Source organism: Rhinolophus sinicus, linkage group LG06, assembly GCF_036562045.2.
Source record: "Rhinolophus sinicus isolate RSC01 linkage group LG06, ASM3656204v1, whole genome shotgun sequence".
NCBI lineage: Eukaryota > Metazoa > Chordata > Mammalia > Chiroptera > Rhinolophidae > Rhinolophus > Rhinolophus sinicus.
This window is the reverse complement of record NC_133756.1, coordinates 88,286,890-88,357,847: the sequence shown is the minus strand read 5'-3', so window position 1 is coordinate 88,357,847 and position 70,958 is coordinate 88,286,890. Positions and strand designations below refer to the sequence as shown.

Genomic DNA, 70,958 nt, shown 5'->3' with positions numbered 1-70,958 from the left:
CATGTATTACATTCAAAAACTGAGGTACCACTGTATTGGGGAGTACTAAATATTCCATCACAACTCCAGGATTTCCATCAGGAAAATACTGAGAGTTCATCACACACACACACACACACACACACACACACACACACACACACACACACACACACACACACACCGTAGGAGAAGAAATGGAAGGGAAAGTGATATCCAGGAGAGCTGAGTGGAGAAAAGGGTGATAGTAGTACTTGTTTGCTGCGATCAAAGGATGTTTATGATGGCAGGGCCAGGACCCAGGCCTTAGCCTCAGAGTATCTCACATTCTATCCCTAACATGGCAGAGCCTCTGAGTTCTGAGTGCAGGTGGTCACCCCCACGGAGACCAAACCCCTAGAAGAGTCATTTGGAAATAGAAAGGGGCAAATACAATAACTTAAAGAAAGTGTTCGTCCTTCCGGTAAGGCCACCGCTTGGTTGACCCTGCTTAGCGCTGGATGAGCAGAGAAGGTGGACAGAGGTGGGGGGACCAGGGCATGGGGGGCAGCAATAGGAAGAGCCTGGAAAAGTCCAGGTAGGATAGCGGGCCTTTTCACAGAGAGTAAGAGCTGGAGCCCCAGGCTCTGCCACCTCCAGCCAAGCCCAGACAGAATCCCAGAATGGCTATCTAGGGGGCGCTATACAACACTCCGTATTCATCTAAATTCCTGTGGCTATTTTTGGAGAAAATAACTCTGTAATCTTGCCCTCAAAACGTGGGAAGGACTAATACTTTCCTTGGCTCTTAGCCAGAGTCTGCAAACACAGGTCCTGAGTGTCGCCTTTATAGAGCCGAATGCCAGGTATCCTGATTAAATATTGACAAGAGCCCTACCTGTCTTATCTTGATTTGGTGGAAACCCCTTCCCTGAGGAGCTGCACGCTGCAGAATTCACCTTCCACATCACACACCTTAGAGTCCCCCACAAGCCATCGCTGCAAAGAAACTACTGTAAGATACATAGAATCCAATCCATACTCCTCAGCCAAATAAGTTTTCCAAATTATTAAACCCTAAAATAAAAGTCTCCTCAGCCAGCTGGATGTTGGAGGCAAAGAGCAGGAATATCACCTGTGGGACTTACTAATTCACTCATTAACTTCTACTGGCAGGTTACCTTGCAGGTGCGGGGGAGTGGGGCTTGGGAAGGGTTGAAGGGCTGGGAGCTGATCCCTGTACCTGGGGCTGCTCCCTAACTCCAGGCCCTTCCATCCCAGGGGTCAGCGGGGGCCTGCTGGTCAAAAGGAATCTAAGAGTGCCAGGCCTAAAGGAAAGGACTGGCCTGAAGCAAAGGTTCAAAGGGGCAAAGGTTGTCCTCAGTCCCGTCTTGCCCAGTTCTCATCACATGGGGCCTCCATACTGTGCCATCCAGGATCCCCGCCCCTTCGCTGTGTCTTCCCTGGGAACATCCCAGGTCCCTGCTCAAGACCCCTGTCCTACCTCTCACCGCCTGATAAAGGGGCAGTACTAGAACATGATGATCTCCCTGGAGGTGAGGCAGGGGTGATCCCACATCCTAGGTAGGTCTCCTTGTGGACAAGGACATCAGAGTCGTCCTTACACGGAGGGCTTCTAATGTCATGCATCACTACAGATGGGGGGAGGGGGAAGCTTAGGCTCTTGTAACTCCCTCAGGGGTGGGCTGAGGTAGAGGGGCTGTTCTGCGGTGAGCCAGACATTCCTTGTTCACCCTAGCAGAGTAGTGAATCTGATTCGAACACAAATGCACAGGACTGAGTTTTCCTGTTTGCAGTATCCTAGACTCTTCTGGTAAAATCTTTGATTCAGTGTCATCCTTTGTTTTCTTCTGCCTCTCAACAGCCAGCAGATTGTCTAAGGGCATGGGGAGCCCCATGCAGGTGAGACACCTAGCCAACTCCAGAGTAGAGCGGGCCACATGTCTCTAGAACACTGCAGGTGATCTTCTGTTCTGGGAAGAATGTTTTAGCATCAGATCCCATAGGCTTCAGAGAGGAGTCTCTGAGAGAACAGGTTTTCTTCCTCTTTGTCATCCCAGCCATGGTGACTAAGATGGCAGGCCCTAGGCTAAATGCTTTATATATATTATCTCATCTAATCTTTATGGCAAGCCTTTGAAGGCTTATTTTACAGATGAAGAAACTAGAGCAGAGGGGCACCAAGCAACTTGCCCACAGTCACTCCACTACTGAGTGATAGAATCGGGACTTGAAACTAGATCTGTCTGACCTCACAGGTCAGGCTCTCGGCCAGTCACAAACTCCAAAGCAGAACTGCTGAGGTTACTATAAGATGAAATGAATTAATACCTGTAAAGTACTTAGAGCAGTGTCTAGCATATAGTAAGAGCTATACAAGTGCTTATTAAATAATAAAAAATGTTGTGGGACCACAGGAGATGACCTTGAACATCTGCGCCACCATGATGAAGCCTGCAAATGAGGGAGTGGAGTGGGCTAGGCTGAAGAGCCTCTCAGCCCTCTCTGCCCCTTTGAAACTCCTGACCTTACTCCTAACCCCATATAGTGAGAAGACAGAGTCATCTCCAGCATAATTCTCACCGCAGACATATGTTCTGTATGTACTTTTGCTGTCCTTGGGGCCAGAGAAGGGAAGGCTGGTGTCCTACAAGGGCTCCCAGGAATGGGCCAATCAGCCCCCTAAGCCTAGGAGGTAATACAGCTGGAGTTCGTTGGCATTGGGTTTGCAGGGCACCGAATCCTTCAGGGGATACATCTGCATTATGCAAATCACTTGTGCCAGGATTCTCCAGAAATTACCAAGCCACAGGGGAATTGCCTAACTGCTTAATCCTTTCTACCCAGCTATAGAGCAAAAACAGACACTGCTGATGGATGCAAAGAGGTTTCCTGGATATGACAACCTGAATAGAGGAGGGTGAGACTGCTCGGAGTGGTTTTGTGCTTATAATGGATTTGAAGCCCAAGCGCTGCCTCCCCATACCTCTTGAAGGGTAACGAGTTCCCTCTGGGGGATCCTTGTGGAAGCTCAGTCATTTACTTTGACTGACCTGATCTTGGGGGTTCTCAGAGAAAGTATTTGAATTGGGCATTGGAGGTGAGTCAATAAGGAAGGAAAGGGCAGGTCAAGGACACAGAGGCAGGAAGTTACACAGCGTATTTCTGGAACAGCAAGTGAAGTGGACTAGTTGGCAAATAAAGGCAAAATGTATTTTTTGTTAGAAAAATCACTGTAACATAAGTTCATGTCTACAAGTTATAAAATTCACCACCTGAACAAGAAACAAACAACAACAACAAAAGAACAAACGATTGTTCAGATTTCCTAGATAGATTCCCCTCTGTTGGGCATTGGAGGTTTATAAGCAAAAGGTGAGGTCTGCACAAATACAAACTTGTAACTGGTATTTGCATAGCTGAGCTCCTGGGTCTAGCTGGAGCAGCCATGCCTCAGGAGGACCCACAGCTTGGCCACCTGGGGCTTAGACTGCCAGGTGAGAAGCAAGGAATGACTCCTTTACGGAAGGTCAGTTCTCCAGGTGAGTGGCAGCTTGAGACATCAGCTTCTCTTATGGCTTCCTTAAGAAGGAGTCATGGAATCTTAGGGCAGGCAGCCAACCAGAGATCATCTTATCAATCCCTCTGCCTCCAGGCCAAACTGTACTACATACAACTAATGAAGATAAATAGCTGATGCTCATCAAATGTGTGTTGTGACAGTAATGTTCACAGGCCAGCCCCTCCTTTGATATTGAGAGCTCTTGATGATTTCATTCACCCTCTGGTGATAATGTCTCATCACCTCTATAACCAAAAGCTTTTTCTTTAGAGTTAACCTTGAGCCCTGGAGTGAAACTGTGAGCAGCCATGTCTTTAGATGACAGACAATGAACCACTTTTTCTACATATGCTTCCTACATTGGCTCTCACTTATCATTTAACATGCCACACTGAATTTCTCAAATTCTCCTTCCACTTAATCTATGAAGAAAAACATATCAGAATGGCCAAGAGCCAGGCATTGGAGTAAGACAGAAACAAGGCTCTGGTAATCACTAACCACTGTGTTCTTGGGAAAGTCCCTTAATTCTTGTGGACTCAGTTTCATCTCTGTAAAATGGCAATAGCAGCACCATTTTTCTGTAAGATTGCTATGAAGATCAAAGGAGAGCATAGAAGCTAATTCCGTTCATAAGTGATACACTATAAATATAAAATATTATGGTATTACTTCTACTTACAAAGGAACACCAATACCACTGAGCAAACAGTAAGCATAAGGAGGCTAAAGTGTCTATATTAACATCAAATAAAGTAGACTTCAAAACAAACAGCATGGCCAGAGATAAAGAAGTATATTTCATAATGATAAAATAATCTATTTATAAGGAAGGCATAACAACCATAATCTGTATGTACCTAATAACAAAGATTCAAAATACATGAATCAAAAGTGAACACAATTCAATGAAGAAATAAACTCACAATCATAGTTAGATATTTTAACACCCCTTTATAGTAATTGATAGAGTAACTAGACAAAGATAATCAGTAAATACATAGAAGAGCTAAACAACACTATCAGTCCCCTTAACTGAATTAACGTTTATAGAACACCTCATCCAACAATTAGAGAATTTGCTTTTTTCAAAGAGACCATAATATGTTCACCAAGAAAGACCAAATGTTGATCCATAAAACAAGTCTCAATACAGTTAAAAAGATTGCAATCTTATAGAGTATACTCTCTCACAATGGAATTAAATGGCAAACCGGAAAATTATAAAATGCCAAACTATTTGGAAATTAAATAAAACACATTTAAATAATCTATGGGCCAAAGAAGAGATCACAAGAGAAATTAGAAAATATTCCTAACTAGATGGTAATGAAAATATATCAAAATTTATGAAATTCAGCTATGGTAATGTTAAAGGGAAATTAATAGATTTAAATGTATATATTGGGGGTGCCAAAAAGTTGTATACACATGAATTGTACTCATCTTTTGCTATCAGTATATATTGAGTATTACAATCTTAATATAGCTTTTCCTTTCTTAAAATGTGTATACTTTTTTTGCCATATATATATATATATATATATATATATATATATATATATATATATATGAAAAATCAATGATCTTAGGATATATCTTTAAAATATAGATCAAATATAATTCTCAACCAGGAATGATTTTGTTCCTCAGGGGACATTTGTCATTTTTGATGTCACAACTGAATGAGGGAGAACTACTATCATCTGGTGGGTAGAGGCCAAGGTTGATCCTAAACATCCTACAATGCATTGGACAGCCTCTCACAACAAAGAATTATCCAGTCAAAAATGTCAATAGTGGATGTTGAGAACCCTAATTAAATATGTCATCAAAAACATTCATTCCCACAAGAAAGCTATAGGCCCAGGTAATTTCACTGGTAAATTATATCAAACATTTCAGGGAAAAATTAACACGAATCTTATACAAACTATTACAGAAAATGGAGAGAGAACACTTCCCAATTCATTTTGTGAGGCAAGCATAACCTGATAACAAAACCTGATAAAGATACTACATGAGAAGAAAATTACAGACCAATAGCCCTCTTCAATATAAATGAAAAAATTTTACCAAAAAAAGTTACATTGTAGCCAAGTGAGATTTATCACAGGAGTACAAAGTTAACTTAACTTAAAACAAAAACAAAACAAAAAAACAGTCAATGTAATTAACCATGTGGGCGGAATGAATGAAAAAAAAAACACTTCATGATTATCTCAATGGATCAAGAAAGAAATCATATTACAAATTAAGCACATTGTGACTTTTTAAAAACTCAGCAAATTAGAAATAAAAGTATATTTCCTCAATCTGATAAACGGCATGCATAAAAAACAAAACAAGCAAACAAACAAAAAACCCAAACGAACAACAACAACAAAAACACCTGCAACTAATATTATACATGTGGTGAAATAGTGAATGGTTTCTCCCTAAGACTGGGAATAAGGCAAGTAGGTTGCCTCTCACTACTTCTAGTCAACATTTTACTGGAGGTTCTAACCCATGCAACAAAACAAGAAAAAAGATTACTCCAAAAAGATTGGACAGAAAGAAGTAAAACCTCTTTACAGACATGAATGTTTACATAGAAAATCCTAACGAATCTACATAAAAAATAGCTACCAGAACCAATAAATGAGTTTAGCAGGATTGTAGCATATAATGACATTTTGTATCAAGATAGAAATTAATATGCACAAATATTCGTTGTATTTGATATACTAGCAGCAATTAGAAAATAAAACTTAGAAGTATAATTTCTTTTAGAATAACACGAAAATTATTAAGAATAATTTTTTTTAGATATGTGTAGCACTTGTACATTGAAAACTACAAAACTTTACTGAAAAAATTTGAAAGACCTAAATATGTGGAGAGATATGCCATGTTCACATATTAAGACACAATGGTTTTTTTGGGCTGTTTTTTTGTTTGTTTGTTTGTTTGTTTGTTTTTTGGTGTTTTTAATTTATAGGGGTGACAACCGTTAGTGAAATTACATAGATTTCAAGTGTACAATTCTGTATACATCATCTATAAATCCCATTGTGTGTTCACCACCCAGAGTCAGTTCTCCTTCCATCACCCTTACCCTCATTCGATCCCCCTTACCCTCATCTCCCACCCCCCACCTCCCTTACCCTCTGATAACCACTAAACTATTGTCTGTGTCTATGAGTTTTTGTTTCTCATTTGTTTGTCTTGTTCTTTTGTTGTTTTTGGTTTATATACCACATATCAGTGAAATTATATGGTTCTGTGCTTTTTCTGTCTGACTTATTTCGCTTAGCATCATACTCTCAAGATCCATCCATGTTGTCACAAATCTTCCTATATCATCTTTTCTTACCTCCGAATAGTATTCCATTGTGTATATATACCACAACTTCTTTATCCATTCATCTATCGAAGGACATCTTGGTTGTTTCCATGTCTTGGCCACCGTAAACAAAGCTGCAATGAACATTGGAGCACACGTGTCTTTATCTCTAAATGTTTTCAGATTTTTTGGGTAGATACCCAGGAGAGGGATTGCTGGGTCATATGGTAATTCTATTCGTAATTTTTTGAGGAACCTCCACACTTCCTTCCATAAGGCCTGCACCAGTCTGCATTCCCACCAACATTGTATGAGGGTTCCTTTTTCTCCACAGCCTCTCCAACACTTGTTACTATTTGTCTTGTTGATGATAGCCATTCTGACTGGGGTGAGGTGATATCTCATTGTGGTTTTTATTTGCATTTCTCTGATGATTAGTGATGTTGAGCATTTTTTCATATGTCTATTTGCCATTTGTATGTCCTCTTTGGAGAAATGTCTCTTCAGGTCCTCTGCCCATTTTTCAATTGGGTTGTTTGTTTTTTTGTTGTTGAGTTTCATGAATTCCTTGTATATTTTGGATATTAGCCCCTTATCGGAGGCACTGTTTGCAAAAATCTTCTCCCATTCAGTTGGTTGCCTCTTTATTTTGTCGATGGTTTCTTTTGCTGTGCAGAAGCTTTTAAGTTTCATATAGTCCCATTCGTTTATTTTAGCTTTTACTTCCATTGCCTTTGGAGTGAAATTCATAAAATGCTCTTTGAACCCAAGGTCCATAAGTTTAGTACCTATGTTTTCTTCTATGCAGTTTATTGTGTCAGGTCTTATGCTTAAGTCTTTGATCCATTTTGAATTAATTTTGGTACATGGTGACAGATAGCAGTCCAGTTTCATTCTTTTGCACGTGGCTATCCAATTCTCCCAGCACCATTTATTGAAGAGGCTGTCTTTCCTCCATTGTATGTTTTTAGCTTCTTTGTCAAAAATTATCTGTCGATATTTATGGGATTTTATTTCTGCGTTCTCAATTCTATTCCATTGGTCTATGTGTCTGTTTTTCTGCCAATACCATGCTGTTTTGATTATTGTAGCCCTGTACTACAAGCTAAAGTCAGGGAGTGTGATACCTCAAGTAATGTTCTTTTTTCTTAAGATTGTCTTGGCTATTTGGGGTCTTTTGTGGTTCCAAACAAATCTGATGATTTTTGTTCTATTTATTTAAAAAATGCCATTGGGATTTTGATGGGGATTGCATTAAATCTGTATATTGGTTGGGGTAATATGGCCATTTTAACTATGTTGATTCTTCCAATCCATGAGCACGGAATGTCTTTCCATTTATTTGTGTCTTCTTCAATTTCTTTCAAAAATGTCTTATAGTTTTCAACATATAGGTCCTTTACGTTCTTGGTTAAGTTTATTCCTAGGTATTTTATTCTTTTTGCTGCAATTGCAAAAGGAATTGTTTTTCATATTCCTTTTTCTGAGATTCATTGTTAGTATATAGGAATGCAGTGGACTTTTGTACATTGATTGTAGCCAGCAGCTTTACTGTATTCGTTGATTGTTTCTAATAGTTTTTTGGTGGAGTCTTTAGGGTTTTCTATATATAGCATCATGTCATCTGCAAAGAGTGATAATTTAATTTCTTCATTCCCAATTTGGATGCCTTTTATTTCTTTCTCTTGCCTGATTGCTCTGACAAGGACTTCCAACACTATGTTGAAAAGCAGAGGTGATAGGGGACAGCCCTGTCGTGTTCCTGAACGTAGAGCAAAGGGCTTCAGTTTTTCACCATTAATTCTGAGATTAGCTGAGGGTTTGTCATATATGGCCTTTATTATGTTATGGTATTTTCCCTCTATACCTATTTTATTCAATGTTTTAATCATAAATGGATGTTGTATCTTGTCAAATGTTTTATCTGCATCAATCGATATAATCCTATTATTTTTGTCCTTTATTTTGTTTATGTGATGTATCACATTGATGGATTTGCGGATGTTGAACCATCCTTGTGCCCCGGGGATAAACCCCACTTGGTGGTGATGAATAATCTTTTTAATGCATTGTTGTATTCGATTTGCTAGAATTTTGTTTAGGATTTTTACATCTGTATTCATCAGAGATATTGGTCTGTAGTTTTCTTTTTTTGTGTTGTCCTTACCAGGTTTTGGTATCAGGGTAATTTTGGCCTTATAAAATGAGTTGGAGAGTACTGTCTCTTCTTCAATTTTTTGGAAGAGTTTGAGCAGGATTGGTATTAGATCCTCTTTGAAGGTTTGGTAGAATTCGCTAGAGAAGCCATCTGGTCCCGGACTTTTGCGTTTGGGAAGGTTTTGGATGACTGATTCAATTTCGTTACTGGTGATCGGTCTGTTTAGATTTTCCAGTTCTTCATGGTTCAGCCTTGGAAGGCTATATGTTTCTAAGAACTTGTCCATTTCTTCTAGGTTATTGAATTTGGTGGCATATAGTCCTTCATAGTATTCTTGGATGAGCCTTTGTATTTCTGTGGTGTCCGTGATAACTTCCCCTTTTTCATTTCTGATTTTGTTAATTAGTGTCTTCTCTCTTTTTATCTTAGTGAGTCTAGCCAAGGGTTTGTCAATTTTGTTAATCTTTTCAAAGAACCAGCTCTTTGTCACATTAACTTTTTCTGTTCTCTTTTTGTTCTCTATTTCATTTAGTTCTGCTCTGATTTTGGTTATTTCCTTTCTTCGGCTGACCTTGGGTTTCACTTGTTCTTCTTTTTCTAGTTCTTTAAGGTTTAACATGAGGTTATTTATTTGGGATTTTTCTTATTTCTTGAGATAGACCTGTAATGATATAAATTTCCCTCTTAAAACTGCTTTCGCTGCATCCCAAAAATTTTGGTAGGATGTATTTTCATTGTCATTTGTTTCTATGTATTTTTTTATCTCTCCTCTAATTTCTTCTTTGACCTCGTCGTTCTTTAAAAGTATGTTGTTTAATCTCCATGTATTTGTGCTTTTTCCTGCTTTTTTTGTCAATTGATATCCAATTTCAAAGGCTTGTGATCAGGGAATATGCTTGGTATGATTTCAATCTTCTTAAATTTGCTGAGGCTGATTTTATGTCCCAATATATGGTCTATCCTTGAGAATGTTCCATGTACACTAGAAAAAAATATATAGTCTGATATTTTGGGTTTATTTATGAAGTGCTCCATAAATGTCAATTATGTCCATTTCATCTAACGTGTCATTCAGGGCTGCTATTTCATTATTTATTTTCTGTTTGGATGATCTACCCATAGCTGTCAATGATGTATTTAAGTCCCCTAGTATAATTGTGTTTTGGTCAATTTCTCCCTTTAGTTCTGTTAGTAGTTGCTTGGTACATTTCGGTGCTCCCTGATTGGGGGCATAAATATTGATGACTGTTATGTCTTCTTGTTGTATAGTCCCTTTACCATTATGAAATGTCCATCTTTGTCTCTTGTTATCTTTTTCACCTGAAGTCTGTTTCATCTGATATCATTATGGCTACACCTGATTTTCTCTGGGTACCATTTGCTTGGAGTGTCAATTTCCACCCTTTCACTTTGAGTCTATGCTTGTCCTTGTAGCTGAGATGTGTCTCTTGGAGACAGCGTATGGTTGGGTTTAGTTTTTGATCCAATCTGCTACTCTGTGCCTTTTTATTGGTGAGTTCAGTCCATTTACATTTAGGGTGATTATTGATATGTGAGGATTTCCTGTCATTCTATCTTTAGTTTTCTGGTAAGGCTGTGTCTCCATTGTTTCTTTGCCTTTTGGTTGTTGTCTATTATTTCTGTGTGGTGGTATTCTATGATGTTTCCCTCTGTTTCTTCTTTTATTACAGTATATATTTCAGTTCTGGATTTTTTTTGAGTGGTTACCCTTAAGTTATGTAAAAGAAAGTTTTATATTTAGAGTATTCCATTTTCTTCAGCATGCTTACTTTCTCCATTCCCATATTCCGGTTCAGGCCTTTACTCTCCCCCTTTTTATGTTTCAATTGCCACAAATTGTCCCTGTTGATGGTGGTTGAATAGCCTCCTTTAGTATTTCTTGTAGTGCAGGTCGTGTATTAGAAAATTCCCTCAGCTTCTGTATGTCTGGAAAGGTCTTTATTCCTCCTTCATACCTAAAGGATATCTTTGCTGGATATATTATTCTTGGCTCATAATTTCTCTTTCAATAGTTTGAATATTTGGTTCAAATCCCTCCTGGCTTGTAGAATTTCTGCTAAAAAATCTGATGATAATTTAATGGGCTTTCCTTTGTAGGATACCGTCTTCTTTTCCCTGGCTGCCTTGAGGATTCTTTCTTTGTCGTTGATTTTAGACAGCTTCAATATAATGTGCCTTGGAGAAGGCCTGTTGGAATTGAGGTAATTAGGTGTTCTATTTGCTTCTTGGATTCGAGGGTCCAGTTCTGTCCACAAGTTTGGGAAGTTCTCATCGACAATTTGTTTGAATATATTCTCTGTTTCTTCTCCTTCTGGTATGCCCATTATTCTTATATTGCTCTTTCTGATGGAGTCAGAAAGTTCTTGTAGAGTTCTTTCATTTCTTTTAAGTCTCAAGTCTCTTTCTTCTTCCATCTGTGTAATTTCCAGGTTTCTATCTTCGATGTCACTGATTCTTTCCTCCATCTTGTCAACTCTACTACCTAAGCTGGTTATTTCATTCTTAATGTCTTCTACTGAGTTCTTAATCTCCAGAAATTCTATTTGGTTCTTTTTTAAAATTTCAATCTCTTTCATAAAATGCTCATGTTATTCTTTGATTGTGTTTCTGAGTTCATTAAACTACCTTTCTGTGTTTTCTTGCAACTCGTTGAGTTTTTTTCAGAACTGCAGTCTTGAATTCTCTGTCATTTAAGTCACATATTTCCATATCTTTAAGTTCCTTTTCTGGAGACTTTTTACTTTCTTTCTGAGCTGTCTTGTTGCCTTGGTTATTCATGGCAATTACTGATTTATTATTTCTCTTCCTAGACATCTACAGGAGTGACTTCTGCAACAGGTTGATAGAAAGAGGTATTTCTTTTGTTTTCCAGTACTTGTTGGTAGAATGTTTTATTTTATCTCCGACTGCAGCCTTTTTTTCTCTCTCACACGGTAGTGCTATGTTTTCTCTGCACTATTGCAGCTTCTCACACAATGGGGGGATTCCTTGGGTGACGGGCTTCTCCTCTATTAATAGTTCGCCTGGGTCACAGAGCGCAGTATCCATGTGGGTATGTGGAGAGCTTTTGAAGTTCCAAAGCTCTTCCTGGACCTGATTCAGAGCCCGTATGTTTTAGCAGTTCTGTTTACTCCTGCAGTGATCCGCTCAGATAGGTGGGGCCAGGGACCGGGTGAGTTGTGAGAGGTGGCCCAGAGCAATGGCGGTGACCACCACCACAGCCGGTGTTGCTTCCACAGCTCCCTCCCCTTTGCCAGAATTAGTTGGGCTGTGAATCTGTGTCTGCGGTCCACAGTTCTCAGAACAGCAAATATTCTGTTCTTTTGATCTGACACTGCTACTGTTCTGTTTCTAGCACCGGGCAGGTGGTGGCGGGGCTAGCTCTGGGAGGGTAGAGAGGGGGCGGCTAGTCTCAGCGCCTAAGGCTTCCATTCTCTGCTCGGCAGGGAGGGCTTAACCCACCGTTTTCAGCCTTCTTTCCTCAGTCTTTTCTCCGAGGTCTCTGCCGTGAGCGTTGGGTTCTGCTGAGTTATATGCTGTCCCCTCAGCCCTGTGGGCCATAAGCAGAGCCCTAGCAGTCCGTGTTCTTCCCTCTCCCGCAGCTGCGGTAGTTCCGGGAAGCAGCGAGCTCGGAGCACTGAGCTAGGTCTGCGTCCTGTGCCTGCGCGGCTCCGTCTCAGGACTTCTCCCTTCCCTCCTCCCCCATTCGTGTGATTCGCCCACCTTTAGGTGAATTCAGTAGTGTCTTGCCTGTCTGCTGTGCAGGGAGTCCTTTGTGGAGTTATTGTTGTTCGATTAGTTGTAAATTCCAGGGGAGCTTTACAGAGGCGCTCCTCATGCCGCCATTTTGATGACGTTGATACAATGTTTTAAGATGCCAATTATCTACAAATTGATCTATAAATTCAGTGCAATCCCAATAATAATCTCACCAGGTTTTTTTGTAGGGATTGACAAGCTGATTCTAAAATTTACATGGAAATGAAAAGGACCTAAAATATTCAAAGGAATCTTGAAAAAAAAGGAGAACAAAGACTTCATATTTAATTTCAAGGTTTATTATAAAGTTACATTAATTAAGACAATGTAATACTGGCATATGGATATTTAAAGGTATCAATAAATAAGAAAAGAAAGTCCAAAAACAGAATCATACTTATATAATCATTTTATTTCAAAAAAAATATTAGAGAAAAACAATGAGAAAACGAAATGCTTTTCAACAAATTGTATTTTAAAAACTGACTGTTCACGTAGGAAAAAAAAAAGAATCTTGACTCCTATCTCATACAACACACACACAAAAACTGGATTTTAGTTTTCAATATAACATAAAACTACTAAGCTTCTAGAAGAAAATAGTAAACATCTTCACAACTTGGGGGCAAGAAAGAATTCTTAGATAAGACACAGAAATAAACACCCATGAAAGGAAAAAACAATAAATTGTGCTGCATCAAATTTAAAAGCTTATCCTCACCAAAAGACATTATTGGAAAAATTAATGAATAAGCTGAATCCTGGAGAAAAATATGCACAAAACATGTACCTGACAAAGGAATTATATTCAGAATATATAAAGAACCTCTATAACTCAATAAAAAGAAGACAAATTATCCTATTTAAAATGAGCAAAAGATTTGAACTGACATTTCACAAAGGATGATAAATGAACAGTACTTAGGTGCAGGATAAAGTGTACAACATCAGTAATCATCAAAAAATGCAAATTAAAACCAAAATGAGATAAACTAAATGTTGCACGGGATGTGGAGTAACAGGAACTCTCACACGTTTTTGGTTGGAGTGTAAAATGGCACAACCACTTTGGAAAAATATCTGGCAGTTTTCTTATGAAACTAAACATTTACTTATTATATGATAATTTCATTCTTAGGCATTTACCCAAGAGGAAAAAAAGTATGTACACATGCAAAGTAAACCAACCTGTACATGAATGTTCTTAGCAACTGTATTTATAATAGCCCCAAACTCAAAATAGCCCAGGTGTCAATCAATAAGAAAATAGATAAACAAACTGGTATATTCATGCAATGGAATAGTACTCAGCAATAAAAAAGAAAAAATTATCTATATATGCAACAACATGTTGAATACAAAAAACATTATGCTGAGTGAAAGAAGAGTTACACAAGAGAGTGCATATTGTGTGATTCCATTCATATTAAGTCTACAACAGGCAACACGATGTTGAAAAGAAAAAATGGTGGCTACCTCTAAGAAGGTGGAAGTGGAGAATGACTGATTAGGGGCATGAGGGAATTTGAGGGTTGATAATGATGCTTTGTACTCATAGAGATTTAAGTTACACAGGTGTACTCACTGAAATTATATGCTACATTATGTGTAAATTTGACCTCACAATAAAAAAACAAGAACCCTAATCTAATATCAGTTCAACATTTGCATCCTAAAGTATTTAACAGTGAGTGTACTGATGTCTGCAACTCACATTGAAATACATCTAAATATAAAACAGAGTAATGGAGAAATAGAGGGTAAGTAGATGGATTGGACAGATTTGTGATAAAACAGAGATCAATGTTAACTATAGGATCTATGAGGTGAGTATATGGGTGTTCACCAAACAATTCTTGACACTTTTGTGCATGTTTGAAATTTTTCATAATAAAAAAGGTAAGTAGAAAAAAGTAATGCTGATGTGAAATATCAAAACTCTCTCTGGTAGCCTGAAAGCATAACCCTGAAGAATTCAGCTTCTGGTAGATGGGCCTTATCTCACCCCACCGCATACCAGCCCACCAACCCACCTGTGCCATGTATGGTCTTCTGATAAACCCATGTCATTGTATTGAATTTTCCCAGCAGAAGAATATACAGTGTTTTCTGTAAGTCTGTGTGTACATTCTAATTTTAATAACTGGGGTTACCAGTCTGACAAAGTTTATGACAACTACATTATTTCAGTATATTAAAGGTGCTCTTACTTCAGACTTAAAACTGGTGAAAAATGACTGCTGTAAATAGGAAGCTAAATTATTTTCCAGCCAGGACATTCTATTCCAATATCAGCTGTAAGAAAATTAATTTGCTTTTACATTTGTTTATAAAGTGTTTCTAGCATACCTGGAAGCTCTTTTTAAATGTTAAAAGCTCGAGATGCAAGAACTTCTAACCTTCTACTTAAGAGGAACTAACATTTGTGGAAGGCTTATGATACGTCAGACATTACAGTGAACACTTAATTATATTATTGCACATATTACACCCATTCAAACCTAATTTTGTCTGCTCCAAACTGTTCTCCTTTCCACTCTGCTCCACTGCCTTAGAGGAGGTGTCAATGGATTTTGACAAGTGGAAGAGGTTGTTATTCCATTTCAAATGTGCATCTAATCAAGACTTGGAAATGAACACAGCAGTGATTACACAGCAGTCTGAACCCATCCCTGTGACTTGGCAGTGAGCTAGCAGTTCTACTCAAAAGCCCCGTCAGCATTATGAGGATCTCCTGCCTGCTTCCTTGTCTTCAAGTACACATACCAGTCACTGCATCCCAGAGAGGTTGGGGGGGTGGTAAATAGGGCCAAATGTTGCAACTCCGAAAACTCTTTATCTTGACTTACTTATCTAAGCAGAAAGAAGGCACGCCTCTAGAAATCCAGGTCAGCCATGACGGTTAGACATTTTTCAGGCATCTTTCCTCCTTGGACTGTCTATTAGCTTGTGCAGAAGGGATTATGCTATTTCTGTTTAACACGTTGCGTACGGATCACGAGAATCTTCGTTTTTTTTCTGAGTCATGCGTTAAGGACGGATAACGAGAATTCTCGTTTTTACTGTTGACTCTTTTTACTTTGCACATTTTATTGAATTATTTGTGTTTTGTTAATAACAAAGGAAGTTGCTTTCTGCAGTATCACACCAGGAGGGATTACTAACATTATAGGTGAGTAAATCCTAAAAAAATTCCATAGAAAAATAATAAATGACATAGAAGCATTTATGCTTTAAAGAGAAGAGTGCATTTCAAAGTAGTTTCTTTTAAAACCCTGCCGGAACAGAGGGGTATGAGGGATTTAAACCCCGCCGTACGCAACGTGTTAATAAAATGTCTTGCAGACTTCTGTTTAAAAGGAGGGAACATGGCGGGTGGCTGGATGGCTCACTTGGTTAGAGCACAAGCTCTGAAAAACAGGGTTGCCAGTTCGATTCCCACATGGGCCAGTGAGCTGCGCCCTCCACAACTAGATTGAAGACAGTGAGCTGCAGCTGAGCTGATGGAGGGGCGGCCAGATGGCTCAGTTGGTGAGAGCACGAGCTCTCAACAACAAGGTTGCCGGTTCAATTCTCACATGGGATGGTGGGCCATGCCCCCTGCAACTAAGATTGAAAATGGCAACTGGACTTGGAGCTGAGCTGCACCCTCTGCAAGTAGATTGGAGCTGACTTGGAGCTGATGGGCCCTGAGAAACACACTGTTTCCCAATATTCCCCAATTTAAAAAAAAATTACAAAGAAAAAAGCTGAAAGATAAATAAATAAAAGGAGGGAACATGGACATGTAAGTCTAAGTTGTTTGAAAAAACAAAAGAGTATCCCTTTCAGAGTAGAAAGAAATACCTATTTCAAATTATCTCTATAAAAAATTCATACTGTGTTGAAATTGGCCAAAATGTTTAATGCATTTTATTTTAGCCCCTTAAATGTTCTGATTTGTGTAAATATGTCAGGAGACAAAGAAGTAAGGAAAGAAATTCTTGATTTGTAAAGTGTCCCAACACCAGGGCTGACATAATAGTTGCTCACCCTGATACTGTGATTTATAATAAGAAAAGTATATATTTGATCTTCCTCCCATTCCTGGCATTGAGCTCCTGAAACCCTTGGAATTTCCTAAGTGAGCTAAGAGTAGAAAATAGATTTTTGTTATGTTAATGAGGTGTTTTAGAAAGTCCCCAGTAACCAAAAAATGGGGGCTAGTTGCCAGGAGGGAAACCAGTCATGTGATTAGAGGGTTGGTACTTTCAGTCCCACCAGCCCTGCCCCCCCACCCCCAACTTCTGGGGAAAGTGAGAAGGGCTGGCTGTTGAATCCAGCACTAATGGACAATGATTTAATCAATCATGTGAATGTAATGGAGCCTCCATAAATACCCAAAAGGAGGTGGTTCAGAGAGCTTCCTCATTAGTGAGTAGGTGGAGATTTGGGGAGAGTGGTTCACTCTGTAGGAGAAAGCATGGAAGTTCCAGGGCCTTTCCCCATACCTTGTACTATGCTTCACTTCCATCTGGCTGTTAAGTAGAATGTTTCTCTGAGTTCTGTGAGCTTCTCTAGCACATTAATCAAACCTAAGGGGGAGGTCATTGGAACCTCTAATCTATAGCCAGTCAGTCAGAAACACAAGTGACAACCTGAACTTAAAATTGGCATCTGAAGAGAGGGTAGGGGCTGTCTCCTGGGACTGAGCCTTTAATCTATGGGATCTGATGGCTATCTCCAGATAGTGTCAGGTTAGAATTGCAGAACTGAAGTCACTAAAGCATTTGTTGAATGGGTAGATAAAATACCGACAAGAATGCAAAAAAAAAAAAAAAGGAGAAGAAGAAAAAGACGCATAATGAAAATAATGTCCCTTGATTTTTGTAAAGCACCCAAGCATCAGCTTGCATTAAATGCTTTGCAGCTACAATTTACTGATCCTCAAAATTCCTCACCCTAAGAATTGGGGAAATGATACTGCCTTTGACTTATATAGAGAGAAAAAATCTGAGCCCATAAGTGGCAAGGCAGGCTTACAATCTTAATGGCAACTTTCAGGATCCAGAGACCTGAAGAAGAGATTTGGCACACAACCATGGTGCTGCCTCTGCCAATCCACTTATTGACTGTAGGTCAACTAAGGGAAAAGCTTCATAAAGACCACAAAAGTCAAAATGGTAAGAATTCCAGCTACAATCCATGCAATCCATTTAATATATCCAATTGTGTATATCTACATCCATTCATCTAACTTATCTATATTGTGGGTATACTCTGGGTCCAAAATGACATTACCTCATCTAGTAGCAAAAACCACTAGGGATTTGAAAATTAGTACATAAATAATCAGCACTGTGAGATGAAAGTTTAGGATACCATGAGGCTATTACAGAGCATATATAATTTTGAGAAGAAGCACAACTCACCATCTAGATTCTAGATCTCAGGGTCACAGAGCAACCAGCACGCTGGTCTAACATACAGCCCTTCTCTCTACACATCCACTCTGGATCTAGTGCTAACTGAGGGTCTTGGAGCACATGCATGAAACCTTCACATCTACCTCTCCCTTCAAGTTCCCTTTGGAATAGATTCTCCAATATGCAGACTCCCTGAGTTATTATAATTTGAGGCACTCTATGTGGGGTAGAGTGTCTGGTTATCTTTACCCATAGTGTTTGGTACAGGGTAGGCAATCAGTACTCGATGAATTGATGTGAACTGGAGTTAAGCCTTTTAAAAATAAAAGTAAAAGGCATCCCGATGTTGTCAATAACATTACTGGTTGTATGACACAATGATTAAAACAATGAACTTTCACTTCTTGTCAGGTTGGCTCAGTAGGTAAACACTGTGCTCACTTCCTCTCACGACCACATCAAAATTACAACTAAACTATAGAACAACCATCCTGAGGACCACCTGAAGATTAGTGGAACAGAACTCTTATAACTAAGGAAATAAAAAAAAGAAGCCACGTCAAGAGTGATACGAGAGGGCAGACACACAAAATGGTCTCATCCCACACCCCTATGTGCTGGTTAAGAATTCGGAGGGATATCTTGGCTGCAGAAGCTCCACTGAGGAGCAAGGGTCCCCAGACTCACACCAGGCTCCCCAGCCTGGAGTACAAGTGTCAGTAAGAGGAGTCCCTATAACAGCTGCTGTGAAATCCACAGAGACTCAGTCTGGGTGAAATGGAGGAATGCTGTAGACTCAGATGTCTTCTTAAAGGATGCAAGCACAGACTCAAACACTCACAAACACTCACTCTAAGCTCCAGAGAAGGGACAGCACCCAGACACGTATGGAGAGGAATTGACTTTTCTAACATCAGGGTGAGGGTTGGAGGGGCAGCTCTCTCTAGAACTAAATTGCCATCAGATGCCATTGTTCCTTTGTTGAGCTCCCCCTTCTCCCCCCCCCACCCCCAACCACCCCCCCACACACACACACACACAGGCTGCAGGCACTGATGGGAGCCAAATCTGAGTCTCCATTAATCTGGCTAACACTGCTCTAGCCCCACACTGGTGATTCCCTGAGACCTTGTCCCACTCAATTCACATGCCTGGTGCGAACCCCTTTCAGAGGCTAATCCACATAAGTAGCAGGCTTGGCCCTGTGCTACAGACTTTCCTAAAATTTCTCAAAGGTCTATAAATCCCAAACAAGCAGTGGCTGGCCTTACCATGTCCTGTACCTCTTCCTAAGTGGCCTCTTTCTAAGTGGCCTCATGCCTGGCATTAGTAGCAGCCAGCCAAGGTTCACAGCATAATCACTCACAGGTGCCTCCAAGCCTAGCACACGCAGCTACCAACAACACATTACTTTGTAGCTACTACCAGGTGCCCCCCAGCTGGACTCAGGCAGAGTCTGATGCTGGCCTACACCAGAGCTCCTCCCAAGAGATCCCAGAATCAACACACCTAGTGGCCAGATTCAGACCACATCAGAGCACTACCCAACCTCCTCCACAAATAACACATCCAAACGGCAGACTGGGCAGGCACCAGAGCCCCGCTAAAGTGAATCCTGCTCCATAGGGTCAGCCTCTACACAACAGCTTATCTGTTGTAGTCCTTATAGCCAGTCAACCCGGGGGTCAATCCCACCCACTGACATGCCAACAGTAATCAAGGCTCAACGACAACGAGAGAGCACACACAAAACCCACACAAGGGATACTCCTGGAGCAACTGGCTCAGGTGAGCAAGGAGACTGTATCACTGAGCCCCACAGGACACCTGCTATATAAGGTCACTCTGCCAAGATTGGGAGATATAATAGATCTACCTAATATGAGAAACAAATACGGGGAGGCAGCTGAAATAAGGAGACAAAGAAGCATGCCCCAAATAAAATAACAGGACAAAACTCCAGAAAAAGAACTAAACAAATGGAGGTGAGCAATCTACCAGATGCAGAATTCAAAACACTGGTTATAGGATGCTCAATGAACTTAGGAGAAAAATAGATGATCTCAGTGAGAACTTTAACAAAGAATAGGAAACATAGAAAAGGAGGTAGAAAACATAAAAAAAGAACCAGTCATAAATGAAGAATACAGTAGTTGAAATGAAGAGTATGTTAGATGAAATTAACAGCAATTTAGATAAAACAGAGGATCAAATCAGTGATTTGGAAGACAAGGTAGGAGAAAACACCCAATCAGAGCAGCAAAAAGGTAAAAGAATTTTTTTAAATGAGGATAATTTAAGAGACCTGTGGGACAACATCAAGCATACAATATTCACATGATGGGGGTACCCGAAGGAGAAAGAAAGCAAAGGATTGAAAACCTATTTGAAGAAATAATGACTTAAAACTTTCCTTACCTGGTGAAGGAAATAGATCTACAAGTCCAGGAAGCACAGAGAGTCCCACACAAGATGAACCCAAAGAGGCCCACATCAAGACACATCATAATTAAAATGGCAAAGGTTAAAGGCAAAGAAAGTATCTTAAAAGCATCAAGAGAAAAACAGTTAGTTACCTACAAGGGAGCCCCCATAAGACTGTCAGCTGATTTATCAAAAGAAACTTTGCAGGCCGGAAAAGATTGGCAGAAAATATTCCAAGTGATGAAAAGCAAGGACCTACAACCAAGATTACTCTACCCTGCAAGGCTGTCATTTAGAATCAAAGGATAGATAAAAAGTTTCCCAGACAAGAAAAAGCTGAAGGAGTTCAACACTCGCAAACAAGTATTACAAGAAATGTCAAAGGGACTTCATTAGAAAGAAGAAAAAATATAAAGTATGAATCAGAAAATATCATAAGGAAAAAAGTTTACATTGACAAAGGCAAACACCTAATAAAAGCAGTGGATCAACCAACACTAAAGCTAGTACAAAGGTTAAAAAGGCAAAAATAGGAAGATCATGTGTAATTACAACAGTAAATTAAGGGATACACACAAACACACACAAACAAAAGATGTAAAAAACGTAGCAAAAACATAAATGTGGAGGGGGTGAGTTAAAATGATAATGATTTTGGAATGTGTTCAAACTTAACCAACCATCAACTTAAAATAGACTGTTATAAACAGAGCTTGGTATATATGAAGCACATGGTAACCACAAACCAAAAATCTACAAGAGATATACAAGAAATAAAGAGGGGAATCCAAAACAACACTACAGAAAGTCATCAACATTCAAGGGAAAAGAGCAAGAGAATAAGAAAGGAACAGAGAAGAACTACAAAAACAATCAGAAAACAATGAATGCAATGGCAGTAACTACATATCTATCAATAATTACTTTAAATGTAAATGGTTTAATTGCTCCAATCAAAAGACGAGTGGATAAAAAGTGGTACATATATACAATGGAATATTACTCGACCATAAAAAAGAATGAAAACTTACCATTTACAACATGAACGTACCTAGAAGGTATTCTACTAAGTGAAATAAGTCAGACCGAGAAAGACAAATGTCATAGTATGATCTCACTTGTATGGGGAATCCAAAAAAAATAAATAAATAAAATAAATGAACAAACAAAACAGAAACAACTCATAGATAACAAACTGATGGTTGCCAGAAGGAAGAGAGCTGAGTGAAAAAGGTGAAGGCATTAAGAAGTACAAACTGGCAGTTACAAAATAGTCACAGGAATGTAAAGTACAGCATAGGGAATATAGTTAATATTATTGTAATAGAGTCAATATTATTGTAATAATTGTGTATGGTGTCAGGTGAATACTAGACTTATCAGGTGAATCACTTCATAAGTTATATAAATGTCTAACCATTGTGCTGTACAACTGAAACTAATATAATACTAAATGTCAACTGTAATTGAAAAGAACTTTTTAAATTAAAAAAACACCACATACATTGTAAAAAATAAAAATAATAAATAAAATAAAAATGTTTTTAAAAAGAATGAACATTGAACAAGCAGTGTTTGAACACCCACATGGCCATTTATTGATTATGTAAACTCGGACAGATTACTTAACTTTCTTAAATCTGTTTCTTCCCCCTATAAATGGGAATTAAAATGGTACATTCCTTATTTGTTTTTTTGTAAGGATTAAATGAGGTAGTGGTAACAACTTAATTAGCAAATGTGAAGTAGGTAAAGCATCTGTCTACCGATATTATTTCATTATATTGTAAACTTCCATTTTCCCCACTAACTCTGAGTTTCTTTTTTTTCTTAATTTTTATTGGGGAATATTGAGGAACAGTGTGTTTTTCCAGGACCCATCAGCTCCAAGTCAAGTCATTGTCCTTCAATCTAGTTGTGGAGGGCGCAGCTCAGCTCCAAGTCCAGTCGCCGACTGCCAGCAACCTTGTTGTTAAGAGCTCGCGCTCTAACCAACTGAGCCATCCGGCTGCCCCAACTCTGAGCTTCTTATGGTCAGGATTTTGCCTGACTTGTCTTTTAATTATTTGATAGTACCCAGCACATAAATGCTATTGCACGTGGTAAATGAAACAAGGATCTCCAGTCTCATTTACCAGAAGTTGGTGACAGCCTTCCTTAGTCTCCTGAGACCCCAGTCCTCCAGCTCTCTCATGCCTTCCAGACATCAAAATCTTTTTTCCACTGAAATGTGTAGAATCTAAGACAGCAAATAAGGACACCAGTCATGGTTTAGTTATACCCTATTGTTGGCATAAGTAGATTTCTCAGTCATACATGGGTCATTCCTTACAGTTTGGTTTGGCTTGAATGTCATAAAGCCCTCTGTCCAAGAAGGCCCCTGAATTGACCATAAGCACAGGCTTAAATGGGGGAATTCTGCCATAGCTTCTATCTCCATTATCCTTTTTCAGCTGGCCCAACCCACTCCATATTTGAGTACATCAATCCATTTCCGAAGTTCAAAAGTACACGGGTGAGACAAGGGGGAGAAGGCTCCAACATCCTGCTATTTTCTTTATGTTCCATGCTTGCACTTGCTTGTGAGTGCACACACATCAAAAGAAAATCCTCGTGCTGTGATAATGGGCATTTAAAATGACTTAACTGGTATGTCTCAACTGAATATCTGCTCTAGAGGCCTCATCTAGTGACTGTTAAAACCATTGGACTTTCATTCTCTAATGGAGAGATTTTGCAAAGTTATAACCCTGCCTATATTGTAGGAAAACAACTGTAATTAAATAGAACAGCATCAAATCTTTGTGCCACAAATAGGTGCATCTGAGATCTCTTTTTCAGCACTCAGACTTGACAACAATCCCACTACCACTAGAGGGGAAAGGGTAGGTGACCAATGGGTCTTAGCTTTGGCTACACGTTGGAATCACCTGGAAAGCTTTAAAAAGTGATGCCTGGTTACTACTCCCAGCAATTCTGTTTTCACTGGTCTCAGGCACTACCTGGACACAGGGATTTTTAAAACTCCCCAAGTGATTCTAATGTGCAGTGAAGGTTCAGAACTGCTGTGACAGTTTCCCACCTAATTGAATTGGATGGGAGGAGATGGCATCTTGACCTTATGAATAATAGTTTCAATATTGTGTGCTATCACTTATATGTGGAATCTAAAAAGACTGAACTCATAGAAACAGAGACTAGAATGGTGGTTACCAGGAGCTGGTGGGTGGGAGGAAATGGGAGATGTCAGTCAAAGAGTGCAAACTTCCAATTAAGAGATGAAGGAGTTCTGGGGAATCTAATGTACAGCATTGTGATTATAGTTTAATAATACTATATTATGTACTTAAAAGTTTCCAAGAGAGTAGATCTTAAATGTTCTCACTACAAAAAGAGAAATGGTAATTATGTGATGTGATGCAAGTATTAGCTAGCTACAGTAGCAATCACTTTGCAATATATAAATGTATCAAATCAACACATGTACATCTTAAATTTACACAATGATATTGTCAATTATATCTCAATAAAGCTGAAAAAATATATAAAATAAAAAACTGTTGGTTTCCTCCTAAGATTTTTCCAGATGATTTGGCATTATCATATTAATATAGGTGTCATTTTAGGAACAGGTTGCAGAAAGAAAGCTGTATGTGAGAACTTGATTTTAATTTTAGGGAAGCGTGTAATGACTGTGTATCCCATGCTACACAAAGGAGAAACACCAGGATCCCTCCCTCGTAGAACCTAGACCTCCTACTGTTGTAGAATCCATCATGGTCAAGTTCTTCGGGCCAGAGCTAGCTTCCCTCATGTAGTCACCAGAGGAGATTTTAGTGAGAGTTTTGGCAAGTAAGAATCTCTAATACAAGATCCAAAGTGGGGTGCATGTATCCTAGGGATAACAGGAGACAATACATTGGAGAGCAGGAAGAAACTACTAATTTATAGGAAAAAAATAAATTAAGATGTACTTGTATTTAATATGTGGACTGGGGTGACCAAGTGTCCCAGTTAGCCCCTGATTGAAGGATTTCCTAGAAAGTAGGATTTTTAATGCTAAATCCAGGAAAGTCCCAGGCAAACCAGGACTAATTGGCCACACTAATGTGGACTAACTTGGTTATGTGTGACCGTTGGTTCTGAGAGTGTACTCAGGGACAAGAGGAAGTTATTCATGGGAGAAGGGGTGATGATAGTGGTACCCTCCCTCAGTTCATTCAGTTCCAACATATTGAGGTTTACAGGATGATTATTAGTGTGATTAATTTTATAGGCATAATACCTTTAAATGATACAATCTTTATAATGGTAAAAGATTCTATTGCACCACAAAGAGAATTACTGATTATTGCATGGCAGAAGACCCCAAAGAACTGTCAAATTTAAATATGAATTATATATTTTTAAAAAACACAAATATCCATTTTGAATTAACTTTAGTACATGGTGACAAATAGCAGTCCAGTTTCATTCTTTTGCACATGGCTATCCAATTCTCCCAGCACCATTTATTGAAGAGGCTGTCTTTGCTCCATTGTATGTTTTTAGCTTCTTTGTCAAAAATTATCTGTCCATATTTATGCGGTTTTATTTCTGGGTTCTCAATTCTATTCCATTGGTCTATGTGTCTGTTTTTCTGCCAATACCATGCTGTTTTGATTATTGTAGCCCTGTAGTACAAGCCAAAGTCAGGAAGTGTGATACCTCCATTATTGTTCTTTTTTCTTAAGATTGCTTTGGCTATTCGGGGTCTTTTGTCACCCCAATAAATTTAATTTAAAAAAATTAAAAAAATAAAAAAACACAAATATAATCATACTAAATTTGATGATCTTTTTTGGTTGATAAGTTGACTGTCCAAAAGATGCTTCCTCCAGATATTTTTAAAATAATAAACACAATTTGCATTTAACCTGGTCCATCAAGGTAAAGATAACACTTTAATGATGCTTTTAGAAACCCATGCAACGGGGAACACATTTAGAAAGTGTAAGTTTGGTGGATGTTTGGTAATATTTCTGTCATGTGATACATTGCTGAAAACAATATAGGTGTATGTCACCTATAAAAACCTCTCATATCTTCACACTGTTTTTTTTTAAAGTAGTAGCAGAATTTTTTAGTTTGTTTAAAAATTTTTCAAATAAAAAATCTGACTGGTTTTAACTCAATGTGTTAAAAATATAAATGGCAACACATTTAATGAGTTGCAAGACTAGTTGATGTAAACTAAGATGAAAATTTACTAGTCAAATTTTTTGGATGGTTTTGTATTATATCTTTTTCAACTGTGACAACCATTCAAAGAACTGAAATCAATTGGACTTAGACCCAGATCTTCAAATTGGTATATCACAAAGATTTAAAAAAATAATTAGACATATTCAATATCATTTCTCCTTCTAAATATTATTCATAGTTAATGAGCTCAAAAGATTTTTCTACCATTAATAAATTAGTTAAAATGTTATCTATTTTATATTTACTTTGTCTGTTTAAATTTCGATATTATGACTAATTTTATAATGGATATTATATTCATAAAGTAGTTCAGGGATATAGTTTATAAATAAGTAAATATACATATATAAGAATGGACATTCATACTAAAAAAAAACAAAATCACTGAGCTAGAAAACTATTTCAAAGCAGAATCTTTAATAATTCATGATGCCTGCCTAGCCCAGAGTTGGCACTCCATAATATACGTTCAATGAATGAATCAATGAACCTCGTCCCAAGGTTCATAGATGTTGCCACATATTGCAGAATTTCCTTTTTTTTTTAAGGCTGAATAATATGTCATTGTATGTATATGCCACATTTTTCTTTATGTATCGAGGACATTATACTGAGTGAAATAAGCCAGTCACAAAAGGACAAAAACTACATGATTCTACTTATACGAGGCAAAAGAATGAAACTGGACTGCTATTTGTCACCATGTACCAAAGTTAATTCAAAATGGATCAAAGACTTAAGCATAAGACCTGACACAATAAACTGCATAGAAGAAAACATAGGTACTAAACTTATGGACCTTGGGTTCAAAGAGCATTTTATGAACTTAACTCCAAAGGCAATGGAAGTAAAAGCTAAAATAAACGAATGGGACTATATGAAACTTAAAAGCTTCTGCACAGCAAAAGAAACCATCGACAAAATAAAGAGGCCACCAACTGAATGGGAGAAGATTTTTGCAAATAGTGCCTCCGATAAGGGGCTAGTATCCAGAATATACAAGGAACTCATGCAACTCAACAACAAAAAAACAAACAACCCAATTGAAAAATGGGCAGAGGACTTGAAGAGACATTTCTCCAAAGAGGACATACAAATGGCAAATAGACATATGAACAAAAGCTCAACATCACTAATCATCAGAGAAATGCAAATCAAAACCACAATGAGATATCACCTCACCCCAGTCAGAATGGCTATCATCAACAAGACAAATAATAACAAATGTTGGAGAGGCTGTGGAGAAAAAGGAACCCTCATACACTGTTGGTGGGAATGCAGACTGGTGCAGCCATTATGGAAGGCAGTGTGGAGGTTCCTCAAAGAATTACGAATAGAATTGCCATATGACCCAGCAATCCCTCTCCTGGGTATCTACCCAAAAAATCTGAAAACATTTATCCATAAAGACACGTGTGCTCCAATGTTCATTGCAGCTTTGTTTACAGTGGCCAAGACATGGAAACAACCAAAATGTCCTTCGATAGATGAATGGATAAAGAAGTTGTGGTATATATACACTATGGAATACTATTCGGCAGTAAGAAAAGATGATATAGGAACATTTGTGACAACATGGATGGATCTTGAGAGAGTAATGCTGAGCGAAACAAGTCAGACAGAAAAAGCAGAGAACCATGTGATTTCACTGATATGTGGTATATAAACCAAAAACAACAAAAGAACAAGACAAACAAATGAGAAACAGAAACTCATAGACACAGACAATAGTTTAGTGATTGCCAGAGGGTAAGGGGGGCAGGGGGTGGGAGATGAGGGTAAGGGGGATCGAATATATGGTGATGGAAGGAGAACTGACTCTGGGTGATGAACACACAATGGGATTTATAGATGATGTAATACAGAATTGTACACCTGAAATCTATGTAATTTTACTAACAATTGTCACCCCAATAAATTTAATAAAATAAAATTAAAAAAAAAAAAGAATGTTTAAAGCCCTTCTACAGAGACCATAGCTATACATAGCTATACATGGAAGAACTGACAAATAGATTAAGAACAGCAGCTTGTGAAAGTTTCTATCCAAACATTCAGAAAAAAAGCTTCTGAGGAGCATCATGTGTCTATAAGTCTAACAAAGGAGATTTCCAATAATCAGTTGCAATCATCTGTATCGGTATTTTCTAAATAGAAGGTAATACAGAATCTCCCAAATCAGTTCAATTGATGAGGAATAATCAAGTGCCTCATATTTGACTCACAAATGAAGAAAGTTAATATGAAATAAGTTACCTGTGATTTCTGACTTCAAGAAATTCGTGTGTAGCTTTAGAACATGTCTTTCAGCTTCCACTTGGATATGGGTGAGACTCGTGTTTCAAGAATTTGAGCCACTTGGTGTGATTTCATTCTTTAGTAGATGTTCAGCTGCTTCATCTCACCACACTCATCCTCTTCTTGTTCCCCTCTTTCATGCTAGAAATGAACAGCCTCATGCGTCAGCATCTGGTAAAGCACCAGACTACACGGAACTGGCCACCCTTTTCATGTTGCAGGTCAAGTAGTTCACAGTTTCACCTTTTTAAGAGATCTTCCCCTATAGTTGAGCCTGAATAAAACTGGAGGGGGGGAACCCTCAAATCCCTTTTCTATTTAAATAATCTAAAGTGAGCTCACAAGCGCTTAGTAAACTAGGAAAATCACCAGGAAAAGGAGACCCCTCCAAACTGTTACGCACTCCAAGGATTGGTGTTAGAGGGCATTGGCTGGCCTCTTGAATTTCCATTTAATTATGATGTGTGGCCCGAAGAAATGGTTTCCTTTGGGGAATAGCACTTTGCATCATGTCGCATGGCCCTGGGTTCTGACTGCTGGACTTTAAGAGCCTGCTACGGAAATGCCAATGGTTGAACTTATCCCTAGACACCCAGGGTCATGAGAAGTTACTAGTGTAACATCACGAACAGGAAGAGCAATAGTTAAAAAGCTTTGCTTCCTCTCCTCAGATCCCTGCTCTTCTGGAGACCAGCCTATTGGCCTCGGACTTTCTACTTGGGAGAACTGGACTGCAGGCACAGTAGGCTGGTTTTGTCTTCCCCGTACAGCAGATCAAGTTGCAAAATCAACAAGACTGGTGTAAGCTCATTCCTATAATGATATGGGACTGCAAGCTAAAGGGGGTTAACTTCATAAGAAATAAAACACTTTGGCACAGAGAATTCTGAGCAAGTCTTTATTGAAAATGCTTCCATTTTAGCAGGAAAACCCAGGAAGAAAGCTAGATGGACTACTGCAACCAAGACATTTTACCTCAAGATAACAAGAAAAAAAGACACCATTTAAAACTTAGCAAATATGTAAAGTACTTTATTTCTTCACTAGTTTTTGCCAGCTTTATACTCCCTTATGGAGATTGCTTCTGCATCCTCTCAAATCCTCAAACAGTAAGCTACAAGATCTTGCATAGTGTTTTCTATAAGAAACCAAGGCTTTTAATCAAATAGGCCTGAGACTGCCCCCCCCCACACCTGGCTATTCACCATCACTAGCAACAAAAATGGAAATTAGTCATCTAAAATGCTGTCGTAAGCTTTTAAATCTAAAAATTAAGTCTGAATAAAAATAATTCAAGATATTTGTATTGGGATTTTAGGCAAATAACTGAGAAATTTGGGTCAAAGTAAGCCCAAAACAGAAAAAAATGTTTTAAAAGCAGCTTTATCCAGAGTTTTTATTTTAAATGGCAAAAAAAAAAAAATGTCAAAGGAATTGTCATGTCCCAGAAAAGTCCATTACTTCTACATGGATTACACCAACTAATATGTCTATCTAATAGTGACAGTGATGTCATTAGCAGACTGGTGTGCCAGTTCCCAAGGCACACAGCCAGTGTCAGGAGCTAAGCACCCCAGTGACAACTGTGTCCAGGCCTCCACATATTTGATGTTGCTCCAGAAAAAAAGTAAAAATGGAAAGGAAACATTATGGTACTTCTGGCTGAGGCTCTAGAAGTTCCCAGGAAGGATGCTGCTTGGGGAGGAGGCCTTGGTACCACATGATGGTGACTTATGTAGGCTTTTAAGACACTAATGAAGCACATGTGACAGCACTAAGCAAGGATCGAGTCATCACTGAGCGTCAGTGGGTCTTGGCATACACACAGCACCTCAGAGGGTCTGGACATGGGAAGAAATAGCCGGACACATCACTTGTCCTGATTATAAGAGCTCAGTTTTCCTTGCAAGTATCCCCTGGAGATTAGCAAAACCACCTATCAAGGCAATATTTTTCTTTTATTTATTCTCCTTCGTAATAACCAAGTAATCTGGAGCCAAACCATTCCTCTTGTGTAAAACTAAACCCCTCCCTCCCCCCACACCACCCTCCCACCATATACACACACCCCATATTCACACATCATGTACGCATCCCTCCTCTGTCCCTCTGACCATGCCCCAACCCACTCTGACGTTCCTTTTACACCCCTACCCCCACCCACCACCCCGCTGAGCCCCAGGCCTTGAGCCTGATGCCTAGACTATAAATCTGGCCCATGCTGAGAACAGCAAACAAAGGAGCAGCTGTGAGAACTGACAGCTCAAGAACATTGATATTGGGTCTACCCTTGAAGGTGCTGGCAGGGCCAGTCTTCCCGCGGGACACCCCGTACATCTCAAAATGACAGAGGGCAGGGCATCACTGATCAAATGAAGATGGCTCAGCAGGGCTGCTGCTCCAATGAAGCGGTGGGCACTCCAGAGAAAAATCCTTCTCCAGAAATGAAATGTGGCAGAAATAAAAGCACCTGGGCCACAGATATGCAATACTTATCAAATATTATTCTAAAATTCCTATAATTCTGTCCCAAAAAAGAACTGAAATAGGGGGATGATGAGAAAGGGAAAGGAAAGGAGGGAGGAAGGGAAACAAAGTAGGAGGGACGGAGGGAGGAAGCGAAGGAGGGAGGGAGGAAGGACGATGTCAATCTACAATTCTAGCTTTGGGTAAAAAGTGTAGTCACAAAGTGGCAACTCCATACAGATATGAATCTGAGGTTCAGCATCAGTTTCAGGAGACTGGATTCTCAGGTGGGAGGGAGCCACCCTAAAAGCCTTCCACGGAGAGGGTGTGGTTGAGCGCATATGCATCGCTCTCCTCTTCCTCCAAAAGCAGCTTGTCGATGGTCAGGGAACTGATGGCTCTCCTGGGGTCTTCCATGTCCTGAAGGACTGGCTCAGGGATAGAGATGGGGAGCTGGACAAACTGAGGCCCGGGCAGGGCTGGCGCCGGAGGCTGGTACTGCAGGGTGGAGGTGGGCAGTGTAGACAGGGGTTGAGGCCACGGGAAGTAGGTGAGAGGTGCCTGGTGCTCTGGGCCTTCCAGCTGGGGACCCACTGTGGGCGGGGCGGCACTTCTGGTCTGTGATGGGGGAGACACAGGACTGAGGATTAACTAGGCCCTTTCCTGCTGTCTTTCTCACTCTAGGGGGCTCCACTTCCACCTACTCAAAGTCTCCCCCACGGGAGAAGCCAGACATACTTCTGTATCCCTGATTCTGTCACTCACTGGCTATATGTCCTTGCTCATGCTGCTTCCCCTCTGAAGCCTATTTGCTCATCTATAAAATAGGTTACAAATAGAACTGACATCATAGGGCTGAGCAAATTAAAGATGCTTCTCCAGACTTCATTGAATATAAAATTCATCCCAAGTTTAGATGTGTTAAATGCTGGGGGCAGGGATGTGCATATTAAAATCAATGGAAATACCACATGTTAAACAGTAAGCCTGTCACGTAGCATCGAAGCTGTGTTACAAATGTGGCCACAGTCCTGCCCAAACACAAAATAGGCCTCATTCCACACAGCAGCTTTGGCATTCTGAGGTGCCCTTGGGCCAACACAGCTACACTCACCTCCCATGACCTCAACTTCCTGTGTCTCTGAGCTGAGTCGTTGCAGGGACCTCCAAAAGTTAGGGCCATGTTCCCAGATGCTCTACAAACAACCCTCTCATCTGCACAGCGACCACCCTACAACCCCAGGTCAAGCCTGTAAGAGAGACACGGCCTGCATTCTTACTATTTCCCACCATCGAGGAAGGAGGTGGAAGAGGAAAGTCTTTGCATGGAATGATGTGCGAGGGCCAGAGTCTCCCCTTACCACCCCTGTCTCCCCTGTCATATTTCTCTCCAGTTGTCACTGTGTCTTGAGCGTAAACTATTATAATCATTTAGGGAAAAGCTTATTTCAATGTCCTGGGGATCTTGTGACAACAAAGATTCCAGTACAGTAGGGCAGGGGTGGGGCCTGGATTCTGCATGTCTAATCAGATCCCAGGTGATGCCAATATAGCTAGTCCAGAGACCATAGTTTAAACAGCAAGACTTTAGGGTGCTTTTCTATGCAATGATGGAGCTGGAAAGGATATCAGAGGCCTTCTGGCCTCCCAACAAGGCCTTGTTATTTCCAGTATTTCAAAAATCCAAATGGAAGCCCTTCATTTTCGAGTTAGAAACCTGTGCAGGACAACTGCAACTGCAGATTTCTTTGCTCAGGGATAGAATTACATCAACCCAGTGCCATAACAGGTCTTATCTCCTGCTGATCAGGAGTACCGATTGGGTAGCTCTAACCAGCTTTGATGAGTCAATTTACAAAATGGCAAAACAAATAAATTATTTCTTAATAAATATAGTTTGTTTGATACACAGAAACTTTCAAAGCAGGAGGTGGGGATGATGAAAGGATAAATAATGAAAGAAATCCTTGGTCATGAAATGGTGGGGAACCATTAAGTCTGCCACCCCCCACCCCCACCCCAGGCCCCCTGATATGGAAATGAGTTAGTTGCCTGGGAGAAGTATTAAATTACCTCCTTCCTATCCACCATCATCCAGGCCCAATTTGTTTGCTGGATGGCCAGGTGGACATAGGGTAGGGGGGCTCCTGCAGGCCATACCTGGATGAGGCTTGAAGTTCAGGCGCATCAGGATGACACCGGACCTTTCAGGGAAACCTAGAGGATTTGGGGAACCAAAGCAAGCTCCACCATCAAGGGTGGGCTCTGCAACTACTCATGAGGCCCCAGCTTCACCTCCCAGTTTTTCTTGGACTGGAGGTGGACACAGCTGTAACCATAGGCCCTTTCTCCTCTGAACACTCAGGGGATGCCCATTCCTTTGGTCAAACAGGTACCATTCACATGAAATTACTTCTCTTCCTTCCTCCATTCCTGGGGGAGCAGACCCTTCCTTTCCTATCTAGCACTTGAAGGCAGCCCTTGATTCATGTTGTTCGCTGACTTTGAGGCAATCGTACTAACTAGCATTTATTGAGTGCTCTCTATAAGCCAGTAACTATACTAAGCATCATCCCATTGATCCTGACACCAACTCTCTTGTTAGTATTCCCATTTTACAGATGAGGACACTGAGGCTTAGAGAAATTAGGTCACTCAGCCCAGGGTCACATAGCTATTAAGTGAAGGGGCATGAATTTGAACCCAGACAATCTTGACACTAGAGGTTGAACTCAAAAAATTACCCTGCAGGTGGATCTGACTCCATCAAAAGTAGTTTTCTAAAAAGCTATATCACTTGTTGCTCAGCCTAGAAATCTCTGGTAAGTCCCATTGTTATGTGAATGATCACCCCCTAAGTTATCTGAATAGAAAGGAAAGGCTGGCTCTTGCAGGAGACCCCACGCATATCTCACGTGGTACCCCATTCACTGAAAACTTAGACTCATAACAAGACTCACTACTTATGGGGCAACAGGGATGCTTTAGAACAGAGAATCAGGAGAAGGTCTCAACCCCGAGGAGCATGAGACATGACAAGGGAGACCTTGACATGTGGAAAATATTTTAGGTCAGTGGGATAAGAGCGGCCCTGTGGGAGGATGAGGTGGGCTTAGATGACCTGACTATCCTGACAATCAACAGCAGGGAAGATCAGGGGTCAGGAAGCCAGCCCAAGTTCTAAAAGGGTGCTCTAGGCTGGGTTGGTGTAGGGTGGGTTGGTGCAGCTCTGCCTTTGTGTGACATACCGTGACATTAGTGATGAGCGGCTGGGAGGCGTAGGTCAGCACAGAAGAAGGCCCCACAACCGTGTAGCTGGGGCACACTGGCTGCACATACATGTCAGCTGAGTAAGGGCAGCTGACAGCTTCATGTGACACATACTCGGTATAGGGCGTCCACGGGGCCAGGGGCTGGAGGGTGGTGGGGGCTGGCTGAGAGAGCCAACCGGCACACAGCGCCCCCTCTTCCGTCACTGTGGAGGCAGAGACCTCCATGTCAAGGCAGGAAGGACCTGTGGGAAGAAGGAAATTACAGAGCTGCAGGTGCCACTTAGATGAGGGGCCTGGATGAGGCCAGGGCTGTGGGGAGCTCTTACCCACTGTGGTATAGGTGGCCAGGGGCTGATGGGGCAGCACCACCTGGAGGGGAGAAGAGAAGATGAGGGTCATTGTTCAGCCATCTCCAACTAGCCCTCTGCAGGAAACTCGCCCAGAGGACCCCAGGGAAGGAAAATATGGTGGGGGGAGCATCTGCTTTGTTAGAACAAAATACCCACCCCATCCCAACCATTACCACCTATACTTTTGAGGGATCTCTTTTTCTATTTAGTGAGTAGGCTAAGCACTTAGGGAACGGGTGCCATCCATTTGCCAGTGGGAACTCCCAACTCACACCGGGATGTGTAAGTCATTCACTCACTCGGGCTCTGGCAATAGCTTTGTTCAGAGGGCCAAGGCCGCCGCCCACATTCCTCATCCTACTTCAGGGAACCACCAACTTGTTCTGCCCTAGGTCCATTCTCCAGTAGCCATTACTCACTGCAGTATCTTCCCTTTACGCCCCAGTGAGCATCCCATGGGACAAGGAAGGACACTCCCCCCTGGCCCCCCTGGCCCACACACACTCTGGCCACAGAGGACCCTCTCACCGCAGTAGGTGCAACTGCTGCCCCGCTGCTGGCATGGCCACGTTTCCTCCTCAGCAGTTCCTTCACTGGCTCTTTCACACGAACACCCTGGTATGGTCGGGGTGGGGCCGGGGCTTGTTCTGGAGCTGTGGCTGTGAAAAGCAGTGTCAGTGGTGATCATCTCCCTTCTCATACAAGTCCCCACATCAAAGGTCTGCTCTCCTCAGGGATCTACTCACCCAAGTTGATCCTCATGCAGAGGATCACATGATACTTCCTAGAATATTTCTCCCAGTATTGCCACTGCTCCTGCCCCCAACCTTCTATGACTCCCTTCCACCCAGACAATTAAGGCCCAGTTCCTTAGTCTAGAATTGAAAGTACTCCAGAGAATGAGCTCAACCCATTTTTCCAACCACTTCACCCACTAACGACTACATAAACCCTGACTCCAGCCAGAAGGTCTATCTAGACTTCTCTACATGTTCCTTGTCTGTCTCACCTTTTCACCTTTACTTGAGATTTCCCATGCTCAGAATTCCCTCTCACTTTTCTCAACCCCTTGATTCTTCCTGACACAAGACTAGTGCAACCTTCCCGGCCGACCAGTGTAGCCCACAGAATTTGTTTCATTCTACTACCTCTTAAACCCTTGGAGACCTGGCTAGTATTCATCACAGGGGGCAGTAGAGGACGACAGTGAGAGCAGGAGCTCTGAGTCAGGTGGCATAGGCCTCCAAACTTTCCTCTGTCACATTCTAGCTGTGTGATCCTGGGCAAGTTATTACACTTCTCTGTGCCTCAACCTGCAATTTAAGGAATGTTGTAAGGACTCACTGACATAGTAAATGGGAAGTATAGTATATGCTTAACATAAAATCAGATATAGAGTAAGCATTCAATACATTTTTAGACTGTGTAATAATCAGTTATCCTTTGTGGTATAAATTTCTTATGCCCTTAACTAGATTACAAACTTCTCAGTGCCAGGTATTGCACTTCATTTTTCTATATCTTCCCAAGTGGCTTGTTCATAATAAGCTTAGTAAGTTATTTGCTAATTACTTGATTGTATGATTATTCAAAACGTGCTGCCTGCCATTCATCTTCCCTCCACCTCTCCTGGGCCTTTAGAAAGGGCTGAAGCAAATAGTTCCCAGCTTCTCCTGGCTCCCAGGACACAGGACAAAGAACCAGTGGTGATCCATGTGCTCTGGGGTCAGAGAGAGCCCAGCCTTGCTGCTAAGAGAAGGTTCCCCATGCTTTATGTCATCAAAGCCAGGAAACCAAAACATGGAGCTGGAACATAGGGCTCTTCCTGGACTGGCAGAGCAAGCCAAAAGCAGCCATCACCCCGACAGCCCGCAGCATAAGGTGGCATGTAGCACTGGCCCTTAGGACTCATGCAGGGAGTTCATTATCATCCACTGATAAGGGAGCCAGGGACTGGGCTCTGAATCAAAAGCCCGGAAGCCTGGGTATCTATTAAACCCGGATCTGCAGCGTTGCCCTAGTTGAACTTTGCTCAGTAAATACCCAGCTGATAAGATCCCATGCCTGACTCAGCACCAGAACTCCATCTGTGCTCCAGGCCCACACATGGCCTGGCCTCGAAGCTCAGCAGGCAGAGAAAGCAGCAGAAAGTGGGAAGGGGTGTCCAAGAGCCTCAGGAAAACATGATGTGGTGTCAGAGAACCCCAAACTCAGATGCATCCATGGGGACTTCCTAACCTGGCCACATAGCATTTCAAAATACAGATACCCAGGGCCTGCTCCCAGGGAGTCTGATTCTGGTGGTCTGGTGTGGGCCTAGGAATCCTAGGATTTTATAAAAATCCCTCAGGTGATTTGGAAGCTGTGCTAGTATGAGACCCACTGATCATTCATCCCTGATCTACTACAAGGAACTTACTCCAACATCCTGATAGGAGAGTGATTATCCTCTTAACTTCCCCTGTCATAACAAGAGATCTCTATTGGTATTCATGCATTCTTTCAGATATCCCAAGGCACTAGGAATATAGCACTGAATAAGACAGGTGTGGTCCTTGCCCACATGCATCTTACAGTCTAGTGGGAGAGACAAGCAATAAAGCATTTACAACTTGTGAATTCAGGCTGAAATGGGAGTGTATAACAAAGGGAGCCAGCCTATTACCTGTGCCCAGGACCACCTGTGGACCATCACCTTCATTCTAAGCTGAAGTGACAATGGACTTGAGAGCCAAAATTACTTGTATTCAAGTCTCAGATGATTTATATAATATCCCGGAGCCTCAATTCCTTCATCTGTGAAATGGGGATAAGAATTCCTGTCTCACACAGTAGTTATGAGGATTAACTGAAATAATACATGGGAAGCTCCCAAAGCCATGTCCAGCATATGGTAGATATTCAGTACATGTTATTTTCCTTCCCATCCCCACACCCACTTCCACCTTCCTCTGGAAAGCTGTAATATCAGAAAGCTTTTCCTCCTACTAGACCTGCCTCCTGGTAATGATTTTTCCTTGCATCACCTTCTAATGAAACTCGCAATTCGTAATCCACTCACAGCTTTCTCATCTATAAAAAGAGGATCATAATGGTATGTATTTTGTAGGGTAATTTGAGAATTACATGTAAATGTTTAAGACAGAGCTTGCACTGAATAAGCATCAAATCAATGTGAGCTAATATATTCAGTAGTAGTAGTAGTAGTAGTAGTAGTAACGCTTTCCAGCATCTGAAGACAGATACCAGGTCCCCTGTAGAGTTGGAACAAATATCTCTTTCCTTTAGCTCTTTCTTACTGACATGTTTTGAATCCCTTCATGTGTCCTTCTGGGCACATCACTCCTGCACAAGTTCTACTTGCCACTTCCCCTTATATAGGTGAGGCCCAGTGTTGACCACAGACCCCAGGTGTAGCCTGACATGGCAGCGAACGGGGTCACCTGCCCTCCCACACTCTGCTTACTCATTCTCACAGTCACCCACGGCCACATCAGCTTTGTTCATACCCATATGGCTCAACCTACACTTGTCTCCAATTCGGTTTCCAGCTGTTCTTAAGCACAAAGTGCAGCCTGAGGCATTGCGCCCTTGGGAGAAACTCGGGGCCCAGAGTTATTTGGAGGTCTGAGCACTGTAGCCACACTCTTAATTCAGCTGGGGACAAGACAGTTTCAATCCCACATGCACAGGTCTCAGATCAGATCAAAGACAGGTATATGGCTAATCCCCCTCTGATTTGCATGTTCTCTGGGGAAGGACTGAGAGCACGTTGAATCCCACTCCCTCCCAGGAAGTAGGCACATCCAACACTTGGCTGCAAAGTGGCCAGCTGGGCATTTTCAGGATCTTCTCAAGCAAAGGCTTCCTGCCTCCTGTTGTTTTTGAATCAATGAACAAAGAGGGCTTGGGGGAGGAGTTATGAGCAGAGGGCATGAACCTCTGATGTCTGGACTTCCTTGGAACCCACAGTGTCAACAGGTATGCAAGCCCTGGAACAACCACCATATGGAAAGCAGTACCTATTGCTGTCACAAAGCTTCCACAGATCCCAAGGAGCTCCTGACTCCAGGTGAGTAGCAGGAGTGAGGGTGCTTCTGATAGTATCTTTGCAAAGTGACCCTGAACTAGCAGAGTCTAAAGACTCAAGACAATTCCCACAGGAGCCCAATGGCCAAGTGTATTTGCAAGGTGAAAACTTGCAGTTGGTGCCTTTCACACCAACCTTTGTGAAGCAACAATAAACACTTCTAATTCCACAGTAAACACTGTACTCCCTACTGCCACCAGCATGAGAAATGAGCCCACAAATACAAATTTGGAAGAGGAAACAAAGTTTGTCTGAAATAATGATTGCTCTGCCTTGGGGCTTCTGGATCCTTGCATTGCGCTAGCTTTAAAACAATTAAACTATAATATTCAAAAGAAAAAAATTTAAGATTATTAAAATAATTTCTTAAAATAATAATAAATTTTTAAAAAAGCCAAAGCAAACAAAACAGGAGATTGAAATAATACACAGAAGATGAAAGTCCAGTTCTCTAGAGTAGAGCTGACCAGAGATTTTAATAGCCTCCTGAGCAAATTTCAGCTGCAGGTAATACACCCTCAAAGCCTGTAGCGTTCTCACCATTTTTCTTGTGTTCTGAAGGCCCTGTAAGTCTCCTGCGGGCATCCAAGTATCCACCACTGAGAAAAATCTTTTCACCTAAACAAGAGTCTCTTGTCCCTCATTGGTAATCTCCTTTTTCAGTCTGAGAAGTTTAGCCATTTTGCCTTTCCACCAGTGGAAATCAGTCACCAGTGGAGTTTGGGAAGAAAATAAAACTCATTTACAGAAAAACCTATAAATTCGGCCCCAGTGAGGGCTTCCCTTTTCCAAAAAGAGCAACGAAAAAAATCTGAAGGTATAAAAAGTCAGCACAGGACATTTCAGTTCCTCCTGCCACACACCCGGACATGGTCCACATCACAAAAATAAGAGTCATGCAGCTGCTGTTCCGCTGGAGAGCACAGACCATGACAGCCCTAAGCTGACTGGTCACCTCAAACAGAGCTCTGGCTGCATGTAGGCATTATGCTTGCTTTGCACCAAGCTTAGGGAACATGTGGATTCTACTGATTTAAATAAACATGGCCCTCCAGTGCCTTGATGAAGGTATAAGAAATATCACTGAGGAAATATGCAAAATTGTCAGCACTTGTTTATTTAATGACTCCGTGCAAACCACATTCGTGCCAAAGTGAGGAAGCTACTCAGCTAACAAGGTAGGTCCCTCCTAATGTCTTCTAGAGGAACCAGCACCCAGGCATTGATTGCTGCAACTTCTCCTCTGGGCGGCTTTAAGAGAGCCCTCTTCTGACAGGTGTTCCTAGAACAGCCTTCAAGATGCTCGTGAAAGAAGACTCCTCTCAGCCATTGTCCTGTTACAGATTTCCCAAGAGCCACCAGACCCAGGCAGTAAGTTGGACACCAGTTGAGACTGCTGCTGTAAGGGCTAAGTGAGATTCAGGTAAGCCCACATTTTCATTACCAGGGAACCAGGAAGAGGAATCCATCCCACCTGTCTTTACAATCTAGCTCTCTGGAAACGCTTTCCGTTTACAACTGACTGGTTGAACCTCAAAGCTGCAGCCACACAAGGCCATTTTGAAAGACAAAACCTTCCTTACTCAGAAGGACACGTGATAGACTATTAATCACTGCAAGTAACCACAGTAAATATTATTCTCTTTTGTGGCTGAATCTTCAGTATTATTTAAAAAAAAAAAAAAAAAAGACTCACTAAGGAGAAATACAAATAATTTTCTCTTTACTTGTAGCAAAACCAAAAACAAATAATTAAACAATAGGAATTCAAGCCTAGGGCTAACAAACTTGCCCTAGCTTCTAACTGAAAATAAAGTCAGAAAAGTTGCTGACACTTTTCACTTTAATGTAAAGAAGATTGTTTGTTTCTCGGCCTAAGATAGCTGAGGACTCCTGGGAAAGTTTAGCTTAGAGAAGCTAAAGGATTATTCAGATCCTTAATTGAAACACTAATGCAAGTGTTCTTCTTATAGTGAAAGTCGGAGTGTCAAAGTTTTCAAATTTGTTCTTTCTATTCATGGACAATGGCTGATTTTTTTCCAAACAGGAAGAAAGAACTTGGGCTTTGGCCAAAATTGGACTTGACACGCTATAGAAAGGCTTTCCCGCCCAATTTACACTAGATTATAGTGTACTGTTTTAAAAAAGTGTTGGCCAACAGAGAGATCCCATATGTATGTAAATGTGGGCTTTCTGTTCACTAATGTTTGAACTGAGAGGCCCCTGCAACCAGGAAATATCAAGACATCACTCATATATGCTGGCAATCTGGAAAACAGCCGGGCAGTGGGGAAAAATAGGTGCACAAAAAAGGAAGTTTTAAAGAAGGTGTTCAGAAGATATGAGAAAGTGGAATCTCAACTTAATTACAGTTTGATCTCACTTGTGAGGCTGCTGGGACAGCCAAAGAGGAGGAAGTCATGACGTCTTGATGTCTCTATCAAAAAAATCTCAAAAATGGTGGTAGACTCCATGTTCTCTGGTCTAGTCAAAGAAGGGAAGGGAATGGTCAGTGGCATTTGCCCTCCCTGTGTACCCATTCTAAGAAGCATATTCCCACCAGCCCCCACAGAGCTCACTCACCAACCATGGGCAAGTCACTGGGAAAGACTAAAGGAGGGCCACAATCAGTTAGAATTTCTCTAGAACTAAACAGGCCAAAAAACCTACAGGGAACACCCTGATGAAGAAAGCCATGAGAAGCTCTTAAAATACTTCTGGGGTGATTGCAAAGAATTGTTCAGTCTTAGACCCACACACAGAGTCCCAGACCAAAAATGTCTAGGAGCCAGGTGATCCTTCTTTAAAGGAAGCTACAGCCAGCCTGGAATGGTCCCCCAGGGTGATCACACTCCTCCCAAACTACATTAGGCTTAAGTAGAGAGTCCATTTACCCACAGCCCACACTCATCCACCTAGCTCCTGCCTAAGGTGTACCCACTCTGCAGCCTCAGGATTACATGGAATGTCCCAAAGTTCTGGATGTTCCACCCCATGACCTTGGGTAGGGTCAGCCAAACGACCTGTAGTGCCAGAGCCTTTAGACTTTTTCCTTCTATGCAATCCTGCTAAAGGCATCCTTCCTCCAGGAGCTCTCAGCACCTTTCACACCACGCATCCATCCTCCTCCTAAACCTCTTGCAGAGCAAGGAGACAGGGAAGGCTGTTGGATTCCACTCTTTACTCCCAGAGACAGTGTCAATTCCTCTTCTTTGTGAAGCCTCGGGTATGTTGAATGAATGCATGCCAAGGGTTCATGTGTTTCCTGGTCACGACCTTAACTCCCAAGAACTCAGAAATAACCACCGTCACCTTTGCGTGATGTACTATGCCTCACAAAGCCTTTGACACAAATGATTTCATGTGAAGCCTCACCGCAGCTTCTGAGATTGGCAGGGGAGGTCTTCCTCTCACCCTCCTTTTCACTGATGAGGAAAGTAATGCTCGAAGGTGTTAAGAAACTTGCCCAAGGACTGTACTTGTAAATAACAACATCATCAACTAAACCCAGGACTTCTAATTCCAAACACAGTCCATTTCTGCCTTACTGTCTACCTCTTTCCTACCCAGGCAAGCAACGTTTAGTTTTCTGGGTAACACGAGGTCAGTCATTGAATGATGCCCTGTCCAATTCTAACCCTTCTTCCTCCAATTGGAGTCTGGGCTTGGACCATTCTGATTTAGTCTCCATTGATGGCCAACTCCCCCACAAGAAACAGTGTTTCCCACCTGAGAGAGAAAGTCCATGAGACGTTTACCAGCAATCTGCTCACATGAGGAGTGACGAGAACTGAGAGACCCAAACAATTCCCCGCAAAGTTTTATTTTTGGTAATTTCAACTGAAATGACAGTGGATAGGTCCACCTGAGAAACCAGCTGCATCTGCCTGCCTTTTACAGAAACTGGGGTCACTAGAGCAGAAAGGGCTCCCATGTCACATACACCATGTCCCAGGTTAGGGGCAAGACTACGAGACCCCTGTCAGAGCATTCACTGAACAAGTACTTGCTGAGCAGAGTAAACCATGTTGCTGCCACCATGGAACTTACTGTCTAGTCTAGTGGTATGTGTAGACTTAATGAAATAATTGCACAAGCAAACCTAGAATTACAAACTATGACGGGACTACATCTGCCTCGTGGTTGAAGGGTTCGGGCTTGTTTGGCTGGTTTCCATATTTACTCGATTCAGTAGGGCTTTAATGAGCAGCAAGCCGGGGGTCCCATTCTATAAGGGCGGTATAAAGAGGAAAGTGGCAAGAGACATGGTTGTTCTGTCTCTAGTGCAGAGTCTGCTCTAGGGTCATGTTCTACCCACACCATGAATGTAAGTCTTGCCTAAGGCATACAAAGTATCGCCAGATGTTCAGGGTCCTTCCCCAGTCTAGGGACCTGGATAAACCCAAAGATGTTTCACCAGCTGGTCCTATCCTCTCTTTGCAGATTAGCCCACTAGGGGAAGACCAGTCCTAAGAACTCAGATTCTAAGACAGAGATCAGCTGGCTTCAGAGGTTCTGTACTGAATCTCAGATATAATATCCAGAGATTCAAATTTGCAGGGGCTTTTGAGTCAGACTACCACTACCCTCAATGAAATCAGAGCCCACCTCCATCTAAGGGTAGACGTATTTCAATTGGGAGGGAAAAAAGCATCTAATACAACTCTAAAATCCTTGGCATTGAGAGGTGGTATGGTGTAGTTTGAGACTCAAACAGACCTAGTTTGTAAAGGCTACTACATAGCTTATCACTGTGTGACCCTTGCCAAATCACTTAACCTGTATGTGCCATTTGCAAAATGAGAATAATATCCACCTGATGGGTTATTGTGAGGGCTATATAAAACTAACACCGTTAAACACCCAGTACATAGTAGGTGCTCACAAGTGGCTGGTTCTCCTTTGATCACCGCCAACAATCCACGGCCCAGCACTTAGCAGAGAAGTACCCCTGCCTGGTCCAGTGGCCCTGGCTTGCCCCCACCCTGCTGCATCCTGACACTGAATGTCTCTATCCTCAGAACACTCAGGACCCTCTAGTGCCGGCAAGGCTCCTCTCTACCTGCCTTCATTGTGCTTCTGGAAGTCATCCTTCAGATGCCTGGGCTTGGTGTCCCCAAGCAGGAGACAGGGAGGCCAATGATGCCACAGAGGGACTAGCCCAATAACTCACTTGCAAACAGGAGGCATCAAAATCCTGGCATTGGCCTCTGGTAAAGATACCATGAGCTGAGCAGGATTTCGTTCTTCAGACACCACCAGAGAATTAAGTTTATGGCAAATTTGAGTTTTTAAAAGATGACCCCAGGAAGATTTTTCAGTGGCAGACAAAGTAAGATGGCATGCTCTTGTCCTGACATGAGGAACCTGTACATATCTCCAAAAGGACAGAGAGATAGTCATGGATAATTCTTCAAAGGGCTGGAAGCCTCAGAGCACATATCACATATGAGATGGAAATGTGAGAGAGCTCTTCAGTGGTCAGAGAGGGGACTTTTATCACCTACTAGTGCAAGGCAGATTTCTAGCTGACATATTGGGCATTGCCTCAGCTTAAGTGAGAGCAGCAGGGATCAAAGCAGAAGAGAAAGAGCCCACACTGAGAGCACAAGACCACATCATGGGGTGAACCAAACCAAGACATCCACCCAAATTCTATAGCAAGGCAGCACTGAAAGAGGAGGTGGAGCAACGGACACTGATACATCTTTCCTTATTAGATCAAGACCATAGCCTGAATCTAGCATTGCCAGTCTGATCTGGAACAGGAAAAATGTATGTTTAGGAAGCTGGAGGAAAGGAAATCTCGTTGCTTGTTCCTCGATTTAAGCAACATCTAGTTTGGAATTGTCTTTTTTTTTTTTTTTTTTTTTTTTTTAAGGATAAAGAATATTCATTATAATTTAATACACTCATTGCATTTTTTTTTTTAATTAAAGTTTATTGGGGTGACAACTGTCAGTAAAGTTACGTAGATTTCAGGTGTACAATTCTGTAATACATCATCTATAAATCACATTGTGTGTTCACCACCCAGAGTCAGTTCTCCTTCCATCACCATATAGTTGATCCCCTTTACCCTCATCTACCACCCCTCTCCCCGCTTACCAAAGAGATTCTTACAGAAAAAATAAATGCTCCCTGAGACCCTTAGGTATGGACCATTTCCTTGGAAGAAGGACTCTTCAAACCGAGCAACACCTGTACATTTTGGGTCCAACCCAACTATCCAAGCCCCAAAACTTATGGTAGCCTGGGGTGCAACCTGTGTGAGTAGCCCTAATCATTGATTCATAATGTGAGATATAACTGCCAGTCTAGATGAGCTCTTGTGCTAAGTCTCTGGGTTACTACCAATGGCCCCACAATGTGGGGGAGATGCCCTTGTGAAGGACATTGGAGAAGTTGTTAGAATATCAAACCTGGAAAAGAGGTCTTTGGATCAATCTTTGAGGAATGTACCTCCCTCCTAATTCCCACATAGATACCCACATAGACTGAAAATATGACCTTCACAGCCTCATAGAGACAAATACAACTTGCTTCACAATAACTTTTCTCTAGGAACGAGGTCCTTACCCTGGAAGTAACCAGGGACCTGTGACCAGCTGTCAGGGACCTTGCTGAAGGAAGGGAGGGTTGGTCCAGGTCAGAGCTGTCAAGCTGTGATCTAAACAGCCCTGGAATACAGCAAAGGTGCCTGTAGTTGCCAATACAAGAAAGGAAGCAGACGGGTATGGGGGTGAATGAGCAATCAGAGCTCTGATATCCCCCAAAACTGCTCCATTTTTATTTTTGTTTTGGAGTTCTGCAGTAGATTTTGTTTGAATAAAGGAATCTGTGACAAAAATGTTGTAGACATCAGCCTACATGTGCTTGGATTTTCTTCCCAGCGCTCATATTTTATGTCCTAAGATGCCTCTTCACCGCCAGTATCTAAGCAAAAAGTCTGGTTATCATTTATTCTTGAGGCTTCACATCCAACGCCACCTTCCTTAAGTCCGTCTTCCCCTCCCTCCTGCTGAAGATAACTGATTTTAGTAGTTGAATTCTCTGTTTGAAAATAATTCCATTATTGGATGGATGCATGCATGGGGTGATAAGTGGGTGGTTGATTTTCCTTCCACACCTTTCTTTCCTGCATTGGTATTGCTTTCATTCAGCATTAAAACTTGCTCCTATTTTCAACTTTTTTGCCTCTCTTTTTTCCTTTCTTTTTCATGTTCCCAGAAATTCTCAGTCCTGGAAAGTTATAACAATCTTTACTCTTCCAATTAAATTATGATTCTTTCCAGAGGATTAAAAAATAATTCAGCTTTTCTTATGTGTGGTCAAATCCTTTTTGGTCCCAACACCTGGTCTGAGAATGACTCTGGTTTATAATTCTTTGGCTACCTGCTCTTCCCAGAAAGTGATACTAATGAAACCATTACTAAGAAAAGCAGGCAGCACATTGCTGTTTCAGTTTTCGGTATCATTTGTGCTATTTCTTGCATGCTCAAATGTCATCCTCCTTGCATCGAGATTATAAACACGTCAGTTCAATCTTGTAAATTAAAAAAACAAATACAAGTTTGCCAGTAAGTACAAGCCTGCTGGCATCCACCTTACGAAGTTGGTAGGAAATTGTGGCCCAGGTTCCAAGTTTGGTCACAGAATGGCCAGCTTAACCATTAGCATTAGCCCTGATCATTAACTTCACCACGAGTTACGAGACTGGAAATATGTGTTCTGCTATTTCACAAGAAATGCGAATTCAGAGGCCACACAAACTGTAATCTAGAATTAGCTACATAACCTTTGTCCTCAGAGGTAAAAGTGAGAGAGAATAGGAAAATGATAATAGTAACTAATATTTATTAGATGTAGACTTAACACCAAGCACAGGCATAAACACCTACCACAACCCTCTGAAGTAAGAACTGTATTCCCATTGTGTACCCAAGGAAATGGCAGCAGAGTGAGGCAAAGGGACTTGTCTGCATCATACGACCAGTGAGGTGTAAATCTAGGGTTCAAACTCAGATCTGTCTGCTCCAGAGGCTAACTTTAAAACCACTAACGGCAGAGAAACAACAGAGATGTCACTGTATAATTGAAAATTAAACCCTACTATCTATACCTTGCTTTCCACACCCTTACCTACACACACACACACACACACACACACACACACACACACCTACACACACACACACACACACACACACACACAGAGACACACACACGCACGCACGTGCATGTGCGTGCACAAAGGAATAGCCTGACTCTTCCGAAGTCTAGACAGTTCAGAATGAAAGAAGTGCCAAGGAGGTAGAAGCTTTGGCTCCCAGCACAGGCTGCCACACAGGACTCTTCATTCGTGCTGCCAGAAAACAGGTGGGCTGGGTTATTTTGGGGACATTCTACGTCCCTCTCTTCCTTTTGAGCCCTCCATTGCAGCTAAAATATACGCAAAGAACCCTTTGGAGGAGTCATAGCAGCAAAGCAAAGACCTTATTTCCTTCGATAAGTAAACTGCATTAAAAATAAGTTTTCAACATATTGAAGGACATTTGTTCCCATTTTTCTTTATTCCAAACTATTATCAAACATCTTCTTAAGATTTATAGATGATGTAATACAGAATCGTACACTTTAAATCTATGTAATTTTACTAACAATTGTCACCTCAATAAATTTCATATAAAAAAATTGTGTTGTATCAATATAGAATATATACACAAAATGTACATTAAAATATATATGGAGCTCAATAAATTATTATTAACTAGATAAACAGTTCAAAGAACAGAGTATTGAGAATCCCAGAAGTTTTCTTCAGATTCCCTCCCAAACATTCCTCTCTCTCTCCTCTTCAAAGTTTACAAGTATTACGGTTTCTAACATTGTATATTAGTTTTTCTATTTTTAAACTTTACATAAATAGAATAATCCAGTAAATAATTGCTTATGAGTGGCCAGTTAGCTCAGTTGGTTAGAACACGGTGCTCTTAACAATAAGGTCGCCGGTTCGATCCCCACATGGGTCACTGTGAGCTGCGCCCTCCACAACTAGATTGAAACAACTACTTGACTTGGAGCTGATGGGTCCTGGAAAAACACCCTTAAAATAAATTTTAAAAATTTAAAAATAAACAAATAAGTAAAATAAAAATAATTGCTTATGTTTGTGTTACTTGGCTCAAATTGTTGGATTTGTTTATTTTTGTACATGTAGTCATAGTTCAATGTTTCTATTGTTATATAATGTTCTGTTGACTTATTATTTGGAGTGGATGATATTTGCGTGGTTACTAGCTTGTGGCTATTGTGATTAATAATGCTATAAATATTCTTGTACATACATATTCTTATATACACTAATGCATTTCTGCCAGATATTGCCAGATTATATATTATGTTTAAATTTAGCTGATAATGCCAATATGTTTTCTAAAATGTTTGAAGCAAATGCTCAGTATTGACAAGGATACCACTGATCTACATTCTTACCAAACTTAAATTATAAAAATTTTTATTTTTAGACATTTTGATGAATGTCTAAAATAAGGATATCGCATTATTGTTTTATTTTCCATTTTACTGATACTGATATAACTTCATATAATCATTGTCCATTTTGTTAAGTACCTTTTCAAATTTCTTACAATTTTTTATTATATCATCTTACTGATTTGTAATTGATTGTAAGTTAAATTTCTTATTGATTTGAAAGCATTCTTCACTTATCTTGATAGGAGTCCTTTTTTGTTTATGTATAATGAAAACATCTCCCTCCCACAAAAAATGAGTTCTCAAGATATCAACAGTCATCTACCAGCTGGTGCATTTCATTTTGCAATCGGTCCTTTATCTAACATGGAAGACCTATGCTTTTACCAGGAACATCCTCCTAAGCCCTGTGAGTGAAACAGGGTAGCTTAGCAAGACAATATTCATGGTCTGGTTCAGATGGTTTTAGTTGTGTAGATGAATTACTAACCTAATCTTTAAGCTTCTGTTTTCTCATCTATGAAATGGATCTTAAAATAGAACCTACTTCATGGAGTTTCTATGAAGATTAAATGAGGTATGCATTCAAAGTGTGGTAAAGACCCACAGATGCCACAACCCAACATTGGCCCTCTCCTTCCTGACCAACACCCTCTGCATTATGGGAAGTGGCAATGTGCCCAGCCAAACCATTACACTATTCTCTCCTGCAGATAAGAGTGGCCATTAGATGTCAGCAGAAGATGTGTGTTGGTGGGGAAGGCAATGATAGAAAGGCATGATGTTTTTGATTTTTCCTTTCCTTCTAATCTTATTTATTCGAAACACAGATGTGATGGCTGAAGCTACAGTGGCAGCTATGAAGCAATCTTGAGGACAAAAGCCGCATGCCAAGGACAGCAGACCAGAAAGACAAAAGTGACCTGGGATGTTGTGGTCACTGTAGAGACTCCATACAGTGCTACACAGCCTACTGTGGACTTCTTTTATGTGAGAGAACGTGTATCACTGTCCTATTTAAATCATGTTTCAGGTCTCTTGTTTCAGGTCTCTTCACTAGCAACCAAATGTAATCCAAACAGATCCGACGGGACGTTTGGTACACTGCACGCACCAAATAAGTACTCGATGCCCAAGAGCAGATATTTATCCCTATGAAAAGGATTGGGCATGTTCTGCTCACAGTAGCATAATGTTCAAAAGTATATTAGAAGCCATCAATTTCAGTCTCCAGGTCGGTGGTCCTCACAGTGATTACATTAGAGTCACCTGGGAAGCATTTGAAAATCTAATGCCCAGGACAACTTCATGAGAACCTCTGTCTGGGTTGGGACCTAGGCCTCAGTATTTCTTAAATCTCCCAGAGCATTCCAATGTGTAGCCAAGGTTTAAAAGCACTGCTGTCAGCAGATGCAAGAATCCCTTCTGTTAAATTAAGGCTTCGCGTTTGAAGACATATATTTCTTTTTTATAAGCACTCATAAGGGCTCAGCAATTAAAGCCGGAAATCTTCAGTCGAGTTCAGTCTCCTTACCCTGAGGCAGGAAAAGGCGAGTCCCATTTTACAGCTGGAACACTTGAGGCCCAGAGTGGTTAGGTGGCTTGCCTAATTACCCATGGATTGGAAAATAGAATCCATGTCTCCTGCCTGCCTGCAACAGCCATGTTTTGTCCATAGCATCATACAACCAGGACCAGAAGATTTCAGAGAAGGCCTCTCCATCCTAGGCAGGCCCACTCTTACAGTTACTGTACAAAAATGAGAAAACTAGAATGTTGCTAAGAATTTCATAAAGGTAAAAATTATGTTAATTTTCATAATCAATTAGCTAACTTTGGTATTTTTGGCTCAAAGGGAGAAACTGACGGATATCTTTATTCTGTGGGAAAATAAACTACTTTAGAAAGAAGTCAAAGGAAAAACACCAGTATTTTGAAGATGTTTAGAAGTAAAACTTTACAGGACTTCTAAGTAAACTAAATGTCCAGATATTTAGTTAATAAGTGTAGACAACCTTGATTTTTTGTTGTTGTTGTTGTTGTTCCCCACAAACAACAGAATAGATTTGCAGCTTTGAATGGAAGAGAGCTTTCAAAATCTCTGACTCGGGAACTTTCTGGGTGTCGAGGGAGACAAAGTTGCATTTTTCTGTAGTAACTTTAGGGAGAAGGAAGTGAAGCATCTACCGTGAAAATCATCTGCTCTTTTACCAGTTAATCTGTGAGCTTAGCAGATGTCACTTACTTCCCCTCCTTCTGAGAATGTGAATTCCTACCTGTCTTTTGGGTCCTACTGTCCTTATCAACAAGAACCACTGAATCAACAGATAAACATAGTAGGAAGCAAAGGCGCTTATTGAGTAAGCAAAGGTCGTAACACAGAAGAGAAATATTAGAGACAGTCCAGAGACCTAAATTACTTCTTGTTGTTTTTCTGAAGTTATGCAGGGGATAGAGTTCCAAAAATTATATGTTTATTACAAGTTTTTCTTATCTTTAACTGCATTCTTAACTGCCCTAAAGAGTTGACCATTTAGTGGAAACCTGGAGTAAATCCAGAGTTCTATGTTAATGAGAATTTTGAGACCCTAATTTATCTGTCTGGTGAACCTCGGCTCTGTTCAAGTTGTCTGAAAGCAAAGGCACATCCATGCCATAATAATATGATAATAACTGTTTCCTGTTCCTAAGGTGCCTCCGTAGGCACTACAGCAAAGAAATGCCAAGTCCAAGTCTATGGGACATCAGACAGACAGCCAGTTCAAAGGAAATCAGTCAGACCTGCCTTTCATTATCATGTAGATTTCCCCCTAATACAAATAACAACAATAAAAATCAGTTCTTCAGTTCATTCATTTTCTAACAAATGATGTTTATTATACACAGTACCATTGCTTTTGAAAAAGAAGTCAACTGAATCTAATTTCGGCATCATGCAAATCACTGAATCAATTGACTGCAAGCTTTATCTCCATTGGTGCTGGCATTGTGCAAACTCAGGATACTGAGTGACGTAAGGAAATGAATAGCAAAAGTATTACCCAAATCATTTTAAATCCAAGGTCAGCAAACGTTTTCTGCAAAAAGCCGGATAGTAAATATTTTAGGCTTTGCAGGCCGTATGGTCTCTGTGGCAACTACTCAACTCTTCCGTTGTAGCAAAAGCAGGCCCGACAATATGTAAATGAATAGACCGGGCTGTGCTCCTGTAAAATTACAACCCAGGACTGGTTTGGCACTCTGGCCATAGTGTGCAGACCCCTTCGAAAACTGTTCATAAGATCATATCACTTAAGAAAATTTTGATTGCGCCTTTTTAACTATTCTAATCAAAGTGTGGAAAAGGATAGACAGGAAGGACTTTGGTGTCACCCTGGTCACTCGAGATGGGCTTACAGGAGGTGTCACTGGAGGGAAGGTGCTCTCTCATGACTGTCATTACGTATCAGGAGACTTCATGACACTTTCCCTACATTCTCTACTTTAGCTCTGACAAAAACCTAGTAAGGCACAACTAAGATCTCCCATTTTCTATATTTTTAAAAATCTAGGTTTAAATCATTAAGTTGCGGAACCAACTTTCAAACCCAGACTTGCTGACTCCATCGTGCCTGCTCTTTGTGCTGCACTGTTAGTCGCTGGTCTTAACAAGGGCTTCTTCTTGGAGTGGATGTTAGTTCCTCACATCCACGCGGGACCTAGAGGACCAAGTGCAGAATCCAAGGGGAGAATCTGCAGGAGGAGGGACTTTTTTATCCAATTGATCAGTCAGGCAAATCTCAAATGTGTGGATGGGGCTTGAAGATTTGTACTTCTGTGTGCTATCAGGTCTGAGCTGATCTGAACAAAAGCCCATGTTCACACTTAGTCCACAAAGGAGGGTCATGGGCCAGGTAAGGAAGAGGCAACATTTACAAAGTGAATGTTTTCTTAACCCTTTCCAGAACCCTATAGTACAGTCATTTCAGCTCATGCCTTGAGGGTGTTTTCTGAAAAAAGAAAGTGCCTTTTCAGCACTCTTGGTGTCTGATTTCAAACCCTGCCCTTCCAGCAGGTGATTGTAAGTGGGCTGACAATGCTGCCCTGTTTTTACTGGTTTTCCCACAGGGTTTAATCACCCAGGTGCCCTCGGTGCCCTAGACAAGGGCCTTGGATCCTAGACAAGGGGTTGTGTCCAGTGCCCACAGCCTTTCCTAAGTTCCTCTAACGTGCTAACGGGCAATTAAAGAGAATTTTGGTTGTGTGCATCTGAACACGTAGAACTGTTCACCCCAGTTATTCAACTGACAAGATTACAATGTGCCCTCCCCAGGGATGGAGTTATGCTGCACCTGATTTGACCTCCAGGGTGTGAACAGGAAACATGCCTTCAGCATCCCTTTTTTAAAAATTTCTAGTCTCTTAGGAGGAATTAAAGAAGAAAAAAATGTAGTGTATATAACCAAGAGGGGAGAATATAAACACAGAGAAGCAAACCAGGTCTCAGACACTGAAATAAAACCAGAGCAATTTTGGTGGCATCTCTGCTTACTAAGGGAAGCTCTGCAGAATGGGTATTATCTCTACCCTATTTTACATTTGAGAAACCTAAAGATGATATATAAAAGTGGACTGACTTGCTCTGCGTAGGTAGGAACAAGGCAGAAGTCCCTCCAGGGCCTCACATAAAAGCCAATGATTCAGTTCTAAGGGCATATGGACATGCAGCAGCTTCCACTAAAGACACTAATGCCCACCTGTCCTCAGCCATTTGGCACTCCCGCGGGGCTGGCTATCATTGCCCCCACAGGTTAAGGTCTTGCTCTCTTCTCCTTCAGGTAGCAGTTGCATACCACCCATATCTCCAATGACCTTGGAAGGACTCCATAAATCTCAAACTCAAATTAGAATTCACTTCTTTTTATTTAAAAAAAAATTGCATCTTGCTAATAACAGTGATGAGACTTCAAAATCTGAGAAATTTTGAAATCTTTCTTCCATCTTACACATCGACCAGCTCAATTTCAGAGAACTTACACAAGAAATAAAGAAACAATGAATTAATGATAAAATGACAGTAGGTTATGTTTTATTCAATGAAGGTGTATTTTCGGAACTTTAAGGGCTCTAATATAATATATTTTTGTAAAAGAAATGCACTCCCTAATTTATCTTTTTCTGTAAATCTAGATTCTCTTATATTAAGTTTGCTTGAGGTAGGGTGTACCTAAATTCGTTAAATAGCATTTGAAAGACCTTTAAAAAGACAGAGTGATTTTTTAGTAGTATTTCTTTCTTGAGGAAGTACAGAACTAAGCCCCATTAAGATTCAACTCTCATGAGGCCATTGAGTTGACTTTGTTATTTCAAGAGAGGAATGTTGTAGATAATCTCTGTATGACTTCAATTATTAATAACACAAGTCTCTGTTCAGTCCCACATAGTGGAAAATAAAGTTCACAGTTGTTCCATCCAACTGCAGGGATAAACATTAAGGTCAAAGATAAACCTGCTGCCCCCTTGTGCGGGGACACACAAGGCTTGCCACTGAATGGGAAGAAGCAAGACAAGAGGGAAGACAGTGAAGCGAGTGAAGACATGCTTGACAAAGCCAACTTCCCACATTGTCCCAATGAATTCACAGAAACAAATCACACCTTTGGCAGAAAGCTAAGTAACTCAGAGAGAAACAGGCCAACAGACTTGAACCTAAAGACTTGGGCTGAAGAGTAGCTGTTTATAAAGTAGTATCATGTAAGAACTCCACAGCTTTCCCCTCCCAGCCCCAAACCAATATCACATTTGATATTTGTTTTGTGAATCATAAACTGCCCTTTCTTCACCACAGTGATTCATGCACAACAGCGGAGGTATGATGAGCTGTCCCACCTTGGAACAGTAGTTCGTTCCCCTCCAGCCTGGAAAATCAGCATCACCTCTGACAGGCTTATTTCTCCACCAGGCTCTATCTCGCCCACCTCACTCCTCCCTGCTCCCCTGGCTAGGAACCTAGACTGCTGTTGCCCCCATCACCACTGTCAGCTCTCTAATTACGGGCTAACTGGTAAACCCCCAGCCCCTACCCATGCTTTCATGGCTCTGACAGCCACAGCCAAACCACTTACGTTTTTGCCAGAGCATGGCCTGTGACAGGATGTTGCCTTTTCTCTTTGAAGCAGACAGTTTGGCTTCTTTAATGTGAGATCTGGGTGTGCTTTCCTCCAGTGTAGCCACTGCTTGCTCAGGCTGTTTCCTCAGCTTTTTAAAGGCCCAAGTTCCCGCTGCGCAGAGGCACAGCGTCATCACATCCTCCCACCTCAGTCACCATGCACTTTTTCTTCAGTGAGGCTGCCCGCCACCCCCCTGTGCACACCCTCAGAGGCCCACCGGCTGCAAACTACTTCACTCGCGGAGCCAGCCAGCTGGATCTGAACAACAACACAGCACAGAAAGCCATGGTCCTTCAGACGTGGCCACAGAGTGTGATGTGATGCATGGTGAGCGTGAAAGTGTGTATGAGTGTGAACAGTGTGAGCATATGTGTTAAGTCGTATACCTCCCCACACCAACGATGAGCCCAAAAGACCCCGTGGAAAACTGGGTTTTCTATGGTCCCCGTTCAAGCTTCTACACCATCAGGATGTCAGTAAGACTCAGTCTGCCATGGGCCCTGCTCAGCGGGAAATGCTATTCCCAGGGGTCATTCGTTCTCACTTAGCACAGGAGGAAACACCTGTAGTCTCTTCAAGCCTCACTAAACAACCTCCTCATTCTTTTAATATTGCTTTTCTGTTTATTCCATTTTAAAACACCCCTCCCCTTGCCCTCCAGCTGCCACCAAAATGGTAAGGCTTAATCATGCTTCAATATGGGGGAACACTGGTTCTGATCATACATACGCCCATTAAGAAAGAGGCCAACTCACTTGGGAAAGAAAGGAGAAGACACCCATGCTCTTTAACTGGAGCTGGTTACTCAAAGGGAACTTGCAAGCACAATATCGACAGGGCCTCTCTCCCGGCACCCACACAGCTGTTAGTATGAAGCTTCTCAAAGGAAGGTAGTAGGGTTCGCCATCAAATAGTATATGGGGTGTCAGGCCAGACACCTTCTCAGTTAGGAAGCCACCTTCTGTCACTGTGTAGGTAAAGTCCAAGACATGCTCAGGCCCTGATGATCCAGTCAGTTTGGGGTCAAGACCACCTGGTGAGGGCCCCCTAGGCCAGTCTGGGGCCTTGCTGCTCTGCCCTCCAAGCTGCCTTAGAGCGAACTTATACAACCTAGATTGAATCATGCCATTCTCCAGCTTAAAAAGCCTCCACCCACTCCCTTCAGCCACAGAACTAGAGGCACGTAAGGTCCCTCACAATCTAGTCTTATCTACGTTTCTAGCCCCATCACCCCCCCACGCCCCTCCACCCCACCACTGGTCCCCAGTGCCTTCTAAGCTCCATTCTTCACACATACGCAGCTCCCTGTCTTTGACCTTGCTGCCGTCTTTTGCTAGGTTCCTATTCCCTAGTTCCTCACCTGAAAATCTTCTCTTCATTTTTCAAGATCCAGCTCAAACAGTACCTTTTTTGGTAAAAAAAAAAAAAAAGTTCAAACCCACCAAATCTCCTAGCCAGAAAATATTAGTCCCTCTTTTCTTACCTCCTGGAACACTTTGTTCATTATATGACAGCAAATTGTTGCATGAGTCCATAGGTTCCTTAAAGACCTTTCATCTTTGTCTCCCCGGTACCTCCCATAGGACTTGGAGCATACTTGTCCCTCAATAAATGTTCGTTTAATGAAGTAATGGATTTAATGAGTTACTGCATCTAATGGGTTGTTGGTTTGAGGGCAGGTCTTGAGGAGAAATGTTGTCTACATAAACAATTCACTCAGAGAGAGGTTTATCTCCTGGCTGAGTTATGAGCCCTCACTCCAAACCCTCTGGACTTTAGGACTTGGAGGGCCCCATGTTGTCAGTGGCCCAGTACGTAGCAATGTCACAAGGCTTTGGGCCACACTAAGAAGTGTCCACTGGAAACAGAGACGCATCCATCAGGCCTGGCTCAGTTATAGGAGATGTGGCTCCCATCAAGGCTCTGCCACTCACTCGCTGTGCCCCCTTAACCAAGTCAGGTAACTCTTCTGAGTCTCCCTTTCCTTGTCTATAAAATGAAGAAGCAGTGGCAGACAGGTGGCTCAGTTCGTTAGAGTGCGAGCTCTGGGCAACAGGGCTGCCGGTTCGATTCCCAAATGGGCCAGCGAGCTGTGCCCTCCACAGCTAGAATGAAGTCAATGAGCTGCCGCTCAGCTGTTGGGTGGACAGATGGCTCAGTTAGTTGGCGCGCGCGTCCTCTCAACCACAAGGTTGCCGGTTCAACTCCTCGACTCCCGCAGGGGATAGTGTGCTGTGCCCCCCTGCTACTAGCAACGGCAACTGGACCTGGAGCTGAGCTGTGCCCTCCACAACTAAAATTGAAAGGACAACAACTTGATTTGGAAAAGTCCCAGAAGTACACACTGCTCCCCAATAAAGTCCCGATCCTCCTTCTCCCCTTAAAAAATAAAAAATAAAATGAAGCAGCAGTCCTCAGAATGTTTCACAGGGTCCCCAGAATGTCTCACAGGGTTCTTAGGAGAATATGTGACCTCACTGGTCTTCCCTCACATTGCTCTGTATTTTGGGTATCTGTCTTATTCTCTCTAAGTTCCATAAAATTAAGAACTTTCGAAATTCATCTTTGTTTCTCCTCACAGGCCTAGCATAATGATTTCCATGAAAAATAATATTAACTAATTACTATGCACCAACCTCCATGTTAAGCCTTAACTACATTATATAATCTAGTCAACTCTGTGAGGAAACTTCTAGCCATATTGTTTAGAGGAAAAAAGAAATGTTTAGGAAATTTAATTTTCCGAGTGTCATAGGGCTATCAGGCATAGGCTGGGTGTCAGACGCAAGTTCCTCTGACTGGATCCAAAGCTTTAAAGAATTACACTAGTAGATATTCATTAAGTTGAAATCAGTGAAAGCCAAATGCCAGCCATGTTTATTAGTAGTAATATAGGATCACTGACATTAAAACCTGGAGCAGATCAATAGAAGTTTATATCCCCTAGGATAAATCCTTGTCCTCTGGAAAGAGGAGAGGAAGAGGACAAACCCAGAGATGCTCTGACAAATCAATTCTTGTATAATGGTAGAGGGGAAAAAAATGTCAGTAGGCAAGTCCACCCTCATGACTAGCCACCTCTGACAACCTTGAAGCACAGGAAACAGATTCCAGCTCAGTGCTTCCAGCAAGACCCTAGATGTTAGTTACCACATATGGGCAGATAGTTGGGAACCAAGACTTGATCAAAATAGCAAATATTTTCTGAGGAGACATTTTCTGTGACTCAGAATCAAAAGTCAAATTACATGGCATAGTTCAAAAGAGAACAAGGTGTCCATGTTTATGCAATAACTCAAGAAGTGGAAGACAAGAAAAAAATCCTGTTGTCATCCAACACAGGTATGCTCACATTTTTTTAAAAATTTGATATACCAAATCAAAACTCCTAAAATAATTCAGGAAAGAGCATTGATCCATATTGCAAAAAGAACTCAGCTTTGCGAAAAGGATTCACCACAGACTTCATTTCTTCCTTCTTTCAACAAATATTTACTGAGTGCTCATTATGTGCTATCATCCATACTAGGCCTTATTTTTCTCTTTCCATTTGGGTTTGCTCATCCTCTTTATCCATGGCGCTTTATCATCATTGGTCCACAAAAGGTCCCTCTCTCATTTATTTAGTCATTCATTCTTTTGTTCATTCATTCATTCACTCACTTTCCTTTCCATCTTCCATGCCTATTCTTTTTCCTGTTTCCCCCCACCTCCATCAGACACCCCCCATTCCAATCAAAGCAACTATTTTCATCTGATTGATATCAATCCTTTTATTCATAGACATTTGTAACCTATTCTTACAAAATGTGTATTGCTTGGCACACATGGATTTTTAATACATTTAAGTGGTATAGTATTACAGAGCTCATAGTGTTTCATATCTCAGCACTGTGCTGTAAGATTCATCCACATTGCTATGTATACATTCCAACTGTCACTTCTAATAGCTTGAAAGTATTTCATGGAATGCAAACACTGTATTTTCCTCAATCAGATTGTTTCTAACCTCTCCTTCCACAAAGCAAAGCAGCAGTGAACATTTTGATATGCATCCTTTCACAGAGGCATGTGAAAATTTCCTTGGGGTTATATCCTGGAAATAGAATTCCTAAGTCAAAAAATATGTGGCTATTTGACTAATTACAAACAGATTGCTCTCCAGACTCCCAGTAGCAGTTAATGAAGCCTCTTTGCATATTTCCCCTTCAGCACCAGACTTGGCATCATCCAGCTTTCTAATTTTCGCCACCTAATAGATGTAGTGATAATTGATTGTGATTTTATTTTATATTACTAATACTAATGAATTTGAGAGTCTCCTCATATGCTTCTTAACTTTCTGGATTTCCTCTTCCCTAAAATGTCTGTTCATTCCTTTGCCAATTTCTCTACTGGTATTGCTATGTTTTTCTTGTGGATTAGCAGTTTTTGTATATTCTACATGTACAATTCTAGCTATTACCAGTTTTACTCAACACAAATTTCTTCTCCTAATCTGTCATCTCTCATTTTCTTTTTTTCATCTCCTAACTTTATTCATGGTGTCCTTTTTTTAAATAGAAATAATTAAGTTACATATATGGGCCTGCCTTTGAACTGTATTTTATTTCATTGATCTCATTGTCTGTTCCTGTACTAGCATTTTACAGGTTTCATTATTATTTATTACAGTACATCTTAAAATTTTAGACTAAGTTTATCAAGTCCTTCAAAAACAATCCGACTGGAATTTTAAAAATCCAATTTCATTTAATTTATTGATTGACTTAAGGAGAGTCGAAATTGTTGTAAGAGTAATTTGGCACATCTAAGCATGGACTAGCTCTCCAACTATTGAGATCACATTCTATGTTCTTTATTATTAGAGTTTTAATTTTTTTCCACAGAAGTCAGTGTATTCTTAGATAAGTTAATTCTTAATTACTTTCTAGTTTCTTTTGACATTGTGAATAGTATCTCACTTTTTATTACATTTTCCAGTTTGTTGGTGTGGAAAAATTCTAATAGAATTTGTGAGTTTCTTATTTTTGGTAAACATGCTGAACTCTCTTATTAGTTCTAACAGTTTGTCTGTTGATTATGATGGTCCTTCTAAGTAGATGAGCATCTTTTCTGAAAAATAATAGCAGTTTTATCTTTTCCCTTCTAATCCTTACATCTCTATTTCTTTCCTTAGAGTTTTGGCCAGTCTTATGATAAACTGCAGTGGTGATAGTGGTTATTTTTATCTTTTCCTTGTCTTGAAGATATGATAAAGATAAATGCCGAAAACTTTTTTTTAAATTATAAATTATCTAAGATTAAAAGTACTCATGAGCAAACAAACAAAAAAATACTCATGAACAGTCAAACAACAGAGGTAAGAAAAAACTAACAGCTGTACACATTATAATACAATTTAAAAACAACTTATACAAAGAGGAAATTCTAAAAGCTTACTGAGAATAAAAGAGGATATTAATAGTTGAAGAACAAGAATCATATTGATAGTACACTTTTCAATAGCAAAACTAGATGCAAACAGAAATATTTTCTCCCCATGGAAAAACACTTTTTTTTTAAATTTTTTATTGGGGAATGTTGGGTAACAGTGTGTTTTACCAGGGCCCATCAGCTCCAAGTCAAGTCGTTGTCCTTCAAACTAGTTGTGGAGGACGCAGCTCAACTCCAAGTCCAGTCGCTGTTTTCAATCTTAGTTGCAGGGGGCGTAGCCCACCATCCCATGCAGGAATTGAACTCCAACTTTGTTGTTGAGAGCTCATGCTCTAACCAACTTAGCCATCTGGCCGCCCCAGAAATATTTTTAATGCATTGAAGAAAAGAACATTGAACCTACAATTTTAAATCCAGCCAAACTGTCATTCAAATATTGTAACATAAGAAAAGTATCCTTAAGCAGACAAGGCCTCACATTAAAATTGCTTTTGGAGGAAGCACTCAAATAAAATAGGCAATCCAACAGGATGCTACAAAAAATATGGGAGCAAAAGGTGGTTAAATACCTGGATAAAGTTTACTATTTTCTTAAAGTTAGAAAAAAAGAGAAAATACATGCATAAGAATTCAGAACAAAATGTATAGAAAATATCAACATGATTGCAGAAGTCCAGGGGACACCATTCACATTTTATTTTATTTGTGCAGGCGTGTAATGTGTGGCCCTAAAGGAGATCAAAGGGAATTTAAAATGTAGTAATGTTTTGGTTTTATAAAGGAGAAAATGTAGCTATTGATAAATTTAAGAAATCAAAAGGGAAAATAAGTGTAAGTAGGGCACTGAGGTAAGGGGCATCTGCCACTTTAGTCCTTACTATAAGAACAGAAATAGAATGCTTACTTTTCAAACCAGCTGAAGAAAACTGATCTTTCTATGGAAAACAGAAAGGGGTATTAAAAAAAAATATACAGTGACTGGAAAATAGAAATAAAGTAACAGGATGATTTCTAACAGTACAGTAATTATAACGAATATAAAAAGATTAAACTCACCAGTTAAAAGACACAGACTCCTGGATTGAATTTAAATTTTAAAAAGATCCAATAATAACTTGTCTCTTAGATATAGTAAAAAAACAAAAAAAAACAAATCTAAGGTAGATTTCAAATAAAAGACTGATGCAATTCTTGATTTCAAAACTAGATAAGGTCAATACAAGAAAATTATAGGCCCATTTAATTTATGAACATAGATTCAAAAATCCTAAATAAAGTATTAGTTTGCTGGATTCAATGTTGTATTAAAAAATAACATATGATGATGATATTATAATAATAATAATAACAGCACATCACAATAAAGTAGGATTTATCCCAGGAATGAAAGGATGGTTTATTCTTTAAAATTTTATCAATGTAATTCACTGCATTAATAAATTGTAGGAGAAAAATTATGAAATTACCTCAATCAATGCCTAAACACTTGATAAAGTCCAACATCTATTTGTAATTGTTTTGTAAATAACTCCTAGAAAATTAGGACTAGAAGGAAATTTCCTTGGCTTAGTAAAGTTTATATACCAAAAATCTTCCATGATGTATATAATGGATAAATTACAGATAAATTCCCTTTAAGAACAAGTTTTCCTACTGCATTTGTGTGATTAATTTCTAAACATTTTTACACACAATTTTCAGAAACATATTAAATACAAAAAATAAACATACATATTATATCATGTAATTGGGCCAAGTACTGTTCTAGGCTTTAGGGACACAGCAATAAGCAAAACAGAAAATTGTTAGCATCATATAGCCAGATATTTTGATGGTGGGTAGACAGAAAATCCATATGACTTTTCAATGAATGATTTATCGTAAGTGCTGCTATGGGCAGACTAGAGTGTAGAGAAATTGATGTCCTACAGGCGAAATAGCCCCTAGACTATACAGATCATCTCTGACTCAGAAATTCCGAACAATTTATAAAGTCAAATATCTAGAGAAAGAGTTCTTGACCATAGAGGTAGAGTGGGAGGGAGGGGGAGAGCCTGGGTAATTTTAAAGGAGGGTCCTGTGTGCACATACACATTTTCCTTGGCAGACGGTCCACAGAGTTCATGAGAATTCCAAGGTTAAGAACCACTGTTTAATTTAGAGAAATACTATGATATCAAATTTTTATACACATGAAAGATAAATTGCATATGTCCAGCTAGAACAATAATGGGCCCCCAGTGATGTGGGTAGAATATCAAACTCCATTGCTGCCTACAGGCAATCTCCCATGTTTCCTTCATACACTGAGGCAGCTAAGCCCATTTCTCATTTCTCCTGCAAATGATTATCATTTCATTCTTCCATAGAATTTGCCTCTGGACAAGGCAACAGGGTATAGTGAAGAGATTACTAGAGTCAGAGGACCTGGTTTGGAATCTGGCTACACTGCTAGCCATGTAGTCTTGAGTTGTTTAAACTCCCCTTGTTTTAGTTTCCTCCTCTTCAAAATCAAAGTAATAATAATAATAATAGTTGTTGTTGTTGCAATTATTAAATGCAATAGCCTAATGCAGAATCCCCTATATATATTAATTTTAATTATTTCATTCCAATCAAGAGGCTACATAATTGAATTTATGATTTTGTTCTCAAAATTCATGTACAACAGGTTCCTACCCCTTCAAGCTTCACTAATGTGTACTTTTCCAAGAGAAGAGCAGGTCCCACTGCCCCTACCAAAGAAGCGATGGGATTCTGACCACATCTCATCATCCCCAATTCCCGGCCACCATTTGCAAATATGGCTGACAGCTATATGGCAGGTCCTTTTCTAGGAATGGCCTTAATGATTGGGATTTTCAGGAATTTTGTGCCTTAAATAATTAGATATTATGAATAGGAATAATTAAAAAGGAAATAGCGTTTTTTCTGATGAAATAGAGATTGCATAGACCCAAGCCAGAGTGGCCTGGATGGGCACCAGTGTTCAGAAGCTAGGGCTTTATTTTATGTAACAGCCTGGACTCTGTGGCAGGCTGGAGGATGCCATCTCTCTTCATGGCTATCCTGAATGCCCTCTGATGCTAGAAAGATGGAGTCTAGTCGTGTTGACCTCTCCTCAACACAGGCAGCTGGCAAGTGACCGTGCCCCCATTTTGCTAATGAGAAAACCAAGGATGTGTGGCTTTAATTATTATCTATGGTGCAAGACTGCCATAAATAATCCTGGAATATAAGAAAAAAAAGGAAAAAAAAACCTAGTGGTTATTACCTTTGATGTCCTTGTTACCATGGAGCTTTTGAAAATAGCTTTTGTAAAAGAAAATGTCTCTAGGCTATTCTACCCAACACTTGGTCCTTCCAAGGCAAAGAGGGGTTTTTGTTGTTTTGTTTTGTTTTACCATTATTTGGCACCACCACACTGAATAATGGCCTTAATTTGATAGTTTTACATTCATGTCACCAACAGTAACTTCCTCCACAGTCTGCACAGTTAATGACTACCTTCAAGAAATATATTCCATGATACTTCTACAAATGCTTATTGAGTGCTCTGTGCTAGGAATTACGTTAGATGTTAGAAATACTAAGGTGAGGAAGACACAATCCTTGTGCTCAAGCAATTATCACTGGTGTGAAAAATCTGATTTTTAAAAATAATGGAAAGTCCTACAGGAATTCCTAGAGTGGTTCCCATCCGTATTACACAAGATAAGTACTACAAAAAGGTATTCCAGGGCCCCACTCTCAGAAAAACTCAGTAAGTCTGGAGTAGTCCATGACTCTGTTGGCTGGTTGGTTGTTTTAGTAAGAAAAAAAGAAAAACCAGGTGACATTACTCTGGGATTTAGAAAGAACTAATAACCTAGGCAATCTAATACTGGTTGTCATGCGTGGAGTCATGCGGGGTCTCTGGTCCCGCTCCCCACATAAGAACGCAGGACATGGTGAGGCCAAAAAGGAACACCCACGGAGCCATAGATAGGGGAGTCATATCACTATAGTCTCGCTGGCGGCTGAGCTGGAGGCACAGGAAGCAGGAGCCACACTATCCGCAACCTGCCCTCCACCTCTCTCTGCCAACCAACCCCACTTGCTAGCTGCAATCCACTGTGCCAACTGCAATCCGCTCTTGCTAGCTCAGCCGCCATCTTCTTGCTAGCCCCCATTTTTGCTAGCGTAGCCACAGCAGTTATATTAGTGGCCAGTGGCTCACTGGTTATAGCTGATGGCCATCCAATCACAGTTGATGGCCATTTACTACCTGAGCCAGCACCTTTCCACGTGAGGCCAAGAGCCTGGAAACTGCACTCCTGGCTCTGTCCCCACAGTGGTCCTCCCTTTTTCCTCAAGATCCCTTTTCCTATCTATCGTCTTTCAACTCTTAGTCATTGGAATGCCCCTAGAAAGCCCTGATTAAGAAGAAAAACAATAATCTCCAGTTTAAGTGTAGCGTGGAAGGTCCTTTGTCTAGCTAAGCACATAACCATTATTTGCCCCATACAGGAGGGAGCTTGCTCTACACCCAAAGACAATCCCTTTTCTGGAGTCTCCCCTCCCTCCACCAGCCAAGGAATAGTGATCAGGTGACCCTGTGACCTGGCACCCACGCTGCACACCCATGTCTCAGACCTCTCAGCCTCATTGCTTCTCTGTGTAGTATTTAAAGACCCCTAAGTGATCAGAGCCCCCCAAACAACAGACATAAGTGATACTGTTGTCTCTTGTTCCCCTTGAGCTAAAGGCTCAAAGGGGTAAAGTAAAGGGAGTTTGTCCAATGATTGAGGTGATACATGTTAATCATCCTTCCTTCTAAAAATGCAAAAAAGAACCTCCTCCTCTTCCTCTTCCTGAAACACCAAGCCCTCCAGTGACTCAGGATTTTCACCAGATGTAATTCATGATTTGTACCCAAACATTATGAAAACAGGAATTTCAATAAAGTCAAAGTCCATTTCCTTGTGAATCAAAGGTTTAGTTTACTACAAAAATGAAAAGGCTCCAGCACGTCAAGACAAGTCTATTTGCATGCGTGCCATACTCCTGGGCAACTTTCGGTCACGGGTGGAGCTGTTGGGCGGGCAGCTGTGCTGCTTTTTTTGAACTGCCACTTCTCTAATTTAGTGGGAGAGCAACTTGAATGAATGAATTGAAGAGATAGAGAAGATAAAAAGAAATGCAAGTGGAGGAAGAAGAAGTAGAAACGGGTGAGAAGGGAGAAAGACAACTCAGAATTTTAGATATCTTGAAGGTCAAAGGAAAAAATTGCCTCCAAAGAGCAGTCAACTCAATCAAGCAGTAACTCAATGTGAGGTATGTGTGGCCACAGTAACACCAGAAAGAGACTAGTGAATGAAGTAAGCTAAGCCTCACCTGTGTGAATCCAGAGACAGTCAGATACTAACAGTCGGTGGATACCTGAGTATCCATGATCTCCTGGTCCAAGCGATGACTTAGCCACCAAAATATATAATGGTCAGCACATAGTAAAGACTCTATAAATTGTAGCCATTACTGTTGTTACTCTTTTTTATTAATTATGACTATGAAAGCTTTTGACTTGAACCGTGTCTCTTCTCTATAGGAGCAAGTACAAAAAATAAAAAGCAAAACAGAGTAAGAGATGTAACAAGCACACAATAAGTATAAATTGATTGGCATGAGTATTTTTTTCTTAAAAAACAAATCTCCTTTAGCTAACATGTTCAACAAATAGGCACAGTCAAATCATGGGGAGAAAGTAAGGAGAGGAGGATGGAGATAAAACAACTTCAGGAACACCACGTGTACGTTCCAGTTTGCAAAGCCAATGACAGGCAAGATTTCTGGCCATTTACTATGTGCCAGGAACTCTAAATACTTTGCACATATTATTTCATTTAATCTTCATAACAATGCTTTGAAGTATTAGCCTCATTATACAGATGAGGAAACAGACAGAATGAGGTTAAGAAATTTGTCTAAAACACACAGCTCATTAGAAGAGCCAGGGTCCAACCTGGGCAAACTGATTGCCAGCTGTTTGTTTTCTTTTTTTAATTGAAATATAATTGACATATTATATTAGTTTCAGATGTGCAACACAATGATTTGATGTATGTATATATTACAAAATGATCACCACATAGAGTCACGATTTTTTTCTATGATAAGAACAGCTCCTATCACTATATAACACTAACTCCCCACAAGAGAGTTTAGTCCCAGTCAATTATTCATGCATCTATCCCTCCATTCATCCCTCTATTCGTCTGCCCATCCATTCACTTATCATTCATTCATTCATCTACCCATTCACTCAGCAAATATTTGTTGACTATCATCCTACTGTCATCCAATCTGTATCTAGCTCTGAGGCTGTAACAGTGAACAAGGAAAACAAGGTCCCTGACTTCAAGGACCCCACATTCTAGTGAGAGTGGCAGCAGGGGCTGGAGGAGAGACAGCCAGCACAAATATCTTCCCACCAGGAGGAAAGCAGTAAATCAGAAAGCATCTCTCCAAATAAATATCTTGAGCCTTCCAGCCTTACATTTTCAAAGGGCATATTTAGCAAAGCATTTCTATGGTGATTATAATTAATCCTATTCTATATACTTGGAAGTTGTGAAGAAAGTGGATCTGAAATGTTTTCACTACAAAAAGAAATGGAAATTATATGACATGATGGATGTATTAGCTAAGGCTATGATGGTAATCATTTTGCAATATATAAACACATCAAATCAACGCTGTACACTTTAAACTTACACAATGTTGTATATCAATTATATCTCAATAAAGCTGGAAAAATGCAAATACTAAAAAAGAAAGGAAGGAAGAGAGAGGGATAGAGTGAGAGAGAAGAAAGAAACAGACAGAGAGAGAGAGAGAGAGAGAGAGAGAGAGAGAGAGAGAGAGAGAGGGCGCATTTCTAAAAACCCAACTAAGGGAACATTAAAAACCATCAATGGCATGAAACCCTGACACTCTATATTCAACAGATTCAGCAAACATCAGTTGAGCACCAGCCACTGTCCTCACAATGGCAAAGTGAAAACTGAGCTCAGGGAGGCCCAGGTTCACTCAGATTGTAGGAAGTGGGGACTAGGGCTCTGGTGGGCTTTGCACTCTGCCGCTGATGCCTAGGAGGGTTTTAACCAGGGAATGGTGAGCCCAAAAGCTAAAAGTCTAAATAGGACTCTGAACAAGCTTGCCCTCCCTCTTTTTCCAAAGGATTGCAGTCACACATGCACAGCCTGGGATGCAACTTGGACCACTTATCTCTCTAAAACAAGGCGACCATTTGCACCAGTGAGGTGGCTTTCACGGGCAGACGCACAGACTCCAGAGCAAAGTTCCAGACAGATTGCTAAGCAGTGCCAGACCCACACTCAGCTTGAGTGTGGATTGCCAAATATATAGATGATGCCAAGCCACGGAATGCAGAAACCTTGGCAAGTGGCCTCTTCTGGTGCAAGCAGTGTGAGTTCCTTAGGGAAGCACCTCGGATTCCTTTTGTGTCCAGAAAATTTGACACAATGCCACTTGCAGAGTATGTGCTCAAAAAAGTCTCATGGACCTATTGATCACTGGTCCTTTTTCAGAGGGTGAGACAACCAGGTAGACATCAGGGGCTGCACCTGAAGTTGGGAGCAAGTTCCCCAGCCCGTGTAGGTTGACTGTAGTCACTAAACCCCAAGCACATTATTCAGGATGCTGATTGACCAGTACAATGGCTCCAGTTGCCACAATATGAGACTCAGTCTCATGCTGTTGCCAATGCATCTATTTTCTGTTACTCCAAATATTTTGTAGGTTTTGAAACTCAGGCAGGGAATATATCCAGGTTTGTTTGGAGAAATGTCATGTGAGGTACAGAGAAGAACAGAGTTTTGCTAAATGTTGCATGAGAATCTTACTTTTTCTTTCTTTCTTTCCTTCCTTCCTTCCTTCCTTCCTTCCTTCCTTCCTTCCTTCCTTCCTTCCTTTCTTTCTTTTTTTCTTTCTTTCTGCCACTGGATTATGTTCTGTAGAACCTAGGACCTCTGCTGGCCAGGACTCCTTCCTTCTAACCATCCTACAGACCTGTGTGTCCTGAGCAGAGTTGTGTCTGAGGCCTCTGCCATTTACAAGAATCAGAAGCAGGCTGGTCCTTCTTGGTGTTGCATTTGGAAAGTATAGACAATAGGGGGGAGGGTTGCTGGACATTTTTAACTGAGGAACAACAAGGTCAGAGTTATGCTCCCTTTAAATGTGGCTTTGGAAACAGTGTGGAAATATATTGGAGTTAGGAGAAAGGGGAGGTAGAGAAAGAGTCTTTCTAAGACTGTCTCCAGCAAAAATTAACTAAGGTTGAACCTCGAGTGGGGACCATCGATGATCCCAAACCACCTGGCTGTCATTGTGTTCCATTCTGCAGGGACAGTGTCTTTGTATTCTCAGAATCTGTCACATGGTAGGTACTCAAGGATTGTTGGATTAATGAAAAGTAAATGAGCCTGGAGTGAGCCCTTCGTTTTAGAGATGGGGAAACCAAGATTAGAGAGATGAAATTTATTTGCCCATGTTCATCTAGCTAGGCAATCTGGGTGCATATATTATAAAATTTTTGTAAGGATTAGATTCATTAATATGTAAAACACTATAACAGTGCCTGGCAAATAGTAAACATCTAAGAGGGACAGCTATTACTATTATAATACCGTGGATGGGCTTGAGCCTGGGCCCCAGGGAAGTCCTGTGGTATTGCCTGGAACACAGGAAGGCATGAGAACAGGTAACAGGGTGATGATAGATTACACGATACTGTCACCTAGATTCATAAATGAGTGCAAAGATTGCTAGAAGAACAGAGCTCACTGTGGACTGATGCTATCTAGATCTCTCCAGGCTTCCTCCAAGTCCACCGTTATCATGGCACTCTCCTGTTATTTCTCTGGGTCGAGGAACTAGTTTATACATGACAATGAGTCACATAATCTAATCTAGGCAGCTATATGCTCCCATCTGTCAGGGGCTGTGATGCCAGCTTGGACTGATTAGATTGACCAAAGCAAATGGCAGCCATCAAACATTTGAACACCTGCTCCTGTCCAGCCTCCAAATGCCTTCAGGCATCAGCCGCTGACTGTGGATCTCAGTCTCCACGGGTGCCTGAGAAGGACAGCTGAAACCAGGCAGTGACTGGGTGTGGGTCCATGACGTGCTAGCCACCCAGAGAACTGTGTATTTGGAGGTCTTCTACTTTAGTCTGACATTTTGGATGCACCATCGGACTTCTAGAAGAATTTCCTCATTCGCCACTCCTGTCTTTGGGAGGCAGCTGGGAAGGGTTGCAAAAAGAAGCCATGATGGACGGCTCCCAAATTACTAAAGTAAGACAACAGTGTCGAGGCTCGTGTGGGAAGGAAACACTCGAGGAGGGAAGGATGACGGACCAAGTGACATGACCCATTCCCCAAGTTCCATCTCACACTGCAACTTTGCTCTCCCAGAGAGTTCTACCACCCCTTGAAAAGTTTCCTCCAAGCTTGAATTTTAGAAAGTATCCACAGCAAAAAGCAGTTAAGAATTTGATCTCTGGAATCAGATGTAGGTATAAATCCTGGCTCCAAAAAAAATAAATAAATACATCCTGGCTCCATGATTTAAACTGTGTTACCTTTAGCAGGTCACTTAATGTCTCAATTTCCTCATCTGTAAAATGCAGATAATAATTCCTCACCAGGCTGTTGTAAGGATCAAATCAAATACAGCATGAAAAGGAGCACCACAGTCCCAGCAATAGTAGATACCCAACAAAGTTGGCCATTAAATTACCAAAAACTGGTCAAGAGAGACTGCCCTGGGAATGAGCCCCGAGAACACCAGGTGTGGTGAAGAAATCGAACCAACAAAGTCCAGCTTTTGGAACTTGCCGTTACCAGCTTATTCTCACAGGTCCTGCCTTTTACATACATGATATTCAAACTAATGCCAGGTGTGTGGCCCACCTTCATTCACTGCCTCCTCACTTCTGTGGTTTATCTCTACGTCAGCCCACCCTGACTCCACCCTCAGACGCTTGTGCCTGAGCCCGTGCCTGGTCTGAGATGCCAGCCTCCTCCCCAAGTGACTGACGCCAGGAATGGTGTTGTCTCCTCATCCACTTACTCCCACCTACCAAAATGTAGTTATACCTGTGTTGGCCCAACATTCTTAACACAGTGGGACAGCCCTAGCACACTCATAAAATCATTCCATGTAAAAGTCCATGACAGCCTATGAGGTGTCCTGTCCCATTCAAGCCTTCCCCCTTGGAAGCTGTTTCATTAGATCTTAGTCTCCCTGACACAGGGAGTGTCTCCGGATAGCTGGGCCATGAGGTGGCTAAGGGAGAAGGCTGAGCAACCTGAACACAGTGGAGAATCCTTCCAGGAGCAGAGGGGTCCGTCCTCAAACACACCAGCAAATAAGGAAGGAATTGGAACGGCCAGTGGGGCTGGAGCAGGCTTCCCAGCAACCGCCCCTGACATCTTCCAGGTGCCAAGGGCTCCACTGCAGGTGTGGTCAGGAGATGTGCCAGGGGAGGCTGGCTTGGGATCCCCTGTGGCTTCCTGCCTGGACAAACACGCCCCCACAGCCCCTGTGGACTGTCACCTCCGCTGGGCCCCTCAGGCAGCACTCACACTGGTCCATTGTTCTTCCTCTGCTGGCAGTTCTGGAGCTCTTGCCCCCACCCCCCACACCCATGCCTGCCCCCAGCGACCACAGCGGAGCCTCAGCTGGTCTGTGCACCCTGAGCAGATTTAGGGGCTCAGTGCTACCACCCCGGTGGGTGCCACAGCAGTCCGGGTGCTCAACAAGTATCTCCCCTATTTGGGGGACATTCCTTCAAACAGGGACCAAAACAGAATCTTGTGAAAAGGCCATCCTATTAACAAAGATTTTCAACTCATTTCTGTCATCAGAATCCTTTTTTTAAATATGAATTATTAAATAGATCCCACAAATATAAAACAAATAGAAGAGGACCAACTCCAGTGAAAACAGGGAGGAGCACAAGGCTATCTTTGGGTTCTCTGGCCCTGAGTCCGGGGGCCCCACCAGCATCTCCAGAGAATATGCACGGTTAGAAATGCTCTGCCCACGACACTACCCTTTGAACTTACTTTGCAGACTAATGTCTTCTGGCTAGACTGTGTCTGTTTTCTCTCAGCCTGGCCCAGACCTGTTGTTGCAGGCTCTAATTTCAGGCCCTCTGCCCTTCAACCTCCTCCCCACCTGCTGCCCAGGGTGGTGGCAGGTGGTTATCAAGTGGCAACTTGTACCTAGGACTTGAGGGCAATTCAGAGCCAAGCCTAGCCTTCAGAACACAAGACCAGACTGTCTCAGTGCTGAGGGGCAAAGAGTGGGGCTTCCGGTGGGTGTGGCTTTAGAAATGGCACCTTCTGTTACGTGTAACTTCTAAAAATTGCTTTGGCACTAGTAACGTGTTGAAAACCATAGCATCCTGATATCTGCAGTGACCAGTCAGAGTTATAGAAGGTCCACTGCAC

The 70,958-nt window shown here is 41.1% G+C and overlaps 1 protein-coding gene and 2 long non-coding RNA genes across 3 annotated transcripts; 1 reads left to right on the top strand and 2 right to left on the bottom strand.

The window, feature by feature from the left end:
* Nucleotides 1–29,062: 29,062 nt before the first annotated feature.
* On the bottom strand, nucleotides 29,063–54,155 carry POU2AF1 (POU class 2 homeobox associating factor 1). The gene is made up of 5 exons (XM_019715324.2): nucleotides 53,956–54,155; nucleotides 34,795–34,925; nucleotides 34,243–34,285; nucleotides 33,893–34,158; nucleotides 29,063–31,262 (listed from the first exon to the last, which is right to left on the bottom strand). Exons 1-5 carry the CDS (start codon nucleotides 54,131–54,133, stop codon nucleotides 30,948–30,950), a joined length of 933 nt encoding a protein of 310 aa, XP_019570883.1. The 5' UTR covers nucleotides 54,134–54,155; the 3' UTR covers nucleotides 29,063–30,947.
* Nucleotides 34,933–48,887, top strand: LOC141572186 (uncharacterized). Its single transcript, XR_012497397.1, has 2 exons — nucleotides 34,933–39,779; nucleotides 48,682–48,887. It is a non-coding gene; the product is annotated as an uncharacterized LOC141572186 (long non-coding RNA).
* Nucleotides 44,204–48,689, bottom strand: LOC141572185 (uncharacterized). Its single transcript, XR_012497396.1, has 2 exons — nucleotides 46,571–48,689; nucleotides 44,204–46,538 (listed from the first exon to the last, which is right to left on the bottom strand). It is a non-coding gene; the product is annotated as an uncharacterized LOC141572185 (long non-coding RNA).
* Nucleotides 54,156–70,958: the final 16,803 nt, after the last annotated feature.

What these genes read in the sequence shown, in the direction of transcription:
- POU2AF1 (XM_019715324.2), bottom strand. Translation starts at nt 54,133, where the DNA reads ATGACGCTGTGCCTCTGCGCAGCGGGAACTTGGGCCTTTAAAAAGCTG. An exon ending in GGCCATGCTCTGGCAAAAAC is followed by an intron (nt 34,926 to 53,955) that starts GTAAGTGGTTTG and finishes TGCTTTTCACAG; the next exon opens with CCACAGCTCCAGAACAAGCC. An exon ending in GGCCACCTATACCACAGTGG is followed by an intron (nt 34,159 to 34,242) that starts GTAAGAGCTCCC and finishes TTCTTCCCACAG; the next exon opens with GTCCTTCCTGCCTTGACATG.